Here is a 72,089-nt window from a genome sequence, read left to right as displayed (position 1 = left end):
AAACAGAAGAACAGTAAACTTCCTTCGGGACTAGAGAGAGGAGCTTTCTCTGGTTCTTGCCTGCTTCCAACTTTGGGTCCCCACCACCTCTCGTAATAACCATCAGGAGCACTCCAGAAACCCCTCAAAACAAACAGACAAACAAACTAAAATAGATAGACAGAGAACAACAAGGAAAGCTTAGAACCAGACAGGAAACGGTCAGCGGGGATGCACTTATACCTCACTGGGTGGGACACAAAGATTAGTTACTCCTCACTGGGGTATTGAAGATTTCTCTGCACACCCCTCCTAAACATGCTCACCTAAACTGTTGACATATATCCTGTTAGAATTATAGAGTTAGACCACCTGAAAAACAGCCAGGTTCAGCGAAAACGTGCTTCAATGCTATAAACTGCTAAAGACTAAAATTAAAATAGGCATGAGACAGCTGAATAGCAATCTAAGCCATTTTAAGGTGTATAGAATATGGTTGAATGTAAACCAAAATTTAAATGTCTATGAAGAAGTCACAGGTTGTGGTTGAGAACCCGCATTTTCCTATTAACATATTGGTTAATCAATACCATGTCAATTAATGCCATAATGCTGTAATTGGTTGTAAATATTATGTTGGGCCTTTTAATTGATTGAGATGATACTCTGCCGGCTCTACCTTCAGACCAGAGATGGTCTCACCAAGAAACTATTGAACTTACCAGAACAATAAGATGCTGGACTTTATGCTTGGTAAATACCTCCAATGAAAGAATCTCAACTGAATTTGAGCTATGGAAATGCAACAAGGTGGAGCAATCCACCATGGGGGGAGGGTTTGGGGAGGGGTGGGGGGAATCCCAGTGCATAAAAAAATGTATCACATAATGCAATGTAATTAATTTTTTAAAAAAGGAAATGCAATAAAAACATATGTTTAAAAAAATTTATGTTGCTTAATGGTTCATAAATAAATCCCTTCTTCACTCCTAAATTTAAAAAAATAACCTTTTGAGACTAAATCTTCCATGATTTATCTTAGCTCCTATGTGATAGTATTGAGCAATGTTGGCAGTTATTTTTGAACTAAGTGTAGAGATGAAAGTAAACAATGTCTACATATTGAAAGCTTGCTAGGTGTTGAATATTTTCCCTCTAAACATTTTCCCAAGATGTCTAAAAACAATGTGAAAGTTCAACTAAAAAATTCCCTATATAAATATGCTTAGTGCAGGGATTTGGGGTTTTTACATGAAAGCCTTTCTCTATTACAAAGCATTTCTTAGAGTGTTTTTTCTTCTGTACTTTTCTTAGGCCAGCTAAATGTCAGTGCACATTGAAAAGGAGCATTCAGGATAAAATTCAAGCGTCACAATTAAGCTACTGCTGGAGTTATCTGTCTTATCACCTACATGCCTTTTCAAATTTACTTTTTTATGTCTAACAAATGATAACATACTCAGATTCTATTACTTTGGGAAATTTATCTACATATTTCATACTTAAATCTAACAGCACCCATTTATCACACACAGGTTCTAAGGCCCCTTCAATGACCACATTCAAAGTGGTCATTCAAGTTTGCTTTAGATTTCATTTAAATTTGCTTTAAATTTCATTGTCAAAGTGTGTCTACGTATTGTCATTTAAAATTCTATTGAGATGGGGTTGCAGGTGATAATACTTCAGAAATTAAGCATGTTAGCCATCTCTATTTGAAAATGGCATGGAAGTGATTAGAGAATTTGGGTGATGTCTCCGTGAGTAAGCAAAGGTTATTAAGCAAAGGTAAATCAGCCATAAGGGACATTCCCAGAGATATAAATAGATTCCGAGGCACTTCCAGTTCTTTGTGCATGTACACAAAGTAGGAACCTGCAGCCTGAGAAATGTGTTCCAACAAAGAGACCCAGTGCTTGTTGCTGGAAGTGAAAGCAGCTGAAAGCTGATGTATGTGAATATACAGGTTTCCAGTAGAAAAGGGTGGAGTACTACTGGCAGAGTTTGTCACATATCTGTCACACCCTCTGCTCTCCAAAACACACGTGCAGGCTGTGTGTGCATACACATGACCCACACCACTCAGGCTGGTTTGGGCTTCCCTCCTCAGTACTTCTACAATGTGCTAGGTACATACCATTGTTGCAGCTATTGACAGTACATCAGTGTCCCCCATGTTACTTTGAATGCTATAGGGATAGCAATCACTTTAATCTTTAAAGTACAGTGTCAGGCACACAATAAGTGCTCAATAAATGTGCCTAAATTTAATGTATGAGAGGAAACCATGGCAGCAGCACAAACAGAAGGAATTGGGTCTGAGGAAGGGGCATAAGTTGAGTAGAATCACAGAAGAGTGGATGAAAAACTGAGGCATGAGAATGTGAATGAATAGGTCTTCAGTTTTCAGGTTTGGTGTGATCGGCAAGGATAGCACCAAGACAACAGAAGTAAGGGAAAATTAGAAAATGGTTTTTCAGGTCCTTAAAGATTAGCTTCCTGATATTATTTTCTCTTTTAAAAAGCACTATAAATTATCAGGGATACTTAGAAATCATGGGTAAAATGCTGGCGTTATGCAAGAACCCATGCTTGTCCTCCAGGCCAGAGGTTGAGGAGGCTTGAATGCATTGTTCATAGGAATTTCCTTGAAATCTGATTAGCACCTAAGTACACTTCAAATTATGGCTCTGCTGCTTGCAACATGTAATTATGGATATTACAAGCATGTCTAATTTGACAAGTAATGTAGAGGGTGAATATTAGAAAGGAGTGATAATATTTGGCAATATACACTGCAGAGTTCAGTGTTGTACTGCCACCACAATCATCTTTGCGTGCCAAATTGTATGGAAATGATGGATATTAGGAAAGCAACATGAGAGAAGCATTCTGTCCTTCTTTCTGAATCAATGCTTCTAGGCAACTGGTTAAAGTATGTAAACCACAAGGAAAAGTGAATTATAATGATCATTATTTAAAAAAAATCATTCTCGGCTCTTCAATATTAGACAGCTTTTTAAAACCAGTTCTTTCCTCTTGGATTCAAGGCATTTGAGTCACCTGGGGCTACTTGGTGAAGATTTGAGGAGCATGCAATCTGAGGAGTGCTTGTTGTAGGCAACTTCCTAGGTCACCTTATACACCTAGGCCAATGTTACACTGCTGGAAGGAAAGCATGCATAGCTGTTGGGCATTTGGGGCCTGATTAATACCAATTGTATGTTAACTATACCAGTGTGCCAGCAAAGTTGCTTATCCTTTTTTATTTTTTTTAAAGATATGTGGGAAAGGCAAGGGATGCCAGGCCAGGAAGCACCACTCCAGTACCCAGATTGGGGATGGGGTGTCTGCAGTTTGCTTAAGGAAGGGGATCTGGGACATACTGAACTAGGAGCAGGTAAGGGCATGTTTGATGGGGGAGGAGTGATTTCTGGGCTCTTCTGTCGACTGGCCATTGCCCTTGCAGGTAGGTGAGAGAGCTGAGACAGTGTCTTAGAGGCATACCAGAGGGCATGTCTGGATCAGGCCAAGGCACCTGCCCACAAGGGAGACCTGATCTAGGCTAAATAGTATCACCCACCGCCTGCTTGTACTTGCAAATGCCTCACCTGGAGGCATGCCTGGCTGTGGGCTAGGTCGCAGCACCCACTTGTAAGTGTTGGAGCAGGGGAGAACCATGTCAGGCTGGACTGGTGCACCCACCAGAATGTGAAAGAACCAGATCTGGGAGCAGATTCTGTAGGGGACTTTTGGGCTCACCCCTGTGGGACTGTGGACCTTGTAGGGTAACATGGAGAATGCCCCTGCTAGGCCTCAGCTCACCTTGGGGAGCAAAAGCTGGGTTTGAATGAGTGGGCCAGGCCAGATAGGGTTGCAGCACTCCTCAGCACTTGTGTGACAGGCAGGGCTGGGTCAGGTTGCAGAACCCGAGAGCCAGGACATATGAGAGACAGAAGAGTATATGTGCTGTGCCCGGTCTGCAACACCTGCTGGTGAGAGCTAAGATCATGGGTTTGCCAAACTAATCTGTGCTGAAACATCTGCCAGCACACACAACATCCAGGGGTGAGAAGAGGCCTGGAAGGGGAACTCTGGGTAATATCCTGCTAGGCTGCTCTCACTGGTGAGTGTGAGGGTTGGAGATGGGGGTGGACCAGAACGGGTAAAGTTGCAGTACCCATTGGCATGTGTGTGGGCTGTTTCAGGGGCGGGCCAGACTGGACTAGGTCCCAGCACACTCTGGCACTCACAACTAGACCACTGGACTTAGACCTCGGCCACAGGAAAAATTTCAATATATGTGGTCCAACCTTGGAGTGCATGCATTGGGACTGGGCCTTTTTAGTTGCTGATGCCGGTGCATCGGACAGCATGTCTAGATGCACATGGGGGACATGACAGCCAGTTCATCTAAGACAGTTGAGTACATCGAGTGCCTCATCAGAGAATAGAAAGCAGAAAATGTTGGACCACTCTCCTGGCCAAGCTTTGCAACAAGCTCCTAGGCCTAGAGGTATGCTAAGGTCAACTTTTTCAGTCAATAGACCTTGAAAAAATTTTCTCAACCCTAGAGCAACAAAATCAGCAACTCTTCAGAACTATCAAAACCACTCAAGTAACACTCACAGAACAGTCTTCTCCACATCAGGGATTTCTTAGCATCATCAAAGGACCGTCCTCTATACCCGGGAGTTGATGTAGTTTGACAGCAAGGAGCGATCCCCTCCCTTCCCCCACTGAGGAGATAGGAAAAAAAATTTTGAAACATTTGTTCCACTCATCTTCTTCCATATCTAATCCTCCCCACCCAAATTGGAGGTCCACATGGGTGTGTATCTCTCTCAATTATGCAAACAAAATTAAAAATTAAATTAAAAAAGAAATCCGAGGAGAAGAAAAGGAAGTTATGATAATTATGTGGGAAGAAATTTAAGTATTTCAAATAAGAGCAGACTTTAAAAAGCATCGAAGAGGGCCTGCCCGGCATGGTAGCCTGGCGGCTAATGTCCATGCCTTGAACATGCCAGGATCCCATTCGGGCACTAGTTCTAATCCCGGTGGCTCCGCTTCCCATCCAGCTCCCTGCTTGTGGCCTGGGAGAGCAGTCAAGGATGGCCCAAAGCCTTGGGACTCTGCACCCACGTGGGAGACCTGGAAGAGGCTCCTGGTTCCTGGCTTCGGATCAGCTTGGCTCCAGCCATTGTGGTCCCTTTGGGGGAGTGAATCATTGGACAGAGGATCTTCCTCCCTGTTTCTCCTCCTCTGTGTATATCTGACTTTGGAATAAAAATAAATAAATATTTTTTAAAAAAATATCGAAGTGAAATCTGAGACAAGGACTAAGATATAGTGTCAGTAAAGAATTTGTTAACCATTTGCACTGATAAAAACGCATCTTCCTGTTCCCCTGTGTGCCTCCAGAACTCAATGGAGCATCTGAGGTTATCTATCTCTTTTAGCCTTCCTATCTACTTTACAGAGCTTCTTCTTCTTATACTTTCAAAATGCCATGTACCCCAAACCAGCCTAGGAATAGACAGAGCAGGATGACAGGATTTGGGTCATTCAGGAGGTATCATTTTTATGGGTCAAGAAAGAATGCACAAATTCAACTCATTGAAAGAAGGTGATAAATCAGTTGACTTAAAGAAATACGTTGACAGATATTAAACCAGGGTTTGAATGGGGGTTGGAGGAGGTAGAGGAAAGAAGCAAAGAAAGGATAAGAGACAGGATTCTGGCAGCAAAACATCTTTTTTTTTTTTTTTTTTTTTTTTTTTTTGGTGTTGTGATGGGGTCTGGTTAACAGGGTCTGGGTAGGTAGGCTTGCAGAGATACAACACATTTCAGTTAGAATGAGATCTCCGCAGATGAGATTTATTCAGGAAATCAACTGAACAGCACCGTGACCACCTTTAATCACAACGTATTGTATCCTTGAAAATTGCTAAAAATGAAGTTTCAGTGTTCTCAGCACAGATAGGAGGAATATGAGACAATGCATGTTAATTAGTCCCATTTACCACTGGACAGTGTATAACTACTTCAAAACCTGCTGTATACCGTAAGTACATACAATTTTTGTCAATTCAAAATAAAAGAGCTGACTGCTTCATTCTTCTCTGCTCCCAGGCACCTGGCCATGTGTCACCCTCCTCCCCTCTCTAGCAGTTTTCTGCCCTTATGTTCCCTCTGGCATTCATATCTTGGCACTCTTTTCTGGCTTTAGCTTTGTTTCCTCCTGGCCTCAGAAGTGCTCCCTGCTGCCTGCTCCAGCCCCCATGCTTGCATCTCAAAGGAAAGGGAAGGAGAAGATGTTCTTGTGTAATTCCCACTGCAAATCTGGGAGCTAATTCTGCCAAAAGAACCATGTGGCATTTTAAGGAGAGACTGAAAGCATGTAGGGGAAGGGTGTAGTGCACGGTGGTTGGTCCTGTTGAAATACCGAACTTCATAATTAGAGCTACTCTGTTCTAGCACCTGTCTTTTGACCACAGTAGAGGGTATATTAACATTTATAAACATTCATTTCACTGGGTTGTTTTCAATATCCACTAAAATCTTCACATTTTCTGGGTTAATATTTGTAGCCCTGTTGAGATTTTTATTTCTCATCCCATTTCCTACTAAGAATAGAACCTGACGTAAATGAGCCCCTCAAGAGAGAAGATCTAGAGCAGCACTTCTCAAATTGGAAGCACAGTCCCATCACCTATGGGGCCCGTTCAAATGAGATTCTGGTTCAGTAGATCTGGGCCAGGGCCTGAGATTCTGTGCTGCCAACAAGCTCCCCCTGATTACTGATGCTGCTGGTCCAGAAACCATATTTAAAACAGCTAGGATCTCAGTGAGTCTAGATGATAGACTTTTCAGCTATGATAAATGAATATTAGGTAATGGAGGATTGATTTCAGACCTAGGCTTGCCCACCAGCATATATACCATAGATACTTCATTTTGGAAGCAATCTGGGAAAGCTTTAGACTCTAAGGCAGATAATGACCGACTAGCCAGTTTTCTTGTGCAACTTCTCAGGGTTTATAAAGCAGAAAGGAAGATCAGAGGCTTGATCCAGAATCAGTCCTGTGTGTAGGAATATTGCCTGCAGAGTTAATGTTCAACTAGTGGCACCCTCAGGGGAAGTATTCAGGTGTTTCAGTTCTGAAAACCTGAGACACACAGAAATAATCAGTACCAATCAAAGCTTCCTAAATTCAGCATTCTTTCAGATTGAAAGAGCATGCATGTATAATGAACATTGGTGGCAAAGAACTCGGTGACTATTTCTCATCTCTGATTTTTGATAACTCTTCTCCCTTGAGATGTTTCTTTTGATTTCAGTCATTGATACATTTATCACAGATATTTTCAAAGTCATTGCAGAGATCCTTGTAAACCCTTTCCCCCTCTACTTTGTTTTAGTAATGAAATTAGACTTAAGCATGGCAATCACCTTGGAAACCTTCAACCTTTTGACTATCCAGGTGAAAGCAATAGAAATACCAGGTAACAATAGGCTAGAACCCAGAGCTGGCCACATAACCCAGCTGTCACGACATTGTATTGTAATTAGTTGTTTACATTCCATCTCCAGTCTGCACTCTGCTTCTTTCCCATCCCATTGCCCTGTCAGACACATTTCTCTTTTATGCTCTTGAGCCCCAGCAGGTAGTACAATGATTGGAGACTAATTCAATGAGAGTCTAACTGGTTCCTGGCTTGTGGCAATTGTATTGTCATGTCAGTACAACAAAGAGAATGCACCAGGACAACATCAAGTAGTTCCGTTTTGATGAGTCTTGGGTTTCCTTGCTCAGTCTGTAGGCTCCCCACACTGTTGCTTTTACAAGAATTCCACCTTTCTGCAGCATTACAGCTGATTTTTCTAAATCCCTCTGATCCACACATTTCACTTTAAATTGATTTCATCCAGACTAATTAACTTTGATAAGTTTCCTTCCTTTAATATATTAAACCCCTCTGCAGGTCGGCACTCAGTAGCATGCATTCAGATTCCATCTTGGACTTTCAGGCCACATGCCATTCACTCCATGCAGGTGACCCTGGCCCAGCCTTCTGTTGTGGTACACATTGCTGCATATCTCTGTGACGCAGAAATCACCCCATGGTTCTGACTGCTGAGTCTTTCTTGAAAGGCTTGATTCTTCCTAATCTGGCCCTGAGAGTATTTTGTCACTGTGGATTCTTTGTTCTTCCAAATTGAAAATAGCCTTCTCATTGATTTTTGATTATAAAAACAATCTCGGGACCCGGCGGCGTGGCCTAGCGGCTGAAGTCCTCACCTTGAACGCCCCGGGATCCCATGTGGGCACCGGTTCATATCCCGGAAGCTCCACTTCCCATCCAGCTCCCTGCTTGTGGCCTGGGAAAGCAGTCGAGGATGGCCCAAAGCCTTGGGACCCTGCACCCATGAGAGAGACCTGGAAGAGGTTCCAGGTTCCTGGCTTCGGATCGGTGCAGTACCGGCCGTTGCGCTCACTTGGGGAGTCAATCATCGGACGGAAGAGCTTCTTCTCTGTCACTCCTCCTCTCTGTATATCTGACTTTGTAATAAAGGTGGATAAATCTTAAAAAAAAAAACAATCTCAGCTTTGTGTAAAACTTTCAAACAATGTAGATTAGTACACTGAAGTAAGGAAAACATTATCCTAAATTCCAATACATGGGGAGTGATAGCATTCACAGTCTTCCAGACCTTTTTTGCACAGATGCAATTTTCTACAACTGAAATGTAGTCTTTTGGCTGAATATATTGCTACCATTTCTGCAAGTACAGATATTAAAATAGGTATTTATTTCCACTGATTGAACTGCAACATAAACAGAAGCATGATTCTTTATATTTCCTATAACTTCACTTTTTTTCCCCTCCATCCAATCCCTTTCTCTTCAAGCCCCCTCTCTCTTATGAAGGCCCTCAGCAGCCCCTGAAGGGCAGTTCTGGGGGCTGCAGTTGCCAGAGAGAGCAACAGAAGGAAGGAGGTGCAGGTGGTTGGGCAGCAGGAGGCATGCTCCATGCTGTCACTTCCAGGAGAATTGGCCCTTTCTGCTTCTGCCAGGTGGGAGTTGAAGTGACGTCAGTCTCCCATTTCATCCCAGCTCCTTGGCTTTTCTACTTCCTCCAACTCTTCTCTTTCCTGGGCAGCAAAAGGGAGGTATCTGCATGGTCATCAAGCTTCTTTGGTGATTCTAAGTTAGTGGGTACATGGCTACTCTCTGAGGCATGTTACTCCATGCCTTGCAGAACAGGTACAGCTCATGGCTGAATAGGAATCACCTGGGGAGCTAGTTAATCATACAAATTCCTCCACCTCTTTCCTGGAGATGGATTCTGTAGTGCTGGGACATGGCCCAAGTTTTTTTTTTTAAAGAAGATTCCTAAATAATCCTGATGGGCAGCTTGGTTGGCCCAGGCTTTCCTTTGGCTACCCAAAGTGTGATTCAGAGACCAGCATTGTCATCACTTGGGAGCTTTTTAGACCTGCAGGATTTCATCGTCATCCTAGCCCTGCTAATTCAGTGTCTATATTTTAACAAGAACGATCCCCAGGTGATTTAGGATTGCACATTGATGTTTGAAAAACTGCTCTCCTCCAGCGCTGTAGAATGGGGGGCGGTTGTGGATTCTTCCTTGTGGGATTTAAATGAAACAATGTGGCTTACCTGATGCCCACCTAGTTCACTGGTTATGAAATTTAATAAGATGTAACTTAAGGCAACACTTTTTAAGACAAGGTGATATAGAGTCCATATAATATGAAGTTAAAGGAAGCACTACATGAGTTTTGAATCTTGGCCTACCTTTCATTTTATGCCAGAAATCTTCAAGAAAGAAACAAAGATTTACATAAGCATTTTAAAGGTTAAAATTTTACTATGGTTTTCTCCATAGAGTGATCAGATATCTCAGCTCTTAAATAACAGCTCTTGAAAAATTCCAGAGATTCTAGGTAATGTTTATACTGACTTAAGCACTGCTGATGTACAACCAATAAAATGCATTTCAGGAGGAGAAAAATCAAAACTGAATGTTCATTTTAATCAGGGCACTCATACCCTCCCACCAGTTCTAGTGGAGTCATTATGCAGGGACAATTGTGGACTTTTGTGTTGTTCATAAAAGCTTCTTAACCAGAATTGTGATTCATCTAGATTTGTCCCTGAAAAAACATAAGCCTCAACATGTTGATGGTTTCACTTATTATTTAGAAAAAAAAAGATTCTGTAAAGCAATACTGCCTTTTCTCCCACTTAAAGTTTCAATGCAGAATAAAATCAAAGGAAAGTTGTTCACGATAAGCTGGTCTACAAGGCCCCAAAACTTCCCCTTCCATAGGTTTCTGTTTTGAAGATGTGTTTCTGGCATCTCACATTCTATACCTTCTCTAGGACTTCTCACTCATCGTAAAACTCACTCCATGATGGTTGCCCAAACCTTGGTAATACCGCTTCCATGGTATTACTTCTGGCTCCCCATAACAGACACCTATCTCTAGAGGGTTTTACAACCCAACATGATATGTTCCCCCCAAATATGTGAGGGGTTTGCCCAACTATAGCAGCATAGCAGTGACTGTTGGTGTAAACAAACATTTAGGCTCCTACCTTCCATTGTACCAATGATAGGGTGTAGCACATGTTCTTGGCTGTTTTGCCTCCACAGTGTCCCTTCCATGAAGAAAGGATGGAAAGGGGAAAGATATGTTATTGTTTTTAAAAATCTGCCTCTTTTCAGGAGGACAGGAGGAGGCTTGTATCCCAACCCTGAAGACTCCCAGATCCTCACCAAGGACTATCAGTACGAGCACCGAAGACTACATCCCAACTGCCAAGGAGACCACGGGGAAATGGAGTGCCTTTGGAGGCCAAGAACTCTGAGGTCACCCACCCCCATTTGGATCTACCACATGGGATGGAAGAAGCCCAAATCCTGCCTTGCAGGATCCAAGCTCATCGGAACGACAACCAGGATCCCTGAGCGGTCCACAGAAACAGAAGAACAGTAAACTTCCTTCGGGACTAGGGAGAGGAGCTTTCTCTGGTCCTTGCCTGCTTCCAACTTTGGGTCCCCACTACCTCTCGTAATAACCATCAGGAGCGCTCCAGAAACCCCTCAAAACAAACAAACAAACAAACAAACAAACTAAAATAGATAGAGAACAACAAGGAAAGCTTAGAACCAGACAGGAAACGGTCAGCGGGGATGCACTTACACCTCACTGGGTGGGACACAAAGATTAGTTACTCCTCACTGGGGTATTGAAGATTTCTCTGCACACCCCTCCTACACATGCTCACCTAAACTGTTGACATAAGTCTTGTTCTAGAGTTAGACTACCCAAAAAACAGCCAGGTTCAGCGAAAACGTGCTTCAATGCTATAAACTGCTAAAGACTAAAATTAAAATAGAAAAGAGACAGTTGAATGGCAATTTATAGCCATTTTAAGGTGTATGGAACACGGTTGAATATAAACCAAAATTTAAATGTCTATGAAGAAGTCACAGGTTGTGGTTGAGAACCCGCATTTTCCTATTAACATATTGGTTAATCAATACCATGTCAATTAATGCCATAATGCTGTAATTGGTTGTAAATATTATGTTGGGGCTTTTAATTGATTGGGATGATACTCTGCCGGCTCTACCTTCAGACCAGAGATGGTCTCACCAAGAAACTATTGAACTTACCAGAACAATAAGATGCTGGACTTTATGCTTGGTAAATACCTCCAATGAAAGAATCTCAACTGAATTTGAGCTATGGAAATGCAACAAGGTGGAGTAATCCACCGTGGGGGGAGGGTTTGGGGAGGGGTGGGGAGAATCTCAGTGCATAAAAAAATGTATCACATATTGCAATGTAATTAATAAAAAAAATTATAAAAAAAGGAAAAAAATCTGCCTCTTTTAACAAACTTTTTGGGCAGGCCACAGATGCTGTCCACTAACAGAACACTGAATAGAAAAATCTCAGACATTGGTTTCTGTGTAGTTAGTCTTTGTAAATGTTTAGGGATGAGAAATTACTATTACCTCTCAGTTCTCTGTATGCAGAATACTTGCCTGCTAAGACTGGGTATAAATCGGACCCACTTAGATAAGAAAGCACAATTTCCACAGTGTGAGGATAGGTCCCCTTAGCTATACTCTGCTTTGCTTTGGGCCATGATGTTCTTTAACAGAGTTGCTAAAACAAATAATTAAAAATACTACCCAGCCCCTGCTTTTATTTGGGAACATATTAGAATAGTTATTCAGAGTTGTATCATATATATTCAGTTTCTGTTTGACATATTCTAATGTAATTCATAATGCTTCATTTTAAAGTTGTGATACGTATTTCAGGCAGGGACTTAATAAGATCAAATTCTCAAACAGCCTTAGTTTTTACTGAGGGTGCTCTTGTTTTTTCAGTCTGTATAGGCTCTTGGATGCCCAGTCTCAGCATTCACTAGCAGGTGCTATAGCCTGGGTTAGCCTGCCCTGTCCCAGTCCCAGCTCTTGTCAGTGCATGCAGCAGTCTGTCCCACCCTGGCCCACACTCAGCCCTCATGTGAACTGGTGAGCATTGTAACATAACCTAGCCTGGCCTACATCCCTGCCTGTCTCACTTGTGGCATTGTGTGCTGTGGATTGACCCTGGCTACACTGTCCCCAGATTTGGCTCACAGTTAATGCGAACAGGTACTGCAGCCCAGCCCCTGCTCTTACACTCACCAACAGGCCTGCTCCCAGCAACAGATCTCATAGGTGCTGGTGGGTGCTGCTACCCAGACTGACATATTAGGCTCCCAGTCCTGGCACTTACTGGCAGGTACCACAGCCTAGCCCAGACAGGCATGCCTCTCAACCCCAGCTTTTGTGTGCACCAGTGGGTGGTGGATGATGCTATTTAGCCCAGGCCTGGTTTCCCTTGTGAGTAGGTGCCTTGGCCTGACCCAGACGTGCCCTTTGGTATTCCTCTTCTAAACCACTTTGTCTCAGCTCCCTCACCTACCTGCGAGTGCAGTGGCCTGGTGTGTACAAGACCCCAGAAATAATTCTTTCCCTGTCAAACATGGCCTCAGCAGCTCCCATTCTAATATGGATGGCCCCAGATCCTCTTCCCCAGGCATCCTTAGCCTGGGGTTCAGAGTGGTGTCCCAGCCCAGCATTCCCCACCTTCTCCATATGTCTTGAAAAGAAAAACCAGAATAGGCAACTATGCTGGCACACTGGTATAGTTAACACTAATTTGGCATTAACCAAGCCCAGAATGCCTGCCAGATACTGGCTGCTTTCCTCCCAGTAGTGTAACACTTGCCTAGGTACAAGGAAACCTAGACAGTTGCCTATAACTGGATGGAGACATTTCATCCTTTTTCCAAGCATAAGTACAAGGCATCTTCAGAAATTCATAGAAATTTTATAATATGAAGATACTGTGGGGATTTCAAATAGTTTTATAAAAAAATTCAGTAAATCTGCTAATTCCTTTTGCTGCAAACTTTTTGAAGTCCCCTTTCAAAAATAATTGAAGAATTTTTTTTGTCTAGAATTTAGCCTTGGGACATGTCTTTGCACAGGTTGCGAATCCCACCGTGCAGGTCTGCAGGTTTTGCAAGCCTTTATTTTTCTGTTTTACATCTATTAAGTTTCCTGCAATTAAAACATGGGAGGGTGATTCTTTGTGATTTTCTTGGGAAAAAGATGAACACTGTCCTTAGACGAAGACCTCATTTGGAGATGTTTTTCTCTGAACAAATCATTGTGGTTCCTGGGTACTATACCATTATAATGAGCTTGGTGTGACAGTTTTAATTAATCAATGAGAAGGATGAGTCTTCTGAGGAGGCTCTCAGGAGAGTCTGACATGACAGACAGCAGTTCCTGCTGAAATAGTACACGCATCTTGCTCTGACAACAGTAGTGATCACAGGTACCTAGGCATTGGAAATTACTGGGATGCAGAGTTACAATGGATAAAGGAGAATTGACACACTCCAACAAGTGACCTCACTGATGAAAATAAAATCGGATTTAAGAACTGAAATATAGATTTCTGTCTGTGCTGCAATCACCTCCCTTTCAGCTTTTAGGTTCAGCTTTCTATGATGTGCATCAAATCTTTCTGGTGAAATAAATTTAGATTTGTGATAAATGAAAGTTTAGTAATAGAATATGGAAATGTTTTGATCATGAGCTTTTAGAATGGCTCTTTTTATTCTTGCTTTCCATTATACAGTTTTGCAGGCATAAGGCTTCCCAGAGTTCTTTCCCTTTCCTCCGTTGCCCTCCTGCCCTCCCCCTTGTCCCCTATATTTTACAATAATATAGTCCTTCAGCTGTAGTCTCAACTCCAGCTTTCTGTTCTTGACGTGTTTCAAGACATGTAGGTATAAGCAATGTTAGAGAGTCTAGTATTTTGTTGTCAAGGTATATTTCATAGTTTTGCTGGGGTTCTTCTTTTATTCGGCAAATAGATACGCATACTGCAGTTCTTCGTTGTTTCCCAGTACTCTGGTCTCCATTACACTGTTCATTTATGAGATTAAAAGTGTATACTTGTTCACCTATGTATCTTTTTGTTCTGTATTTTGGATGAAAGTTGTCTTAGAGAGAATATATGTTATTTGCCCTTTCAGGACTGGCTTATTTCACTGAGCATAATGGTCTCCAGTTGGGACCGTACACAGAAGCAAAAAACAAACCCCCTTCTTTCACCATATACAAAGATCAAATATAAATGAATCACAGACCTAAACCTGTTCCCAGAAACTATCAAACTATTAGAAGAAAACATAGGAAGCACTCTATCACATTTAGGCATAGACAAAGACTTCCTAGAAAATCCACCAAAAACGTCAGTTGAGGTCAAAACTAAAAAATAGGATCACATCGAATGAAGAAATTTCTGTACAACAAAGGGAAATGGTCAACAAAGTGAAGAGGAAACCAACAGAATGGGAGAAAATCTTTGCATACTACACAACAGATAGGAGACTAATATCCAGGACATACAAAGAGCTCCAGAAACACAGAGCAAAACAAACAAAGAAAACAACCGGTTAAGAAATGGGCAAAGGGGTCCTGGCATGATGGGCCAGTGGCTAAATCCTTCCTTGCACATGCTGGGATCCCATACGGGCAGCATTTCATGTCCCAGCTGTTCCACTTCCCATCCATCTCTCTGTTTATGACCTGGGAAAACAACAGAGAATGGTCCAAAGCCTGGGACCCTGCACCCATGTGGGAGACCCAGAAGAAGCTCCTGACTCCTGGTTTTAGATCTCTCAACTCTGGTCATTGCAGCCACTTGGGGAGCGCACCATTGGACAGAAGATCTTTCTGCATCTCTTTCTCCTTGTAAATCTGTCTTTCAATTAAAAAAAAATCCTTAAAAATAAAAGAAATGGGCAAAGGAAATGAGCAGACATTTTTCAAAGGAACAAATTCATGTGGCTAACAAATATATAGAATAACTTTTTGAATATTGTATTGTAGCCAAATGTAGCTGATGCCCTTTGCCTCACCAAGCCCCTTGGCCTTTCTGTGATGTTAGCTATAGCTGACACTTCCTGTCAAGCCTCTCATGTTCTTGCTACAATCTTGCCCAGCTACTTGAGAGTGTGTCAAGGAGTGAGGTGTGGGAATTAAGACCTTTGGGTGCCACTTCCTAGACCAAAGGAGATAGGAGTAGGCCCATAAATGCTTCCTCTTTTTTTTTAAAAAGATTTATTATTATTGGAAATCCAGACATACAGAGAGGAGGAGAGACAGAGAGGAAGATCTTCCATCCGATGATTCACTCCCCAAGTGAGCCCAACAGCTGGTGTGCGCGGATCCGATGCCGGGAACCAGGAACCTCTTCCGGGTCTCCCACGCAGGTGCAGGATCCCAAGGCTTTGGGCCATCCTCGACTGCTTTCCCAGGCCACAAGCAGGGATCTGGATGGGAAGTGGAGCTTCCGGGATTAGAACTGGCGCCCATATGGGATCCCGGGCGTTCAAGGCGAGGACTTTAGCCTCTAGGCCACACCGCCGGGCCCAATGCTTCGTCTTTCTTGTGCGAAGCCACATTGCACATTGTCTGTGAGCAGATTCCTTCTTCATTTCAGCTGAACTCTGTCTCAGAATCCATATTCTCTACCCAGTCCATCAGACAGAATCTCGATGAATTCATCTTACTTTGAGGGATCCTTTGCTTACATAGACCCTTGGTTCCCAAGACATTCACCAATTAGCTACTAAAGGCAGTTAGATGCTAAAGTTGGAATGAGAGTCCTTCTTTTGGGCATAGCTGGATTTCAGGTCTAACTCAGGCCAATGCATTTGGTGTTTTGAATTGTGAGTCCGTTAAAACAGATCCAAAATATACCTTGATTTCTATTGTTTTTTGCATGAAAATAAACTTATCTTTTAATTATACTTTTTCATGTATGTTAGGAAGCATCTGAATTATAATTACTGTTAAAACTAAACCAATGTTGTGGCAGAAGTACAGGTAAAGCCATTGCCTGTGGTGGCTGGCATATCATATAGGTGCCAGTCGGCATCCTGCCTGCTCCACTTCTACTCTAGCTTCCTGCTAATGTCCTGAGAAAAGCAGTAGGAGATGGCTCAAGTGCATGGGAGGGGATAGCAGTAAACCCCATAGTCTTTTTGCAGAAAGCTAACACCAAAGGAAAGCATAGGGAACTGGAAAATAGATTCTAATTATTTGGCAACTGGAACATATAAGAATAATGGGATTTGAAATCAGTGGTTAAAGAAGAAACAATTTAAAAAGAATCCTAAGAAACCTGGTTAACAATATATCAAAAACCCCAAATCAAAGCACATTTAGAGCTATGTAAAAATCCAGACAAAAAGTTAAATATTTAAAGTAAAAAAAAAAACAGAAAAACAAAAAACCCAAAGTAAGTTTTTAACCCAGAAATTAAGATGAGGTTTGGGTTGCTGGTATCCTACATTTGTATATTTGGATTTGTTTCCTGGCCATGGCTTCTGATTCTAGCAAACCCTTGGAGATCAAGGTGATGGCCTCCAGGTCTCTCCTATGTGGGAGACCTGGATTTAATTCTCAGTGCCGGGCTTTTTCCACAACCCAGACTCAGCAACTGCAGGCATTTGGGAGTGAACCAGTGGATGGGAGCTCTGTCTCTATGCCTCTAAACGTGACTTTTAAAAAATTGTAAAACTACACGTTTGTGTTCTGGTTTTTGAAAGGCTTTTAAAGCATTATAGTAATGGTAGAAATCAGAAAGGAAAAAAACTGAAATTTTGACAACAATGGTAAGTAGAGATTTTATATGGCAAAAACATCATACCACTGAAACTGGAAAATACACATGTAGCATTTGTGACAGAGAAAAGATTTTCCTAAACATTCAAAGAACCATTATAAGAAGAAAAAGTAACAAAAAATGATTAAGGTTGTGACTAGAATACTTACTAATGAAGAGACACATAAAACATTAAAAGCTCTGAAAGAAGTAATTGCACATTAAAATAATAAGATATCTTTTCTTAGAATATCAAGGATTAATGTGATTGAAGACACAGAGGCTTAGCTGACACATGGGAAAACAGATCATACACTGATGAGTTATTCTGCTGAGAAGCTTGGCAAAAATATCATATTCATGTATATATCATTTAGTTAAAAATTCCACATATAATTATCTATCTAAAGGCAATGACTCTCTCTCTATATATATATACATGTCTCTCTCTCTATATATACATGTTTCATATATATGTATATAAAGATGGGAAATTAGGACTTTTTAATGCCATTTGTGCAAAATAAACAGGGCATAATCTAAATGAGGATAAGGGATGACTTAAATAAATCAAGATTGTATAAAATGAATACTAGAAGCAATTAAGATTAATAATAAATTGGCATGTTTATTAATAGTTTTCCTTAATTTTGACTGGAAGACACAATGCACAAACCTCTAGGTACTCTGTGATACCATTGCTCATGTACTTACCACAGTATAGAAAAAGTGATAATAACAGTATTATGTCTGAGTGATAGTATGTGAATTTTTAAAAGGTATTTTTATTTATCTGCATTACCTATTTAATTTACAATGAAATTGTTTAATTTTAAGAACTATATTTTAGAGTTAAAATTCAGATTGTCCATTTAGATTGCTAAGTTTTCATATACTAACTGAAAAATTTCTGGTATTTCTCAAGATTGGCTGATATGTTTATTTAATTTTATTATTTGACAGGCAGGATTTTATTGTTTGACAGGCAGGGAGACATACACACACACACACACAGATACACAGAGGATGTGGTAGTGGGTAGAGAGCACACCCATATGCTGATTTATGCCCCAAAATGTCTGTGATAGCTGAGTGGGTTGGGCAGAAGTCATGAGTCAGGAAGTCAGTGCAGGTCTCTCACGTAGGTGCTGCTTCTCAAAGTCTACATTAGAAGGAGGTTGGAATTAGCAGCTGAAGCTTGGACTTGAATTCAGATGCTCCAGTGGGGTATATGGGCTAAGTACTGTCTTAAGTCCCAGCTTCAACCTGTATTTAAGTTTTTAAAATAACCTGTGTCAAGCAAGTCTTGTATGAAAATTATCATTTCCCTAGGGAGTCAATTTCATGATTACGATCTGTATGTATTTTTCTCTTTGGTATTTGCATTTTAATAATACTGAAAGTAGTACAAGCAGCAACTGGCCTAGAAGTTGTGATCCAAGTTTACATAGGCTGATTGAAGTAGACAGCGTCACCTGTAGGAATACGTGCCTTTTTTGTTTTGTTTTCAACAATAGCTTTATTTGAATATAATTCACACGATATCATCCAGTTGCAAATGATACAAGTTAGCTATTTTATAGCTGAGTAATATATCATGCAGTTCACCTACTTAAAGTGTATAATTCCCCAGTTTTTTCATATACACATAAAGTTGTAAAACCATTGGCATAATTCTCACTACTCTGAATAAAGCCCTTGTAATCCTTTTCTTCTCCAATTCTTCCAGGTCCAGGCAACCACTCTATAAACTTGACTATTCTGGACATTTCACATAAATGGAACCATATACTATGTGGGCATTTGTGATTATCTTCTTGCATTTAGTACAGTGCTCTCAAGGATAATCCATGCTATAGCACATCTTAATATTATGTTTCTTTTCATTCCTAAATTACATTGCACTGTTTAGATATGCATTTTATTAGTTCACAGATTCTAGTGTTATTTAAACTTGTTGGTGAGTACGAATAATGCTGCCAAGAAATGTAGTGTGCAAGTTTTTGTGGGGGATGATTACTATTTCCATCTTTTTATATGTTATATAATGCTCCAGAGTTTCTATTTCTTTTAGGGTCATTTTTGCTAGTTTGTACCTTTAATTTTTTCTATTTTATTCAAATTATCTAATTTATTGGAAGCCACATAATTTTGAAAAATATTTGGAGTGTAAAGGGAAGAACAGGAGAAAAGTGGAAGAGTGTATAGCAACTTTATCTCTGCTATAATGCCTGAAATATTTAGTAAAAGACTGGATTTTTTGGTGAATAGAACTGACAACCAAAAAAAAAAAAAAGAGTTTGAATTAGTTAATAAGACTTCCTTTGCCATATAGTGTATATTCAAGTAGCTTGTTCTGTTTGTTCAGCTGTTTGCTAAAAATTGAATTCAACAGTGGCCTACGTGATATGAAATTGGGAAGCCAGAAATACCTTAGTATCATGTGAAAACGGAATGTAAAAGCTTAGGAAGACAATAATGTTGGAGTATATTTATCATGTGCAATTGTCTTATTCAAACACAGGTGTGTTCCCTGAGAGGACTACAAGATATATATATATATATATATCTATATATATCTATATCTATATATATATATATATATATAGTTTTTTTTCATCATGGCAATGAAGTATCAATTGGTGAAGGTGAAAGTAGCACAGTGCTGATGATTCTGTGCAGCAGGAGACAAAGACAGGGAAATGAAACCATTGAAATGGAATGGCTGAGGCAGAGACTGAGTAGTAGCACTTAATCATGAAAAGGGTATTGGGTAGAACGGTTAGTATAACTAGCTGCACTATATCTGTTAACAAATGATGGAATTCACTTGTATGTTTTCCATTCTTTGTTCTAATTTTTCCTTTTCATCCTACTTTAAGGAGAAAATGGATTTTCCATTCCCATTTCTATGAAGGATGTTTTCTACCACTTTTGGCTCTTTAACAACGGTCAAGAATTTGATTTAAAAATATAGTTGATGCAGCTATTTGACTTTTGTACAAATACTAGATTTGATCCACAGACTCTATTTCTCTAGTCTTCTATTTGTTTTTTTAGTTTATGGTTTTGTTTGTGCTTCATAATTGGGCCCAGACTAGATAACAGTGCCAAAGTCAAAGCCTGAAGGTCATTTGAATTTTTCCATTAAAATATATTTACAAAAATAATACATTGCAGACACTGCTTACATAAGATTCCGTCAGTCTTAAGTTGTTCAAGACCCTGGCATTCTTAGCTGAAGAATCTTAGGAACTAATGCATATTTTTATATCCTATATCACGTCAGAAATAGATTCAAAACAGAACATACACAGAATTGGAGATAATTACTAAATTTAGGGCAAGAAAAAAAAAATAGGATTTCAAAAGGTGAAGTAAATATTTTCCCCTGTAGCTACATGCTAGCTCTTACAATAAAATGTGAAGAAAATGGAAACTTTTAATAGGGTTTTATGTATTTATCTTGGAATTCCAAAAGTGCCATTTAAGCGTTTGAAGCACCAGGCATGGACAATAATGGAAATCAATTTATTCGTGCTCTTTTAGAGTAGATCATATTTGAAGATGACATTTCAAGACATAACTGAGAAATATAGGCCTTTCCATTGAATTCTTAAGTATTTTAAGCTTATTTCATATGGATAAATTGATAACACTTAATTAGCTTTCTGAAAATCAACATGCTGAATATTCTGATTGTCACCTCTGGATTCAATATTGTTTTGGTGTTTTATGCTAACATTTGCAATTCTGTTGTATGAATCTTTATCAAGTTTTTTTGCATTTAATTCTTTTTATTGCAAGTATTAATTGAATGAGGTATTATAGAAATCAAAATAATATTCAGTAAATAAACCGTAGCATAAGAAGTGTCTCCAATAAATTTGATTCAATCATATTCGTTGGATAGTTACTGGATGATTCATGAACTCAAGTGCATTTACATTCCAAGCAGACAAATTAGTGAAGTAGGGCAAGTGTACAGAAAACCAATTGGCAAAAAAAAAAGTAATCAAGCTTTCTTTGTTTTTACGGAAATGTGATTTAGACAGTAACATAATAAACACAATTATACCCTATACATGAGAAAATGAAAATTGGAAATAGACATAGCTATCTGTTAATTATTTTCTTTCATTTTTCTTTTGATTTGGAATTGGAAGACAAATACCCTAGCATCTGAAAAAACATGAAGTGTCAGGTCTTATATTTCACACTGAGAGGTACATGGTAAAATTGAACCTTGAATCAACTAATTGATTTTGATATTTAATTTAATTTTGCTTTCATAACAGAAAGAAGCTCTTCATAAACTGACAGCTCATTTTGAACATGGATAGGTTTATCGCTTAGTGCTTTTATAAAAACATGCTGTTATTTCCCCTTTGGTACTATATTGCATTGCAGTTCAGTAACTTCTATTTGGAGCTCCCAATTCACACTATTAACAGTAGTTGAAGAAGGTGAACTGAAAAACACTTGCTTATTTTCACAAAGTGTCAGATCAAGAAAATATATTTGGAATTCAGGATTGAATTTCACACTGGGGAATGGATAGTGGGTTGTGGCTTTCACTTATTTTAATATTAAAAGAATATATTGATGAGGGTCATAATGTAAAGTCTTTCACCCAAGTTTTGCTGTTAAGTTGAGATGGACATATTTCCTTGGATAACATTAAACAGAGGATATCATCGGTAAAAAAAAAAAAAATTCAGCATCCATTGATAATTTTTAAAAAAACATCAAACTCTCAGCAAGTTTGGGAATTGCATTGAATGAATATGGATCTTTGGCCTCTGAAATTCCATAATATCATTTACATAATGGTGGTGACATCATTACATATTAGCACTGTTTCATGCATCCTGCTGCTATGATTCTTGCAGATGTTGTAACTGTGCTTTTTGGATGATGATTGCAGATGCTAACCTTATTCACAGCATGCAGAAACATGTGAATAAGTCATTTTCTGATTGTGTTAAATTTACCACCCAGAATTTGATAGTGTGCAAGAATGGAACAGCAGTAGCAAACCATGTCTTTCCTTGAACTCTTTAGGAGATCATCATTGTATTCCTAGAATGCAGCCTCTGTCACTGTTGAATAGGGCCCTGCTGTGAACACTCTGGGCTGTACAAGAAGTTGTATCTCACTTATCCAAGGTTTTGCCACCCCTAGCCATGGCTTGAGACTGATCTGCTACAGCATTGTAGCCACATCAATCAGAAGCAAGAGAGGACACAGATGTAATACTGACTTTATAGAACAATAATTCCCAAAGACCATAAGACACAAGCAAGACCTCTTTAAGTACAACTGACAAGTGGGCCTTTGGATGCTGAACTAAGAGGTCCCTTGTGCATCACCTTGGATACCAGCAGGGGGACACACAGGGTGACAAATGCCTGCCATCAACCTGCCATTCTGAAGTGCCACAGATTGGCAGTGGCATGGCCACAGCTACCTGTTCTGTGTCTAATATGAGAGCCACCCCGAATCAGTGAATCATCACCAACCTTGTGCAATTCCATGAAATAACATCTTACCCTTATGCAATCTATAGTTGCCAGATGGCCTTCCTGAAACCAGGGCTTCAAGAACAGAGAGCAGATGCAATTCCTAGAGCATCCTGTTGACCTCACGAAAAAGTCAAGGTGGTAGGTCAAAGAGCATATGGGATGGGAAAATGGCAACAGATTCTTAGGTACCACACAGGTTCTGGTTCTGGGCAAAGTCAGTATGCACCACCTGATTAGCTGTTCAGGCTACCATCAACACATGACAGGAAGTTAGAGCATTTCCAGAAGGGCAGCTTTGAGACCAAGGCCCCTTCTATCAACAACTGTTTATTTCATAAAACCATTAAATGTATATAGTATACAGTATATAGTACATAAAGTGTATATATATACAGTATATAGTATAGTGCCAGGCAATTAAACTAATATGGAGCTGCATTTTATAACATCATTGCTGATTTTCTTCACATTAAAAATAAATATTATTGAAATTGTACTCTTTTCTTTCACTTTACCAAATGTCTTCTCATAGTGTCTGTTAGTTCTGATAACAGGTTCTGAAACAGTGAGGCTTGGATATGAATCCCAGTTCTTCTGTTCACTGGCTGCATGACACTGGGCAAGTTGTTTAACCTGTCTGTGTTCCAGTTTCCTCACACATACAATAAGAAAAATACTAGAACCAACCTCTTAGGGTTGTACTGAGGATTAAATGTGTGAAAAAGTGTTATTACTTCGAACCTTGCCAGCTGTATGCTGAACAGTCTCTAGGTATGTGTTGCTATTATTGCATGTCAGAGGTTCTCAGCAGGGCTACCTTTGCCACCCAGGTACATGTGGTAACACTGTTAGACAGTTTTGATTGTTAGCATTTGCCCTAAGGGAGAGGGAAGAGCGTATAACTGGCATCTGGTGGGGAGGGGCCAGGATGCTGCTAAACAACCCACAGTGCTCCAAATGTTAATAGTATCAAAGTCGAGGAAGCCTCTTGGATGCTTTTCAGAGTTCTTACTGTGATTTGTTTCATTACAGTGTCTTCACTGTTTCTTCTCACATAAGTGAACTTTTTCTTTTGCCAAAAAAACCTGTTAAAATTAATAAGTTAAAGTCTTTGTTGGCACAGGGAAATAGACTCTTTCCTATGTATCTTGATGTAGACTATCCTCCTAAACTATTGTACAGATAATAGATACAAGAAATATTTCTCCAAAGATATGTTGCCGTATACATCTCTACTGCCGAATAAAAGGAGGACTTCCAATAAAACAATTAAATATATCTTGACAATAGGATGCTGGACATTCTATCATTGTCTATACTTACAATGTCACGAATCACTTAAATAGCAGAATGATGGACTTGTGCCTGTAACTAAAGGACTATACTATTGTAATAATATGAAGGAAAATGGGGAGGGAGGAAGGGGAACTGGAGGGGGTGATCCCTATACCTCAAAACTGTATCATGGAAAATAACAGCAATTAAAATATACAAAAAAAGAAAACCTTTTCTCCAGTTACCCTTCCTCTGTTACAAGAGCAACAGTAACAGTTGAGAGCCAACACCTGGCTCAGTGACAGAGTGATGGAGTAACACTGTGATGTAGAACTACTCTTAGTTCCTTGAAACCCTCAAATCTGAAAAGAAACTACTTTCTTTCCATCTTGTCTCTTTTATGCACCACAGGGAAGCACATCAGTTTGAATGGGGAGAACGGAGGAAGAAAAGATTGAACTAATGGACAAGCTCTCGATGAATTAATAGTTCAAGTCTGTTAATTCTGTGTCATACAATTGGAAAACACTGAACAACAACTAAAACACAGATCTCGAGTCAAAGTTTGGACAGATTTTCAGTGGAAAGTTTGGTCTGAATGAAGCTTCCTAGCAGGATTGCAGGTTCTCTATATCCTCATGACTCAAAGTGTGGTCTACAGACCAGCTGCAGCACCCTTAGTTTGTTAGAAAGGTGGAATCTCAGGCTACCCAGGACCTGCTGAATCAGAATATGCATTTTCACAAACTCTCCTGAATGCACATTAGCATTCAAGGAGCACTGGAGTGATCTCTATTTCTGGCAAGCATCATATGCAGGTCAGCTTTTAACTTAAAATGGGGCTATTAATAGGCTAAAGGTGACAGGGGAAAGCATTTTTAATCAATGAGAAAGTGAGACCATTAAATAATTTACACACTATTGAGTTTATTTATAACTTCTTCAATGATCTAATTTTATAAGATGATCTTTTCATTAAACTGATGTATGTGTAATTATTTGTGTTATATTTGGAGTTTCAAAGGGAAACATTGATGCTTTAAAGGGTAGCAAAGTGGATTCTGCTATCTTTATAATTTGCAAACAGAGGAGAACTACACTTGCTATTCAGCAATGGTAATTTATGTATCTAATATTTATAGTGTATATTTATTTGCATAAAACTAAATATGATAATTCTAATCTCCCGCACACTTAGCTGGCTGCCACAGTCTGAGACTGAAAAGGGAATTATAGTGAATTGAACAGTGATAGAAGGACACATTACTCTAATTAAGTGCATTTATTACTAAATAAATTGGATTGGGAGACTAGGAGATTGGAAATCATATTTGCAGCAGGAATCCCCATTGGAAAAGCTAAAGCAGGGGTACAGGTTCTATACCATCTCAGTTACCTTGGGCCATTCTGGGCATTTGTCCCTGGCTTTGCCTTCATGTTTTATGTGCTTCTAATCCCAGGGAAGGAGGACAGTGTGACCATCTCTTCTAGCCAATGGGTGGAGTGTGCAAATGATGCAAAGCCAAACAGACAGGCACTACTGCTTTCTTCCCTAAAGTTCCTGTTACTCCTCCCTAACTTTCTGATTTCTGCCTACTGAAATTCCAGTCAATTTTAGAGAGTTAATACAACTGGAAAACTTGAGGCAGAAACAAAACTTTGGCTTTCAATCCAGAAAAGAAAAACATTCCCATGCTCTTTCATATTGGGTGATTTCCAAAGTACTGTAATCTGTGTGTCTTGGAAATGGTTGGGTGTTTTGGGCTGTAAGCCATCAGTAGGAATAAATTTCAACTTTATCTGCTGCTGGTGAAGGATAATGAGCGCTTTCTTATGAAATTTGGGGCCTTTCTCTTCCAGGCAGCTTTGGCACTTCTATTGTGCCAGCTTTGATACACTGTCATTATCATTATTAGACACAACATCTAAAACGCCATCAAAATAAATCTCCTCTCCAATTGCCTTCCTGAAGTGAACTGAGGAGAGGCTGGCATCTGTAAATGCAGAAATACATGCTGCAACAGGTATTGTTCTATCAGACCAAAAACTGAAATGAGGAAACTATCAAGCTTGAAGATTCATCAGGAGTTTCTAGATAATTCTGCCACCATTTCAACTTAAGTATTCTCTTATGAAATACTGAATCTCATTAGGTTTTCTGCTCTAGAGCCCCAGGATGCATTTTATTTAATTAACTCTTCTTGGCATAAAACTTCTCAGAAGCTCCAAGTACTTACTGGTAGCCAAATAAAATACTCTCAATGGTAATCTCAGAAATCCCTTTACATATATGTTTCCTGAAGTATTTCATATATGTAAACAGATTTACATATTTGTGTCTAAAGATATATGTGTAAATATAATTATATATGCAAATTTAGACCTTTGCAGGAGGTATGCGTGCTGATAGAGACAACTATAGATATCTAAGACTAGTGTGAAATTTGGCTCACAGGGAAATTTGCCTTATTACTGTTGAGTGGTTCTGAGCAGCATGCATGCTTACTTCTGGCTTGGGCCAATGCCATGAGTAAAGCTTATTGAAACATTTCTGAGAAAATAGAAATCTGGGCTGAATAAAAGCAAGTTGTAGCATGTCAGTTCTTGAAAGAAGTTTAATCGCCTCTTTGCTATGTTTTTTTTTTTTTCTTGATTAGTCCATTTGATGGTGTTACAGACTGGAATATTATTTGAATATGGAGTTTTTAAATAAGAGGCGTTGGTGAATAATAATAAAAAACAACAATAATATGCAATAGTGCTCACTTCTGTCTGTTCTTAAAACCATTTCCCAGGATGGAAGAGCTGACAAAATGCCCTTTTCAATCAGGCTCTCAAAAATAGAAACCCCAGAGAAGAATTTAACATTCTTTCCAAACAAATACTCTTGTCCAAACATGTTAATCAACAGGACGGTCAAGGGAAGAGAGGGGGAAAATGCGGTGAGTGATGGTGACTCTTGGTGAGGGAAATAACTGAAAAGACCAAGGGAGCTACTGAAAAGTTACTAAGATTTCTTTTTTCCAACTGGGTGCTGGCAATGTTGGTGTGTATGATCTGTGAAAATTTATGCCATGTGCTTATCATCTGTGCACATTTCTCTATGTTTTAACACAAACAACAACCCAAACATGTAGTTTATGAAGGTGGCGTAGGCAGAAGCATGAATCTAGAAGGCCGACTCTGGGTGAACGCTGGGGTGGGATAATGTCATTTGAAGTGGAGAGATAAGTACCAAAGTATCTGGAGGAAAGTCTGAAAAGGATGGAGAGGAGATGTGTATGCAGTTAATGAATGGAAGAGGGACAGTTATCAGAGTGATAGAGCTCAATTGGTGTTCAAACAGGAAGCTAATGCAGGAGACAAGTGCATGTGCACCATAGAGTACTGCAGAAAGGAGTTAGGATTAGCATAGATCTGGGCAGGAGAGGAATTTGGTGTGGGGCTCTCCTCCTTAATTCATTAAGTGGCAGAGATCCCAGACAGGCTCTTGGATGGGACCCAGTACTCATTTAGAAGATATAATTACTGACTGCACAGAAAACCTTGGTTCCCTAGATAATATGTCCTTTGAGGCGTGGTCTTGCTTATGGTGAAATTTCCTTGAGCACTTCCAAATGATGAAGAGCGCCTTCTGAGTGCTGTTTGATTTACCATTCCAGTCCAGGATTGGATTTTGTAGTAACCCCTAGCAAGGCCATGACTGTATAGAGCCATCAATTGCTCATTTAGCACTTGTTGAGTACTTACTATGTGTCAGCAGCTTTTCAATATGTTAGGGAGACAATGAGCAGGCAAAGAAAATTCATGTCCTTGAAGTTTATACCATATTATTTTTAAGATAACATATATTTGTCAATTTTGCAATACTTCACTGAAAGACCTTAGACATTCTGTTTACAAAGTAAAGTGATACTTGTTTGGCTCACAGTTTTGGAAGTTTGTGGCCAAAACCTGGATGTTCCCATTGGTTTGGTCTCTGATGACCCAAGGTGATACAGAGCACCATCTGACAAAAGACAGGGAGACCTGTCTGTCTGCATCTATGTAGTCTCTCTCCTTATCATGTCACCAGGATTCAGTCATGAGGACTCCACCCTAATGATCCAATCCAATGAACTCATTTCCCAAAGGTCCCACCTCAAAACATAATAATAGGATTGAGTTTGTATGTATTTAGTATTAATAACATAATTTATGGGGGACTAAACTCTTGCATGAATTTGTGTGTGGAGGGCACAAATATTAAAAGCATAGCACTAGAGCTGAATGACATACTTAATTTTAGGACTTTTATGATTTTATGAGAATCATAAAAAGCTACAATGGTTGAAATATGCACACATGTGTCCAGTAGTTATGCTAGGCACATAGACATATAAAAAGATATCATATGTAGACATATTCTTTGTTAATTCTCAGACTAAGTGGGCATATTTCATACGGTTGAAAAGAGCTGGTTTTAAGGTAAGGATGGCTAATAAATTAATCTTATATCCTAAGGCAAATATATTATGAACAAACTGTAACACTTTGTGCATTTTTGAATACTCCAACTCTTACAGTTTACTGAGTCTCTCCTTTCGTTAGGCATTTCAACTTTTACAATGCATCATATCCATATTGTGAGATACCCAGGGTCTATCACAACCTTTACAAGAATTGGTGAAATAGGGAGATTTGGAGCTTCCTGTGCATATTACTTTCTGAATTTTATTGCATTTAAATTCTTGATTCCACTCATGAAGTGATGATCTAGTCATTTAAAACTTGGCCTGAAAGTTGGCTAACAGGCATTTCCATTTGCCTTTTCTAACCTCCATATAGCATTAACATGAGGTTGTTGAGTATAGAAGGCTTTGAGACTGTTAGAGATAACCAAGATCCCATGGTGTTGCCCAGAACAATGGCACTCTTTTAATGGAGAATTCTCTTCTATGTATAGCTCTCTTGGTATCCAAACTATCAAGAATTCCTGATTTCTGTTGACTGTACCTTCAAAGTAGACAAAGCAGGAAAAAAAAAATATATATATATATATATGTATATATATAAATGCCTGCTCTAAAGTAGGTGCTAATAATTGTGTAAAATATGCTTACAACAATGGCTGACATGTAGACATATCAACACTTAAGATTTTATTGATATGATTGTTTATGCTGTATAAGCTAACCTTTGAAGTAGTTATTGTTAGGATAAATTTTCTCCATACAAATTTGGCTGTCATCAACTTCACATTTCAAGTTAATTAGTAGCTGAATGTACCGTTTCCCCCAATTGATCTTCCTGAGTTCTTAGTAAAGTCAGTGTCTCAGATTTGTAAACCTGTGCAAGAGAGAGCAAGGCCTTAATAACCCCCTAAGGAGTTCGTACCTTGTGAAGATCAGCTTGAAACAAGATGAAAAGTCTCTTAACTGCACTCGTCATACTTCTATCTTTAAATAGCATCAGGCTGATCAAGGAAAAGAAACCATCTGAACTGTCAGGTGTTTGCAATTAAAAATAAAATGGCAACAGCCAAGAAATCATTACCATAAGTCCTGCACATGTCAGACATGTTGGGTTTGACCAGGTACATCACAAGAGGTATCAAGAATATGAGAAAGGCACATGTTGCACTTTGAGTTCAGTGAGACAGTTTTTCTAATTGTTACTTCAACAAAAGGACAGTTTTTACACACATGTTAACATATCTCTGTGCTGCTCACAATCTTGTTAATGATGCTCCATAAAACATATGAAACACATTCTCTTAGTCTAACATTCCAGGAATCCCATATCCATTACTGGGTGATACAGAGCCCAAGAGATGCCAGCTGTGTTTTCCTCCCTTCCGCACCTATGGCGAGTGGTAGTAGCTCTCTTTCCTGTTCAGTCTGCATTTGGTCTCAACATTCTTTCCCATACAACATTCCCAGCAGTTTGTCACTAAGTAAGCCTGTGCCTTCTGACAGTCTAGTCTGAATAGGGCAGGCAGAATGGACTGTCCTGCTTTGTTCAATGTTCCCATCCCAATGCATTGGTACAAGTTATCTGGAGTTCCCACTTTCTGATATTATCTGGATATGCTCTCTCTGGTTCACTGTGTCAGATATCTTGGTCTTCATGTTCCTTGAATACACTAGGGTCTATCAGTGTCAGGGCCTTTCACCGGCTATTAACTCTTTCTTGAACATGCTTGGAAAACATATCTTCATAGGTAACTCCCCTATTTTTTCAAGTTTATTTATTTTTATTTTTTGGAAGGGAGAAAGATCTATCTACCCAGCTATCTAGCTATTTAGCTTTCACATATGGTTCCTTTTTTGAGTGCTTGAAACAGTCAAGGCTGGGGCAGGTCAAAGCAAAAGGTCAGGAACTTCATATGGGACCTCATGTGCCTACCACAGACCCTTGTGCCTAAAGTTGTATCTGCTGTATCCTAGGCTGTGTACCAGCAGAAAGATGGGTCAGAAGTGGACATACGCGGGGGCTTGATCCCAGGTACTCATACAAGGTATTCAAGTATCTGAAGTGCTAGCTTAATTTGCTGTACCACAATGCCTGCCACTTCAATGCCCTTAGGTTTTTGTTCATATATTGTATTTTTAAATGAGCCTTACCATAGTCATTAATTTAAGATTGTAACTCTGCTGTGGTAGATAAAGCAATCGTCCCCTAAAGATGTTCACATCTCAATACTGAGGACCTGTAAGTATATTCCTTTATAAACCAAAAGACACTTTGCAAGTAGGATTCCAGTAAAGATCTCAAGCTGGGGACATTCTACAAGATCATCTGTGAGTATCCCAGGCAAAGGAGATGTGACATAGACACAACAGTCAGAGAGGAGAGAAATTTTAAGATGCTACCTAGATAGTTTCGAAGATGGAAGAAGAGGCTATGAGCCAACAAATGCGGTGTACTATAGAGGCAGGAAAATGTAAGGAAATTTATCTCCTGTGGAGCCTCTAGAAAAAACATGGCCCTACCAGCATTCTGCTTTCAAGACTTCTGCTCTCCAGACTGTGATGCTAAATCCATGTTTTTGTAAGCCACTGTTAGTAGAGATGGTTATAGCAATCAGAGGACCAACGCACCTCGTACTGCTTTTTCCTTTTATCATTTCTCTTCCCAATCTGAATTGAGCCAGTTAATTTTTTATCATGTCTCTCTCCTGCCTTACCCTTGGGCTGTAATTAGAATGTCAGGTCTATAAGGGCAGACATATTCTTGTCTTGTATTCACTGCTATAAATCTGCACTTAGAATCTGATACATAGTAGGTGTTCAGGAACATTTGTTACATTATCTAACTAGTTGGTTAATTTTTAATCTGTTTTTACCTCCAAATTACATGCAACCACTTTTCAAAGATCTATTTATTTGAAAGGCAGAATGGTGGTGATTGGTGAGGGAAGAGAGACAGGGAGAGAGAGAGAGACAGACAGACTAAGCAAGCCATTGGTTCATTTCTTAAATGCTACCAACAGCCAGGGCTGGGCCTGATCAAATCCAGGAGCCTGAAACTCCATCTAGGTATTCCACAAGGGTGACAGAAACACAAGCACTTGGGCCATCGCCTACTGCCTTCCAGGTGTGTTAGCAGAAATGCTGCACTGGAAGTGCAAAATACCCAGGACTGAACTCAGGCATGTGGAGATGGGATGTGGGCATCCCAGATGTAAGGTTAGCATATTTTGTCACAATGCCTGCCACAGGTATCACTTTTAATGAATTCTCTCTCTCTCTCTCTCTCTCTCTCTCTCTCTCTCACTCTTTTTCTCTCTCCCTCTCTCTCTCTCTCTCCCTCCCTCCCTCCTTCCCTCCCTCCTTCCCTCCCTCCCTCTCTCCATCCATCCCTCTCTCTCTTGACTCAACAACTCTACATTTTCTGAACTCCCTCAGCATCTCTTATCATTATCCCACAGTCTTGTGCTTATATTCTCTTGCTTTTTTTATCTTCCAGGTTTTATCCAGGAGGGAGAAATAATGTAACAATTAGGAAGAGAGAGTTTTATATAGGTTGAGTAATCTTGATCTGTAATGCTTAGGACAAGAAATGCTTTGGATTTGGGAATTTTAAAAATTTTTGAATATTTGCAACCTTAGAAATATAGACAAAATTCATTAATGCTTCATATACACCTTATACACATAGTCTGGGATCACTTCACACAATATGTTTAATATGTCTTGTGTTTTGACTGTAATCTGTCATATGAGGTCAGGTGTGGATTTTTCCTGCATGATGCCATGTCTGTGTTCAAAAAAGTTTTCATTTCTGAAGAATTTTTGATTTGGTATATTCAGTTGGCATAAATAATATCTAAGTGATAAGAAAAACTTAATAACCAAGGGGTGAAGGATTCATTTTAAGAATGCAGGGATAGCAGATGCAAGAAACAGCTACTACCTTGCAGGATGAGGGAAGGTACCTAAGGGAGGAACACATATGGAAGAGCTTCCTGCAGCTCCCACCAAGGCTGGGATACAGATCTCAGTGCAGAGAGTGTAGCTGTGACCCAGCAGATGGAGACGTTCACTGAGGGACTGGAGACAGAGGCTGGCAAGCAAAAGCCTGCTGGCTGTAGTGTCAACTAGATTCACTAGGAACTACCTGCTGGGGTGCTAATGAGACTCACCAGGAAAAGTTGTCCATAAGTGCCATTAAAATGGTCTGGAAAGTCACCCTCTGGAATGCAAGTGGAACTTGATAGAAAATCACATTGTGAGAGATGTTGCTGAATTTCTCAGAAGAGTGAGCACCTTTGAGTGATCTGCATGCCACTCTACCATTGAAGCAAGGGGAGGGGAGCATGTTAGGAAGTGAAGCCCCTTTGCTCTGTCATACACCCTCACTGCCTTCAATTGACAAATCCTAAAAGTGAACCAGCTGACTAAAGTGAAATTTTCATAGGATCCAGCTTCAGTATCATAAAGCAAGGTGAAGGGTGGATTTGTTGCTGAGAGGCAATGTGTATTACTAAGTGGTACACTTAGTAATTTATTTTGACAGTTAGCCATACCATAAGCCTCTTGAGGGCAAGGATAACATCACTCTTCTGTATCTCCTCCCTCCCTTCACTCCTGCCATGGTTTCTATGGCCTTTTAATGTAGTGCTGACCACATGTAATAGGTGTTTGGTCAACTGTAAATAAGATTTCCCTGAGCTCCTATTTGCTCAATAGCATAGGAAGCCAATGGCACCATCCCCTTCCTTTGCATTATCCTAATCTGCAATCTAACAACAGAGCCGTTCAACCATGAGTGAACAACAGCTGCCACCAACCTTGCAATTTCCAACTGCAAACCAGGCTGTGATTTTCTCTTCTGTGATTATGCCATCTTGGATGTCATTCTCAAAAATGCTAGAGTCAAGCAGGGGCCAGTTGTGATTTTGTTTATGAAGCTCTCACTTGCTGGCAAATGAACCTGCCAGCTTCTGGTTTTTCCAAAGCCAAATCACACCCAGGCTTCCAAGGTCAGGCCATCAGAGGAGTGTATTGCAATGTATCCCACCTTATTCTTTTCTCATAAGGAATTAGATGCATCATAGACCAGACCTTTCAGATTTAGAATGAGTCAAGCTGCGCAAACATGCTTTGTGGCCAAAAGGAAAAGAGTGTAGTTAAACAGTTAATTTGAGTGCATTTCTTGGTTTCCAAAGGCCTCCAAACATCTTATTTTGTATGAATTAAAGAATCTCTCGCTCTGGGGAGTCTCACTATTAAATCACCGATTATAAAACCAAGGTTTTCTACCCTTAAATTCAACACTAACCCTAATTCTTGTATGCCCATGATTAACATGTGATGGTATCCCCTATTTTCCTCCACACAAAGACTTTGGTCCAGATACTAGTTCAGTACCAGTAATTATGGTTCATACAGCTTCATAGGAGTCTGTGTCATTAGATACATTTTTATGAACTCAGAGTCTGTTATTTATTATTTGTAAGATCTTGACTATATTACTAACTCTCCTTAAATTTCAGATTCCTCCTTGGTAAATTCAGGATGCCTGATGGAAATGTGGCAAATTATTCTGTTTAAATATAACATCCCTGCTTAGTAAATAGGAGCTAATGATCACACTCCAAAGTGTGATATGAGGACAATGCTCTCTAGTCCTATAATTTACCTTATTTTATTCATACTACATTGTAGTTTACATGATCTTCTATGTCTATTTTTTGTATTTTCTTATTAAAATACAAACTTCATAAAGGCAAAGGTTTAGTTTTGATCACCATGTTCCAGTGCTTTGCATATGGTAGGTGCAAAATAAATGTTGAAACAATTGTCATATTTTATATGTTGTTATAACAGTATTATTTTTATCATTCCTCATGAGTTTGAAACTTCCAAAACTTCGAGTCCATCTGTGAGGCTCTTGTTGGAGTGCTAATGTCTCCAGCAAGTGTCCAATTCAGTCCCTTCTTGGTGATTGATGTAAATATTAGCTGTGCATCCCAGAAATAAGATTCATGGCTTGATTCCAAGTCTTTAGGGGAAGCACAGAATGAAAAAAAGTCTAAGGAAGAGAAGAGTAACCAAAAGAGATATGGGACTGTCTTCAAGAAAAATTCTCACCCAATTTATTATTTTGTCCTGAGCCATGCCTGGATACTTGCTCAAATCAGAATTTTATGAGAGCAAAACTCTCTCTACTTCCCTTTCTGGAGTCTACTTATATTCTGCCTATACAACATAAATGTAATGTCAATTGCTGAAGATAAGCCAATTTTAACGTTTTTCAAGCTGTCCAAAAACAAAATGGAAGAATTTCATTTGCAATGTTGCTTTAGTAATGGAAACCACGCCCTATTTTATCATGAAACAAAACAAACTGAAATAGTAAGTCATAGTGGAAATGTATACCAGGATTCTGCAAGTGCACTCTCAGCAGTCCTATGGCTGTGAATCAAAGTACTTTGGCTTTTAGATCATGTTCCCTGCTAACGATTTTAGAAGTTCTACTTTAAAGTTGAATAGTGATTGTTTGTACTAAATGAGTTCTTCCATATTTGGGGGGGGCATGATTGACAATGATTAAATGAAAATTACTGGGAATGAAATAAAGTTTATGATACAAAGATCTATAATTATTCAAGTTTGGTTAATGACTAACATTTGTTTTTCCAGTCTTATCACCCAAAGTTGGGACAAATTTCCCATTATCTTGATAGTTGGAGTAGGTACAAAACATGAAGGAAAGAGTGAGGACTGGTGAAAATTGTTCATCTACCCTGTCTGGGGCAATCTCAAGGTATAGAGTGGATGCTTGAATTTCCAATATTCTCCTGGCCCCACTTCTCCTTATCCTGCCATCAGAATTTGTGCCAACTGCCAGGGAAATGCTTGGAAAGGCAGAGCCACTCCTATGAGCTATTCAATCTATAATGAAATTAGGAGACGGCAAAAAAGGCTTGAATTGGGATTGACTCAGATCACACATCTAAAACCTTGGAACTCCTGGCCAATGGGCACATAGGCTAACTCAAAGCTTTCATTAACACAGGAACGTTATGGTTCTTCATTTTACACAATGGATATAATTACCTTATTCTTTGTTACTGATTTAATACCTGTTTGCCTATGCAAACTCTTTCACCATAGAGACCATGGCTTTCCTATCCTCAACACATGCCTATGATGTGGTGGGTGTTCAATCTATATTTGTTGAATGAAGAAATGAAAGAACATGAATGAATGAACCGTAGGGATTATACTGGGTATAAAGGTGAGCCAATTGGGTGTTCCCTGTACTAAATATACACACCTATTGGCTTGTAAAATAATCCAATACACGAAGATTCTGAGGCTGAATCCACCAGTGGGGCCAAAATGTAAGGTATACACCTGATGCAGGGCTTGAATTCTCAAGTTTGACCCAGCCTGTGTTGCACATCATCTACCTGCCTTGGGTTTGGGGACATCTATATTTTTGACTACTGCTCTGGTAAGATGAGATCTCAGAAATCCTGAATGAAATTACAGCAGGAAAATTAATCTGTTGTCCCCAAGCAGCGCCTAAGGGTAGTGGAAAAAAGTGGTAGTAGACTGGAACAAAGTCTTAGCTTGATATTTGGTGATGACCCACATGGTTTGTGACCAAGAACTAAATGGAATAAGTACCTGCAAGAATCCAGGGAGAACCAAACCATGAGTTCCTAGCATTGATATGATAGACAAGTCATCAAACTTCTATGTAATTTAGGAGAATATGATGTAATATCAAATTATCCAAGACTATAGTTTTGGTGGAAGGTATGGGGCTTAATAAAGTAAATTGCATTATCAAAGAGTCAAAATTCCATTTCTTTTACGTCTGATTTTCTGGTTTAATATTTGCAAATATGCTACATTTTTATAGTCTTCAATACTGAGCAACAAGAATTATGTACCAAAACATATCCTCATCACAACTGACCATGATTCAATTAGTAATTGAAAATAGAGTAGAGGCCAGCATTGTGGCATAGTGGATAAAGCCCCCACCTAATGCAACATATGTCACCAGTTTGTGTCCCCATGATTCACAGCCAGCTCCTTGCCAATGGCCTAGGAGAAACAACAGAAGATGGCCTAGGTATTTGGGCACATGCCCCTCCAAAAGAGACCTGGCTCCTGGCATTGGCCTGGCTCAGCCCTGGCCATTGCAGTCATCTGGGTAGTAAACCAACGGAGGGAAAGCCTCCCTCTCATTCTCTAACTCTAGTTTTCAAGTAGAAATACATCTATTAAAATATAAAATAAAGAGTATTCTCATTGACAAAAATGACATAGTTGATATTTATGCTTCCATTAATATTGAATTTCTAGGAATCTTCCTGTTATATATCACCTTTCCTTCATCCTAATGAAATCAGTTCTGTTTATGTAATTCCTTGGAAAAATTTTCTGTGAGGTAGACAAATCATTTACTCCCTCTGGATTTCAATGGCTTTGTGTATAAAACAAAGAGTCAACTAGACCCAAATTTCTGAAGCTATAATATATGTCACCCTGGGGATACTGTTAAAAATGAATATTAGGGCTCGGTGCGATAGCGTAGTGGTTAAAGCCCTCGCCTTGAATGTGCCGGGATCCCATATGGGCACCGGTTCTAATCCCGACAGGCCCCACCTTCCCATCCAGCTCCCTGCTTGTGGCCTGGGAAAGCAGTAGAGGACGACCCAAAGCTTTGGTTGCCTGCACTCGCGTGGGAGACCCAGAAGAAGCTCCTGGCTCCTGGCTTCAGATTGGCTTATCTCTAGCTGTTGCGGCTGCTTGGGGAGTGAACCATCAGATGGAAGATCTTCCTCTCTATCTCTCTTCCTCTATGTATATCTGCATTTCCAATAAAAATAAATAAATCTTTAAAAAAATGACTATTACTGTTTCTAGGGTGAGCCTGAGACTGAATATATAATAAGTTCCTAGGAAATATTAGTGGTGCATCTTTAGGGGCTCACACAAACGCCTGAGGCTGAGCTGGGGCCAAAGCTAGATGCTAGGAACTCAATGCAGATCCCCCACATGTGTGACAGGTGGCAGGCACCCAATTACTTGAGCCTTCTTCAATACTTCTCTAATGCATTAGCTGGAAGCTAAAGTCAGTAGTTAAAGCTGAGTGCTGAAATCAGATACTTAAACTGATATGAGTCTCTTAACTAATGTCATAACTGCTCTGGTAAAAATTTGTTCCTGAACTCTATTATATCATGTCATTTATTTAAATATTTTATGAGGATTACTTATAATAATATAAGGTCATTTACAATACATTGGAGTCTTAACATTTTCATGTTATTCACTGTCCTATGCAAAAAAAAAAAAACTTGTTTCTAGTGGTGACATTACTTGGGTAGGAAAGTTAGTGGCTACACCTCAGGCATGAAGTGAAAAAAGTGAGGTTTGTATCAAGAACGATGCAGGTATTATTGCTGTGTCTGAGTTTCACGCTGCAGGAAAAGTAAAGCTGATCTGCATCACAGTAGCTATTGGAAAGTGGAGTCATGGCATTGGAAGTCATTTTGAGGAGGGACCTATTTCTAATGGTTACTGCGTAGACCATTAAGAAAGCTTTTACTAAATTATGCAATGATATCTGTCTGCATATGTAACATATGCTTTGATTCCCATATATAAGATTAATGTCACCTTTACAGTTGTCACATTTTTTTTCTGGGTTTCATCTAATGCCACACAGATTTATCCTAAACAATTCTGGGAGCATTTAGAAAGCATTAGATTTGTAGTGAGAAGTAAACTTTTACACATATCTTTTATTTCCCTTCCCTCCTATTTGGTGTAACAGAAACCCATTCTTTTTTTTTTAAGGTTTATAAAACATGGGAATGTTTGTATTTTTAAATTATTGATGATAAAATTTTCCCAGACTTCAATTTTCTCACCTCTAAACTAAGATTAGGATTGGATTATCTCTCAGAAATTCTTCCTGCCTCTGAATATATTTCACCTAAGCAGTGATCATAACTATGTGGTACTTTTCTAAAGACACTTGGAAGTTCACAACGTTAAAAACAGAGTACAGTCATTGTTTAATCAGAATGTGTGTCCACTGCCGGGAAATTCAAAGAATTCTGTCACCCTTGAAAAGTAAATCACAATCATCAGAAGATTGTGTAATTAAGTTTATTGCAGAGAGTACAATGTAATTCACATCTGCAAACCCTGAACTAACTAAAGTAATGGGATGTCAATGTTTATAAAGTACTCGACAAACACACTTTTGATGGAACAGCAGTAAAACAAATAAGGGCTTGTCAGATGTATGTCTCATAGCAAAAGAGTGATAGCTACTGGCGGTGCAGAGCTAGAAAATCGAGAACAGAAAGTTGGCCAACCTAGCAGTTCTTCATTCAAGAAACTGTTCAAGGAGCTCCTTTTTGAAAGAGGCCAACAAACTTTTAGGTTGTAGACTATTTATTCATATTCTACCCCTGTGCCTGCCAGTCCCTAGCACACAGCCATCGTGAATTATAACTACATATGCTGTCAGATTTTTGGATTGTACTTTAAAGAATGATAATAATAAAGATACTGGAAAATATATTCATTGTAGCAACTAAGAACTAACTAACGCATTTTTATATTTCATTTGTCCCTGCTAATTTTGTATATGTGTTAGGAAAGCTTTTAATTTCAAGTAGCAGACAGTTAAATAGCTCTAACATGATAAAGACCAAGGTTACTTACTCAGTCTGAAGCCCAGATCTAGGTGTCAGTTATGAAGCTGTGTGATGTTGTCAAGAACTCAGGCCTTCCTTTAATCTGCTCTGCCATCAACAATGTGTTCATGATGTCCACGCTCAGTGATCCAAGGTAGCTGGCTCATTCTATATGCCACCACACTACGCAAGAAACACAAAAGATGGTACAAAAAGAGCTATTATTCTCATTATCTTTCAGAGAAAGCAAAATTTTCCTGGTATCCTGCATCAGTTTTCCTTATGATTTATTGACAAGAACCAATATATATATTAACCCTTAACACATTTACTGATAAAGGGATACAGAGTGTTTGAAATATTTTAGATCAATCACAGTTCATTCCCTTGGGCAGGCAATTATCAAACTACATTTCAAATGTCCAAACAGGAATCTCATGCAAACATAGAGTAAGCACATATCAAAGGCAACTTGTTAATGAGGGAGTCATCATAATAGTACTGTTGGGGCAAGTGTTGGGGTATACCAGGTAAAACTACTGCCTGCAATGCTATAATCCCATATAGTCACTGGTTCAAGTCTTGACTGTCACACCTCTGATCATCTGTGGAGCCTCTAGAAAAAAACATGATCCTACCAACATTCTGATCTCAAGACTTCTGCTCTCCAGACTGTAAAGATAGTAAATCTATGTTTTTTGAAAAAAAAAAAAGCAGTGGAATATGGCCCAAATTCTTGGATCCTTGATACCCATGTGGGGCGCCTGGAGGAGGCTCCTGGTTTTGGCTTGGTCCAGCCCTGACCATTGTGTCTAACCGGGGAGTGAACAAGTAGGTTCAAAGTGTCTCTCTCTCTATATATATATATATCTTTCCCTCCATCCCCCTTCCTTTGTAAGCTCAACTTCCTAACAAATAAATCTTTAAAAACAAATGTAGTAAAGCTTGTTCATAGCTGATCAGGAAAGACTGACAGATATGGTCCACTAAGGACAGAATACTAATTACTGCAACTTAAGAGACTTGGAAAACAAGATCAAATGTAAAGTTGGTAGAAGGAAAGAAATAACAAAGCTCACAACACAAATAAATGACATACAGATGTCAAAAAATATCAAATCTGTGATTTGCCTTGTAGTTGGAGTTCTGAGTCCAGCGGTTCAGTTAGCAGGGAGATCTCTAAAGAAACATCATCTGAGGCAGTCTGTGGTCTGATCATCCCATATTTGCCTTCATTATCCATTTGGGTGTAGCTTGAGTCCTGGTAGTTCCACTTCTAATCTTACTCCCGCTAATGTGCCTGGGAAAGCAGCAGAAGATGGTCCCAATGTTTTGTCTCCTGCTACCCATGTGGGAGACCAGGATGGAGTTCTAGGTTCCTGGTTTTGTCCTGGGCTAGCCATGGCCATTGATGAGTGAACCAGCAGATGAACAATCTCTCTGTTTTCCCCAAACCCCTCTCTCTGTAACTGTAATTCAGATAAATAAATATATAAATTTTAAAAGATGTGTCTTTACTCATGAGGTTACTCAAATGTTTTTTGAGTGCATGCTATATCTTTCAATAAATTCTGCTTTTGTTTCACTTCAAAAAATGCATATTTATTCCAATTAAAAACTGGGAAATTTATTAAAAGAATGCACAGATATGACCAAAGCACACATTAAAAAATGCTCAACATTAGTAATCATTAGGGATGCAAATCAAAACCACAGTGAGAAATGATCACACCTCAGTAAATTTGTCTGTTATCAAAAACATAAATGACACGTGTTGGTAAAAATCCGGAAGAAAGGGAAACTGTGCAGTGTGTTGGTGGGAATGCAAACTAATACAGTCATTGAGGAAAACCATGTGAAAGTTCAACAACAACAACAAAAACCTAAAAATAGAACTGCCGTATGACCTAGCAATCCCACTACGGAGTATACATGCAAGGGAAATGAAATCCATCTGTCACAGAGACATTACCACTCCCATGTTTAGTGCAGTACTATCCACACCAGCCAAGAAATGGAAACAACCTAAGTGTCCATCAACTGATGAATGGATAGACACAATAGAATATTAGCTACGAAAATGATGAAATCTTGTCATTTGAAACAATATGAATGGAACCAAAGGTCATTATGGTAAGTGAAACAAACCAAGCACAGAAATACAAATATCACATTATCTTACCTTAATATCTAAAGTCCTAAAAGATAGGTGACTTCACAAAATTTAAGACAGCAGTAAGAAATTTTAGGGTTCTATTGCATTGTAGGATGAGGATGAAGATAGATAATGTTAATTTACTGTATATCTACAGAACCTTAGGAGACAAATTTTTTTGATTTTTTGCTAGAAAGAAATGTTAAATTTTTAAATCATATGTGCATCCTGGTTGGACATTGCACAGTGCACGCATGCATGCAGTGAAACATAACATGGTACTCCACAGATATGTACAATTTAAAAAATTAAAAAAACACTGAAATGCAGTTGCTAAATTAGATATAAAACTGATTCATATCCTACAAGACTAAAATACATCCTTGGGAACAAAAATTTTATAGCAGACAAAAATTCATTGAAACTTATTAATGCTACACAAGATAATATCTTTCCTTGCAGAGGCAAGAATAAATTATAGGTCAAAGGTAGATAGAAATCATCACAGGTAGATCAAGTGCTTAAACATTTTTATCCTTTCAGTCTGAACAAGGACAGCAAATTTAAGGGGTTTGAATTGTTAACACTATCTTCTGTTTTTAGTATTATTGAGCAATATTTTGAGAAATACTTCAGTGTCACCAGGAGCAACCCCTTACTGACATTTTTTTTTAAGATTTACTTATTTTTATTTGAAAGTCAGAGCATACAGAGAGAGGAGAGATAGACAAGGTTTTCCATCAGCTGGTTCACTCCCCAAGTGGTCACAAAGGCCGGAGCTGAGCCAATCTGAAGCTATGAGTCAGGAGCTTCTTCTGGGCCTCCCACGTGAGTGCAGGATCCCAAGGACTTGGGCCACCCTCTACTGCTTTCCCAGGCCACAAGCAAGGGGCTGGTAGGGAAACAGAGCAGATGGGATAGGAACTGGTGCCCATATGGGATGCTTGTGTCACAAAATGGAGGACTAGGTGCCACAGGGAAGAGGATTAGCATGCTGGGCCACCCCAGAGAGCAGAGCCACCTATTGACATTTCAACCTAGGTTCTTATTTTGAATCGTTATGCAGATTTCTTTACCCAGTTTCATTGAAATGTAAAGTATTGTTACTGATAAATAATTGTGTCAAAAGGGGAATGTTTTTTTTCAGGTGTTTTCTGCTCTTGATTTTTCAAGATTGGTCCTTGAAATTTATCTCTAAGAAGAGATTGCTTCTTCCTTCCCACAAGCCCATCTAAATTCCAATGATGTTGAAATTTCTCAGAAGCCTGAGCTGTGTAGGTTTGTTTTTCCATAGTTATTAATATCCTATTGATTCAATAAAGCCAAATACAGAGCTCTATGTCAAGACTACCTGTGAATACCACTGTGAACATCTTGACCTTCAGAAAAGGGAAAGTTGGCTTTCACTCCAAATGGCCTGTGTAGAATTGTGATACCAGCAATAAGAGAGTAATAATAGTGCAGGGGCTGGCATGGAGGCTCCACAGGCTAATCCTCCATCTGCAAATGTCAGTATCCCATATGGGTGCCAATTAATGCCCTACCTGTTTCAGATCCAGTTCCCTGCTTATATCCTGGGAAAGCAGTGGAGGATTACTCCAGTCCTTGGATCCCTGTATCCACATGAGAGACCCCAAAGAAGTTCCTGGCACCTAGCTTAGGAACAGCTCAGCTTCAGCTTCTGTGGCCATTGAGGGAGTGAGTCAGTGGATGAAAAATCTCTCTCTGCTTATCTCTGTAAATACACCTTTCAAATACAAATAAATAATTTTTAAAAGAGAAAGTAATAGTACAATGTAAGTACATTCCATGTGGGATAAGATCTACTGTTAAGGAACTTGTCACATGATGAAGCTTAGAAATAGCAGTTATAATTAAACAGGTGATTCCCTCTCTATTAATTTAACTTCCAAGTGAGTCATATCGCTAGAGCTCTATGACAGCACAAGAAGCAAGTTTGTGCTCACTGTCCCTTCTGTGACACCGCATAGGTCTTTCATGCTTCCTTTTGTAGTTTGTATAGAAGGGTCTGAGGAGTAGGAGCTTTTATATTGTTTCAATTTCCCAAAATACAGCTAAATAGCATTTGGGGTAGGGGGGAAGTAGTGACAGTAACTTAATCCTAAAATCATGTAGTTTATGTCCAAGTGTTTTTGTACCCAGTGATAAAAAGAAACACAAAACTTACTGTGTTTAATTAAAACTTTTCTAGTATGCTCATTTATTGTTGAGAATTCCTGACTAGCTCAGGGGACTGTAGCATCAAGACAAAATGTAAAGAAGAAAATAGAAAGGATATGGTTTTTTCCTGAGTAGGGCCATGATATTAAAGATGGAAAAATGTGTGTCAACTGTCAAAATGAAGAGAAATTAATAACTTTCTGGAATCTGATCTCTTTTTCTTAGTTCTAACCATGTTAAAACAAATGTGAATTGAGAAGCTCTTATTTACTTCAAATGTTATATTGTGTTTTACCTTAAGTAATGTATTATTTGAACGAAAGCTTTAGTTTTCTATAATTATAAGTGAAAATAATAAATTTGAATACTTTCTTTAAAAATGTATCTACTCATTTGACAGGGAGGGAGGGAGTAAAAGAGGGAGAGAAAAAAGGTGAGCTCTCATCTGCTAGTCCATTTCCTAAATGCTTGCAATGTTTGAGACTAGACAGAGTAAAGGCCAGGAGACAGGAAGTTAATTTAGCTTTCTGTTGTGGGTGGCAGGAACTCAATCACTTGAGCCTTCATGGCATCTCCCAGGATCTGTTTCAATACCTTCTTTTATTAACAGCATCATGAGATAACAATACATTTCCTAACTTCTTACTCTCCCAACTATTTTTTAAACATTTATTTATTTTTATTGGAAAGGCAGATATACAGAGAGGAGGGGAGACAGAAAGATCTTCTGTCTGCTGATTCACTCCCTAAGTGGCCACAACAGTTGGAGTTGAGCCGATCCAAAACTAGGAGATAGGAGCTCTTCTGGATCTCCCATGCGTGTACAGGTTTTCAAGGCTTTGGGCTGTCCTCAATTGCTTTCCCAGGCCACAAGCAGGGAGCTGGAAGGGAAGTGAGGCTGCTGGGACATGAACCAGTGTTCATATGGGGTCCCTGTGTGTACAAGGTGAGGACTTGAGCCGCTAGGTGACCATGTCGGGCCCCTTACTCTCCCGTTTATTAAACACTAGTTTTATTTCTTTGCAGCCCCTTTCAGTACTGTATGTATGTACAGATGATTTGTTTTAGAATGCATGTCGAAGAAGATACAGCTTATAGTCTGCTTTCTCCATTTGCAATGTGTCTCAATTATAATCATAATCTGTTAAGTTGTGAAACACACGTGCTTAACTTGATTTGTCAGACATTATGATCTTAACTCTTCATGATGCTGCAAAACAAACTACACAAATTTTTTTTTAAAATTGGTGATAGGAAGTATGTTAGGATGGGCTAACTTATGTTCCATTAAAAGACTGACTCCAAATTACCAGCAGCTTAACTTGTTAATGACTTGTGTCTCATCCATGCTAAGTGTTCGACATTAGTTAATGAGGAGAGAAGGGTTCACAGTACTATAGGAATATGTGTCTAGGCCAATTATGGCAAAGAAGAGAGTACAAAATCATACTCAGGCCATCCACTGCTTATATCTGGGGATGACATATGTCCCTCTGCTCACAGCCATTAAGTAGAAATTGTCTGGAAAAGGGCAGGGAAATATAGTGGAATAAGTGGAGTATTAGGAGTATGCCACAATTTTTTTCACATCAGAGTTACTGAAGAAGCAGGAAAGATCTACGTAGAACAATTCCTGATTGGAGGAATTTCTTGGTCATAGGAGTTGTATTATTCATAGAGTATTTTATAGAAGCAAATGCCTTCTTCATGCCAACTGGTGGTATAGAGTATGACAAAGAGCATGAGCATCAGTCAGAGGCATATTTGTGTTTATGTCCTGGCATTTTGTCCTTGGGCAAGTTATTTTGCTAATTTGCAGTTGTGGGTGTAATTGTATCTACTGTACTTATGTAGGATTAGATGAAAGATTATGTATGAAGTATTGGCACAGTGTGTCTGGCCTGTGATTAATACTCAGTGAATGGTAAATGTCATTGTTTACCACTTTCCAGCATGGTTTTCACTATGGACACATCCTTTCTAATTTCATGTGTGTCATGTATTAAAATTTTAAACATAAATTATTTGATAGGTTCAACAGTCAATAGTTTTAGCAGTGTGAAGATTCCTCAATCAAAGATAGAATTACCAATATTATCCAGCAACCCCACTTCTGAGATTGCAAATATTGCAAAGATACAAAGGAAGTGAAATTGAGGGCCAGTATTGTGGCACATCAGGTTTGGCTGCCTCCTGAAATGCTGGTACCCCACATGAATGGTTTTGTTTTCCAGCTGTTCCACTTCTGATCCAGATTCCTTCTATTAGCCTGGAAATGAAGCAGAAGGAAGCTGGAGTTCTTAGGCCCCTGCCTCCCACGTTGAAGACCCAGATGGAGTCCCAGATTCTTGGTTTCAGCCTGGCCAAAGCCCTGGTCAATGAGGCCATTTGGGGATGGAAGAACTATATCTCTTCAAATAAATAACAAGCAAACCTTTATTTTAAAAAGTAAATGAATTAATATCTTGAAGAGATATCTGAACCACCATATATGTTGTAGCATTATTTATAATAGCCAAGATATGAAAACAATTTGAGTTTTTCCATTGGTGGATGAACATATAAAAACTGTGATATATATAAATATATACACTATATATATATACATACACACAAACATATGGATAATGGATAATTAAATATTATTCATCTTTTTAAAAATAAAGAGGTTGTTCCATTTGCGACAACATGGATGAACCTGGAGGGCGTTATGCTGAATGCAGTAAGGTTGACACAGAAAGACAAGCACTGCCTGGTCTCACTTGTATGTGAAATCTGAAAAGGTTGAACTCATACAAGCAGAGCAGAATGGTGGATTCCAGGGTGAGCGGAGAGTGTGTAATTGGGAGCTTCCAGTCAAATGGTGTCAAGTTTCAGTTACAAAATAAGTACCTTCTTGGGATCTAATAGGTAACATGGTGATTATAGCTAATAATATTGTGTTGTGTATTTGAAATTTACTCAGAACAGATCTTATTTGTTCTCACCAAGTGCATGCGCTCATGTGTATACACACTCACAGATGGTAATTATCGAAGTGATGGATTCATTAATCAACTTGATTGCAGTAATCATTTCACAATTACATGTATATCAAATCATCACATTGTATATCTTACATATATACATATTATAGTCAATTACACCTCAATAAAGCTGGAAAAACTGGTAATGGATGTAATTATATATACTTCCCTTTCAAATAAATGAGGTGAGGGATGATACTTGTTCTCTAGTTACAGTCCTAGGGAATCTAAGAGGCTTTCTTGGGTTTCTTACCATTTCTATCACCTTTTTTGTTTTTTGTTTTTTAAAGATTTTTAAAATTTACATTGGAAAGGCAGATCAGATTTACAGAGAGAAGGAGATAAAGAGATCTTCCATCTGCTGGTTCACTCCCCAAGTGGCCACAACAGCCAGAGCTATGCCGATCCGAAGCCAGGAGCTAGGAGCTTCTTTCAGTCTTCCATGCAGGAACAGGGTCCTAAGGTTTTGGGCCATCCTCTAATGCCTTCCCAGGCCACAAGCAGGGAGCTGGCTGGGAAGAGGAGCAGCTGGGTCATGAGTCTGTGCCCATACAGGATGCTGGCATCATTAGTGGAGGCATAGCTTATTATGCCACCATGCCAGTCCTTCTGTCACCTTTGTTTAATCCTACTGGGAGGTGCAGTAATGGTGGGGCATAGAAAGAGAAGAAGGGCATTCTCTGTTATCAAGAGTCTAATTCTTATTTATGAGCATCAGCCATTGTATGTATATATATACCCAGGTTTTGAGTATTTGTTAGCTTGTCTCATGAGAGAGATGGAAAGAGAAGGATATAATGTTTTGTATACTGTAGAATTAAAAACATATGAACTTTTTTTCCTGCTCAAGAATAACAGCTCACTATTTAAATTTTCCTTTGTGATTTTTATCAAATAGGGTTGATTTACATGATCTACCATCTGTGTGCCTGATACTGAACACATGTTAGTATTCTTTTTATTTTTCTGGCTTTAATATACATATTTATACAGCAGTTTTTGAGAGATTTTTATGTAGCTTCACTGTACCACGTGCTATGGTAATTAAGCTAAAAGGCACAACTCAGTGTTGTGAAGATAAATATGTCTGTACTTGGACAACTATTGTTAACAATATTACAGGGTAAAGGCCAAAAGTAAAACAAAAATGTATGGCTCTGGGCATAGATGAATGGGCCAATTACACCTGTATGTTTTTTTTTATTTTTAAAGATTTATTTATTATTATTGGAAAGGAAGATATACAGACAGGAGGAGAGACAGAGGAAGATCTTCCATTTGATGGCTCACTCCCCAAGCGGCCGCAATGGCTAGAGATAAGCCAATCTAAAGCTAGGAACCAGGAGCCTCTTCTGAGTTTCCTATGCAGATGCAGGTCCCAAGACTTTGGGCCATCCTCAACTGCTTTCCCAGGCCACAAGCAGGGAGCTGGATGGGACATGGGCCACCAGGAAATGAACTGGCACCCATATGGGATCCCGGGGAGTGTAAGGTGAGGACTTTAGCCTCTTAGGCTACAATGCCAGGCCCTATACATATATGTTTTTAAAAAAAATCTTTGTGGTTGGACCTGGTGGGATGGCCCAGTGGCTGAATCCTTGTCTTGCACGAGTGAGGATCCCATATGTGCACCATTTTGTGTCCTGGCTGCTCCATTCCCATCTAGGGAGTGGGAACAGTATATGTGGAATCTGTGAGCAAAAGGATGAAAGTAGGCAAGTGACAGGGATCATGGCAAGTAGCTGAAACTTACATATAGAAAGATGTGTATTAGGAGAGGGAGGGTATGCTGCGAGGGGCCTTGAGATATTAAAAAGGGTCACATTAGGAATGGATTTGAACCCAAATGAAGAATTTGTATTTCATCTTGAGAATGATTGGAAGTCATTAGAGAATTTCAATTGGGAGAATACCATGGCTAGATTTGAATTTTAGAAAAGCTAACTTAACTGATAACAGAAAGTGGGTTGGAGTAGAGCAAGACTGGAGGCAGGGAGACTTTTGTAGTCTGTTGAAATATAGAGGAAAGTGGGGATATATTCATCACAGTATATGGAATATAGAAACAGCAATGAAATTGGCATGGGAGTAACTGAGTTGCTGGGTAGTAAAGGACAGAAATAAATGGCAACGGGTTAGACAAAAGTAAAGGATGGGGCTCGGCAGCGTGGCCTGGTGGCTAAGGTCCTCGCCTTGATCCCATATGGCCGCTGGTTCTAATCCCAGCAGCTCCACTTCCTCTCTATCTCTCCTCCTCTCAGTATATCTGACTTTGTAATAAAAATAAAAATAAATCTTTAAAAAAAAAGTAAAAGATGTAGGTAGTACTTGGAAGAATAATTGTGAGAGTGACTGAATATGGGGATATAAATTATAAGGTATTCTGATCAGAATTTAAATTTGGTTGAGGGAAGGGGAGAGGGGCGAGAAACTTCTAGGGTAGCTAATTGATCATTTGGTTAGCACACTGAAGGTATGCTAGAGAAGATGTGGGAACTATGGAAGCGGGGCAGGTCTAGAAGTCAGAGGGTAAAGATCAGGGGAAGGGATGGAACACTGTGTTGCTGTTTCAGGCAAAGGAACACTCAGAACACTAGGGGGAGAAAATGTTGAATTTAGATGACTCACAAAGGCTTCGGATCTTCCTTTTGCTCTTGGAAAGACAGCAGTGTGAGGCAGACTTGGCTGTTCCCTGGGGGCAGGTGTGAGGTGAGAACATTTTACTTGTCCCTAAGAACTAGCAGGCTTGGATAGATTTTTTTTTTCTTTCAGGGAGACCTGCAGATTGAGCAGCTTTCAAGCTTGTACATTGTACATTGATCAATTCATTGATTCGTTCAGTGGCACTCATCATTTAGAGAACATGGGCTTTGTGTGAAACTGGGTCAGTCACTACCATTTTGTTAGCAATAAATGGGTAACCTGCCTTAAGGAAAGCAAGTGCTAACATGTGAGAAATAAACATTGCATCACCACAGAAATCTTGATTTGGGAAACGGATTCAAAGTCAGGTTTCTTTAACATTTCAAATTGAACTACATGCTTAATGTGATTCGATTTACGAAAAAAACCCCACATATTTTGCATTTTTTCTTGAATATATCTGCTGTGCAGTGATACGAACATGAAATAGCCTCCAACATTGCTCCTCTTTTCCCCACAGTCCTGTAATGGGTCTGTATTCAACCAACACTGCGTGGTAACTGAAAGCAAGCAATGGAGCCAGTATGCGTGTGGACCTGGCCTCACAACTTGCCAACTATTGGCCTTTGGGAGATTTTTTGCCTCTGTGTGCCTCAGTTTCCTGATCTACAAAATGAGGATAGCAACATTGCCTGCTGTACAGAAATATTCTGAGAATTATATCAGTTAATATTTGTAAAATGCTTAGAGCAGTAAGTGCTAAACATATTAAACAAAATTAGAGCATTTAGGAATTTGCACACATGGACAGAAATCATAGGCTTCCCATCCCAGGCCACTGTTACTTAAATTAAGAGAGAAGGTTTTAACATTTATTTATGCACCAACTATTTAGCAGACCCCTGTGATAGGTGGTAAATAATTGAAAATATGCTAGGCATAGTACCCAATCACAGTTAGGGAAGGGGAACGGAAAGGGCTTTTCTTCTGATAATAGTGAGGCTCCCTTCACCCCATGCTTCCAGTGCTGTTTGAGAACAAGCGTAGACATCATGCTCAGTGGAGGCTGAACAGCAAGATTCTGCTTTCTGGAGGTGATGTGAGGATAGCAGACAGATCTGAGCGTGTTCAGCGGGCACATTCCCTGGGGCTTGCTGTGTCTCCATTTACCGACACTGATGTACAGTGACTGCCCTCTCTTTTCCTTCCTAACCAGTGGTAACTGTCTTAGGCTGAGTGTTTTGGGCCCATAAAAGCCTTGATGCTAACACATTTCCAGAATGCATCCAAGTATTACAAGAGAAAAAGGAAGAAAAAGCACAACAATGAAAAGACAAATGACCCAATTTAGAGGTGGTTAAAGAATGTGAACAGACATTTTTCCAAGGAGATATACAAATGACCAATGAGCGTGAAATAAGGTGCTCAACATCATCAGTCATTACAGAAATGTAAATCAAAACCACAAGAACACTTCATACCCACTAGACTGGCTCTAAGCAAAGAGACAGACAATGGAAAATATTAGTGAGGATGTGGGGTACCTGGAGTTCTCATATGGTTCCACTAATGCAAAATGGTGCACCCGCTTTGCCAAACAGTTTTTTCCTCAAAGTGTTAATCATGGAGTTACCGCATGATTCAGCAATTCCATTTTCAGGTTCACGTCCAAGAGAAACACAGCATGGCTATACAAAACTTAAATACAAATGTTCATAGCAGAATTACTTAGAACAGCCAAAAGGTAGAAACAATTCACAAGTGCATCAGTGAATGATTAGGTAAACCCATCATGTCACATACATATAATGGAATACCATTTAGAACAAAAAAGAAATAAAATATTAATCCATGCTTCAACACAGATGCTCTTTGAATTGATAGTCCAAGTGAAAGAAAGTTGTCAACCAGATAGCATTAAATTTAAAGGATTAAATTTATTAAATTTGTATTAAACGGCCAGGGGAAAGCTGGAGAGTAATGGGGAATAACCAGTAACAGGTATGGGATTTGTTTTTGAAGTGATGAAATTATAATAAAATTGTGGTAATGTGTGCACAACTCTGTGAACATACTAAAATCCACTGCATTATGTATTTCAAAAGGGTGAATTTCATGGTATAGAAATTGTATCATAATAGCAAAGAATAGAAACCTGATAAAAACAAAACAGAAACATGACATCTGATTGGAGTCATATCAAGCCATGTCAAGCAATTGATAAGTTTAGAGATGAAAGTTCTCAATATTTTCCTTCCTTGTTCTTATCTGGAAAATGTTTCAGATAGAAAGAAATCTAAGCAAGTCCCTTCTACTCAAATTTCAGACACTGAGGCAAACATCAGGCATGTGGACTGTGAAATACAATCCTCCAAATTTTAATATCCACATGTAGTTAGATTATGAAATTTCTGTAAAGCGGTGGGCTAAAGGAATAGGGTGTGGGTGCACTTAAGGCAGGGATTTCCTCAGGAGATCCTTCATAGGTTGTTGCTGCTGGGAAATTTCACTGCAGAAAAGTTACCCTGTTGCTAGGCAACACTGCAGCCTGAATTGAATTCACAATGATCAGAATGCTTCACACAGACTCACGATTTCACATTCTTATCCACAGTAAGAACAGTGCAGAAAAAAAATTTGGTAAATTAAAAAGATATAATTACAGTACTGAAGAAAATAAAAAAAAACAGGGCTCACTCATATACCTCTAAACAGTTATTAAAATTTCTATATATTTTAATAGGATCCAATTACTCACAAGCATGTATTTTGCAAGATCATAATTGCAATGCATATACCACTTAACATTATTCTTTCTCCTTTAATGTATTGTAGGATGTGTATCTATTCCTAAAGTCTTCCTAAAAGGATTATTTTAAATAACCAGATATCATTTTCTTTGGTTGATGTCTAACAATTTGCTAAATCTTTGCTTTAATCAATGGACATTTGTACATTTCACTCTCCCCCCTTTTTTTGTAGAAAATTTCAGCATGTGGCTCCTGTGCGAACCATGCATAATACAAGAGCTTGACGAGTTAAGTACTGCTCTTCAATGACTATATTTAATTAGCCTCTTTTTTTTATAGCTGTTTAGAAATCACTTCGGAAGCACATTTAATCCATCCAATCAGTCATTTCTCCAAAGTGAGAACACAGTCTCAATGCTTGGTTGAGTCTTAAAGCTGCCTGCGTGCTTGACAAAGGTATCTGATGGAAGCTTTTGTATCTTTGAGATAGCCAATTGCATGGAATATGGCTGGGGGAATTAGCAAAATTATGTGGAAAGCATTCCATAGGAAAGAAAGATCATTTTCTCCATGGAAAGGAATGGGGCTCCCTCAACACATGAAATTAATGTGTGGAAAACGTGACCACATGCAGATCCTGTGTATTTTGAAGAGATAAAGAGGGATTAAGAAAATGAAAGGAATTTCATTGTCTTCAGTTTCAAAATTGTTATAGTTGCTAATCAGAGGACTCAAGGGTTTAAGATTGGAGCTTTCCTTATAAGTACTGTAAGATCTGCCTCATTTCCTTGCTGCTCTGATAAATGATATAGATTAGAGACCTAGTGAAAATGCAACTATTTCATGTGAATATCTGTGATGATTGTGGATTTCCCATCTGCAAGTTCAATTATTGCCAGTAGCAAAACTTTCAAAAATAAATATTTGAAAATAATGTAGGAAAAATGAAACAGTTTTCTAAAGTTGGAACAAACAAGGAAATCCTCCATCTGAATGTGTGGGTTATTTTAAAAAAAATCTACATTAGATCAGAAAGGTAATTTAGTTCTTATTTCAAAAAACCAAGCTTGTATCCCTTTGGCCCTTACCTTTCACAACTGAAATGTTGCAAATTGATTTTGAGATGGGAAGCTCTGCTAATGTCAGTTGAATGCTTACCTTGGACATTTTTTGCCATTTCAAAAAGAAAAGCTTCTCTAAGCTTTCTTCTCATTCAGCAGTAGCCTGCTTAGCATTAAGAAAGGGCAAGGCTGGGCTCTTGGATATTCTCTTTGGGAGATAACAAGGTAAGGTCTTCCCGTATTAAGAGAAGCCAGGAGGTGCTTGCTGGGCTGACTGCACCCTGCATCTTGCATTTGGAAAGCGACTCAACTTAGAACACTGTTGAGGCATCAAGTAAATGTACAGCCCTGGCCAAATGGAGTTTGCTTTAAAAAAGAAGCTACCTGGAAATATGGCTCTCCACAAAGATCTGCAGTGACCTTTGAGCAGGAGGCCTGATTAATCATTCAGGATCATAATGATGCTGCCTAACTGGGAAAACATTTGTTCCTAAGGAGCTAAAGGATCTTCTTGTATGTTGGGATGATTCTCAAAGGAATCAAATCAGTATTTTCTAATTAGTTAGAATTAAGTGCCTGTCACTCTCTCTTGCTTTTTAAAAAATTCTAGTTTACTCATCCTTTTATGTATATCATTCTCTGTATGCTGAGAAACACACATAATCGTAACTACCAACATTATCAAGACATAGAATATTTCCATCACCCCCATAAGTTTGAGCTCAGCTCTGGCCCCTTATTTCCTGTCCCTGGTAATCCCTTGTCTGTTTTCTGTCTTGTTCAGTTTTCCTTTTTCCAGAATGTCACATAAATGGAATCATACAAGATATAGCCTTTAGAGTCTGGCTTCATTCACTTAGAATGCATTTGAGACTCATCTTTGCCATAGCACCTCCAACAAACTGTTCTTTTAAGTGCTAAACAGTATATCACTGTATGCTTGTCCCACAGTTTATTTATCTATCCACCAGCTGATGGACATTGGGATTTTGCTCTCATTTTACTTTCAGCATTATTTTCCTTTAACACAATGGTGCGCAATTTACAAAGCTCTTTACGTTCATTGGTGTCCTATTATGAGAATATTGGTATGCTAATATTTCTCATTATAATGAATCAGAATAAAAGGGAACTTACATGGCTTTCAAGATTTAGCACCTCTAGTCACAGCTTTGAATTTCACTCTCCTTGACTCACCTTCTTTCCACTATATAATGTCACTACTCTGGTATGAAATGAGTATTGCTGATTGAAGACTCTTATCCACTGGAACATAACAATGTGGTATACAGCAGTCTTGGGAATATAGGTGCTCTAATTTTTTAAAAGAAATAAGGTCCCTAATTAAATCAATGCAGTGTGGTAGGAAGAAAATCAATTTTAGACTCAGACAATATTGGGCACATACCATAACTGGGCTATCAGTTCTGTGACCTGGAGAAAGTTTCCTGATTTCTCTGAGGCCCAGTTTCTTACAGCTGGACAAGGCATACCACTACATCGACCTCTGGGCCCATTTGCGTGCACACTCATCTAATCACCTACTTGTGCACTACTATAAAAAACAAAGTGCTGGCAGATTGGTGGAGTGAGGGGAAAGTATTGGAGAGGAACCAAGCCGATGGCTAGAAAGAAGAAGGAATGAGCTTGTCTAAGCGCTTCAGTACTGGTTGACATGAAAGCCTTTTCCACCAGAGACTGCTTAGGTCCTACTTAAGGACTAAACCCACCTACAAGAAAGCCTTTATGGCCGGCATCTTTGTCTCCTTCCCATCTTCTTTTACCCACAGTCTTCATTTTCTGAAGAATGAGGCTTGGAGCTGATCTTGGATGAAACTGCAGGAAAGGCTCAGTTTACTGTGGCTCTGTTTCCATGATAACCGTTCCCCTTCCAGATTTGGGGAAGCACTGAGGATTTCTGACTCATTGGAGTACTTCTCTTTCCTGGTTTTTACCCCATGACAGGTGCCTGGTTCTATCAGCAGATCAGCAGACACACTTTCTTTAATATCAAAACTGCGTACTTCTATCATTAAAAAAAAAAAACTTTGGTAATGCGATTTTCTAAGAGCTCTTGACTTCTTATATGTAACTTCCTGTAATAACTATTATTTAATGAAGTGGCATCTTTCTCAGAAATCTTTGAACCTTACCAGTAGCAACTTAAAAAGAATGGTAATTCTAATCTGAGATTTCCAGGCAGCATGTCATAGCAGGATAAACGCTGAAATAGACTCCAGGTCATCTGGGCTCTTGTCTTGGTATTTTGATCAACTCACTCTAGGACCCAAGACATTTATTACTTCCTATATAAAATGGTTCATATAATATCTTTTTCTGCTTATTTTTCCTGCTGCTTTCTGGAGCATTTCATGCCTTAACCTATGTCAGCCACTCTTCAACCCATTAATAAGTCCAACTCTTCATCCAAGTAACCCAAATAAATACTCAAGGGCTATCCATTTTTATTTATCATCATCTCTTTCTAGTGACTGATTTCTGTTTTTTTGTTGTATGTGGTAGGCTAGCCTTAAGGACCACATTCACATTTTTTGGCCTGTCTTCTGTGCAGCAGTCCTTGTGATGACTCTATGATACCATTGGCCACTAAAACGGACCACTAAGTTTTCTGTTGTTACTCATCAGCTGTGATTCAGTGTCCTAAGTCATAGCTCAATGAGATCTGGGACATTTCCACCCTGTTACCTGCCAAAGGAGCAAAAGTATGAGTTTTGTACCATGAAGAATAGTGACTCATAGAAAAAAGAAAAATGAAAACTCAAAGTTGACAAAGCAGGAGAACTTTCATTTTTCTTTTTAATGGAGAATTCAAGAAACACATTTTCTTTAAATCTCTGATAATCACTTTTATTTATTTATTTAGTTAGTTAGTTAATTGTGATACAGTTCCATAGGCTCTGGGATTTCTCTTCCCCCCTCCCTAAATCCCACTCCACACTGATTTACCCTATAATATAGATTTTCCCAATAGTAATAATAGTAGTATTATGTCTGTGTGATAGTATTATCATCAAAAGAAGACTAACTCAAAAACCTCATTGCTAAAATGACAGGACATGTTGCCTATAGGAGACACATCTCACCAACAAAGACATGAGGAAACTGAAAGTGAAAGAATGGAAAAAGATATTTCAGGCTAATGGAAAAGAAAAACGAACTGGCGTAGCCATTCTTATATCAGATGATATAGACTACGATGTGAAAAATATGAAAAGAGATGAAGAAGGATACCGCATAATGATCAAAGCATCCATTCAGCAAGAGATCATTTTACTAGTTTCTTAGAATGTTTTTTTTAACTCTAATTTTACTTGGTTTTTCTATCATGCTTTTCTTTACCAGCCTGGCTAAAGTTTGTTCTGCTCATCTTCTTTAAAAAATGGCTCTTGTTGCTATTCGTATGTTTTTAAAAACTTTTATTTTTGAATAATAAATTCATTTTTTTGATGATGTTTACATAGTTGAGAGGGATGCATGCCCATGTGGACTACCAATTAGGGTTGGGAGGCTTGAGGAATGGGGGAAAGTGGTTAAGACAACTGCCTAATATCTCTGTTATTCTTCTGGTATCGGGGGAAAGTGGAAAGAAAAGGGGAGAGAGCATCTCCCACCAACCCAACCGCACTAGTAACGTAGTCAGCTCTGACACCAGACACATCTCATTCACAAACCAATGGATGATGCGGCCCAGCCCAACTCTATCCACCACACATTCTGCCCACACACACATCAGTAGGAACTGCAGCCTAGTCACAGAAACCTCCAATAACCCTCATTAAGCCTGCCCCAAGCCCTGGTTCCTGCACATGCACCATGGCAGCAGACTGATACAGTCTGTTCCACATCCCTCTCATACACATCAACGGGTCATGGAGCTTAGCTCAACCCAAATGACCCCACTATCCAGCCCACACAAATGCCAGCCAGTGCTGCCACCTATCTAGTCAGGCCAGCTCCCAGACCTGGTTCTCATGCTCACCAGTGGAAGTTTCAGCCCATGAGAGAGGTGCCCACAGTTTCCCCACTGAGCTCACTCCCAGCCCCAGATCTTGCACTTCGCAAATGGCTCTACAGTCTAGTCGGATAGAGATCTTGTCCCCATTCCCAGCACTTGCCAGCTGATGCTGTGGCAATGTCTGATAGGCCACTTACTCTGGCTCATGCGTGCGTCAGTGGATACGGTCACTTAGCCATCCTGGCTCTCCCCCTAACCTAGTTCACATGCAGGCCAACAAGTGTTGTAGCCCTACCCAGCCTGGTCTGCTTCCAGTCCCAGTGCTGACACTCAGCAGCAGCAGCAGTGGCCCAGCAGGGGACTCCTTGGAGTTCCCCTGCTAGGCTTGCCCCCACCCCATCTTGTGTATGCTGGTGGAAACTATGGCCCAGACTGTCATGGATCACTTCACCAAGGCATCTACCAGCAGGTGCTGTAGCCTAGCCCAGCCCAGCCCAGTCCAGTCCCGACCCTAATGTTAGCTGGCTGATATTGTGGCCCAACCTGGCCTGTCCTGTACCTTGTCTTGGTTCTCACATCTGCCAGTTGGTGCTATGAATTGGCCCAGCCAAACTATTCTTCTTCTCTCTCAAGAGAACATGTTTAAGTATCCTTTGTAGGGCAGGTTTGAAAGAGGCAAATTCTTTTAATTTTTCTTTACTGTGGAAGAATTTTATTTCATTTTCAAAGACAAAAGAAAGCTTTGCTGGATATGTCATCCTGGGCTGACAATTTTTTGCTTTTAGAATCTGGAATATGCCACTCCATTCTCTTCTGGCCTGTAGAGTTTCCTGTGAGAGGTCCTCTTTGAGTTTAATTGACATTCCTTTATATGTCATTTGATTTTTTTTTCACGTGCACATTTAAGAATCTTTTCCTTATGCTCAGTTGAAGAGAGCTTGATTATTATGCATTGTGGTGAAGATCGCTTTTGATCAGGCCTGTTGGGAGTTCTGTGCCCCTCCTGGATGTTGTTTCCCAATTCTTTCTCTAGATTAGGGAAATTTTCCCTTATTATTTCATTGCATACATTTGTAAACCCAGTTTCTGTTTCTGCACCTTCTGGGACTCCCATAACTCTTATATTTGGCCTTTTAATAGTGTCTTTTTCAATTCTTGAATACTTTTTTTTAGCTTGACCCAGCTCTGCTTCCAGCTTTTTGTTTGTTTCCACCTGGTGACAGGAAATATCTTCTAATTTTGAGATTCTTTCTTCTGCCTCCTCCATTCTATTTTGGAGACTCCACTGTATTTTTAGTTTGCTCCATTGTATTCTTCATTTCTGATATATTCCCACACCCAATTTTTGGGTGTGCCTACCCCAGTTTTTGGGGTACCACAGTCTGATCCAACCTGACCTGTTTCCAACTCCAGCCCCCATGAGTGTTGTTGAGTTCCATGGTCATTCCTAGCTTAGCCCATTACCACCTCAGCCCTTGAGCAAACCAGTTGGAATGCCAGTCTCACAGGGTGACCCCATGATCCCCCACAGACACTGCTCCCAAACTTTGGAGCCCTGCCTGCCTACCCAGAGCCCGCATTGTGGGCCCACAGACCCTGTCTGCTGTCATGTGGTGTCTACCCCCTACATATTAAAAAAAAATTGAATAGCTCCACTTCCCATCCAGCTGCCTGCTTGTAGCCTGGGAAAGCAGCCAAGGATGGCCCAAAGCCTTGGGATCCTGCCCCCGTGTGGGAGACCCAGAAAAGGATCTAGGCTCCTGGCTTTAGATCGACGCAACACTTTGGTTGCAGTCACTTGGGGAGTGAATCATCAGACGGAAGATCTTCCCCTCTGTCTTCCTCCTCTTTGTATATCTGCTTTTCCAATAAAATAAATAAATCTTTTAGGAGACAATTCCAGGACTGGACGCCTGTCACTATAGTAAGGTAGCTAGCTAGTCCCCAGAAAAATTACATCTTGATGTCGGAGAATGTGAGTGACTTCTAAAAACTTGGAGTATTGGTAAACACCTAAGCTAGAATTGGGGATTAGGTCTTTTGGAGTTTGACATTCACCCTCCCCTGTCCCAGGATAAGTTGAAGATCACAATCTTGGTTCCTCTTTTGCCATGCAAAGACGCTAGAGCCTGGACTAGTGGGGTACACAGTATCCTAGAGCTTTGCAATGATAGTGTTTAGATGAAAACCTGCATGTTTTGGCTTACACTCTTTGGCTGGTGATATCCTGATGTATTACTCAGCTACTCAGCTTTTCATTAACATAACAAAATACTAGAAACAGCCGAAATTCATAAAGAAGGCTTATTTTGGCTCCTGGTTCTAGAGGTACAAGGTCTACAGGCCTCACTGGTGCTGATGCACTTACTGTCTGTGTTCAACAGAATAACACAAGCAAGCAGAATATATGTGTGGTGTGGTGTGTGTGTGCGTACGCATGCATGTGACTGTATCTGTTTCCATCTGTGCCTCTTGCCTTTTAAAAAGTCACCAGAATCCATTGATGGGGGCTCCCCTTATTAATGACCTAAGCAAATCTGATCACTTTTCAAAGGCATACAGCTAAACGACTATGATTAGAGTGAATTTTCACTTGTAATGCCAATGACATTAAGACTTTCAAGGCTCAACTCTGCAGTCTGGGGAGTGGGTGGGCAAATCTTCAAACCATAGCATATGGAGTGACAGATCACATGACATGGAACGGGCAGTGAGGATCTGAGTAAAAGAATAGAATTTGGACTATGAATTCTTGTTTTCCTTTCCATTCCAATTTGTGTAGTTGGCATTCTCATCTGTCTGGAGTGCAAATAACACTGTGAGGATGTTTGTCAAACATGCAGGATTGGTCTCTGATACATAAGTTGTGATCTATCATCTTATTCAGAGTTTGGTTCCTGCTTTTGGACAGTGTTCCCTAAACGTGAAACCCATGACATTTGGAAGACACAGTATCTCTGGTGTACAATATGTCTCTCTCTCTCTCTCTCTCTCTCTATATATATATATATATATACACATATTCAGTTAAGCACTTAAAAGCACATTATAAACATGAACTCAAAAATAAATGAAAAAGAAGAGAGCTATTGATATAGTAAAAAATCAATCCTTTCAAAATACTAAATGAACCAATAATAAGATTTATGAGACAAAAATGTCATAGAATTAGATAAAGTACACACTAGGATATTGATTCTTTCAAATATATTGAGACTTCCTTTTAGCCTAGAACATAACTAGCTTTTGTTGCATGAGTGTTAAAAAAAGAATCATTTATTTCCTGCCTACTTGTTATAAAGTTAAATATATATTCATCAAAGTTCACATTGTGTCATAATCCTCCACTCAGTTTCAACATTGGCCTTCAGATTTTGGGAAACCTGAATAGTACAATGCCTACCTAAACATACTTTCTATCAGGCATGAATTTTAAGACAAATGACTTCTGATCACCTGTTATGATCACACCTAATCAGTAAAACAACATATTCAGTATAATGCTGGCATATGATTTGAATTTATTTTTAATTTAATCCCTTTAAAATATAGGTCAGATACTAGCATGAATTGGAGAAAAAATTCTCAATGCATATTTTACATTTTGAAATTCTAATAGTTGGCATATAACTTTACACATATTCTGGAAAAAATAAATGATGTAATAAAAGTAGTTTGTTGTGATTGCTACTAATTTTAGGTGTAAAGTGATTTTTAAAGCTTTGTGTGTTAAGCTTCTTAAAAAATTTTAAATAGAATATAAGGAAGGATAATACGATTGGAAGCAAAATAATTCTGTGATTTTCTGTTTTTACTATATAGATTTATCTGATAAAAAATTACTTTTTAAATTATTCTTTATTTCTATCAACACTAATTATACATATTCCTGTAGTACAGTGTGATATTTCAATACATGTATACAATGTGTATAGATCAAATCAAGAAAGGAAGGCTAGAAATGCACCGAGATGAGGAAGACTTGCCTGAAAGGATATGGGGCTTTTAGGGACCTATCAGGGGCTCTGTAAATACTCCATTAGAAAAACCAACCAACCTGTACATGTTTGGTCATACTACCGGAGTTTGGCCCATATTTATACTTAAGTTACTGGATCACAGGATGTCCATTTCATCAATCATAACACATAAACATAATTTTCCTTCATCTAATTGTTTTTTTTAAAATGGGCTCCCTACTAAAAGGGAATAATCTTTTAAAAAATTTCACCCGACACACAGAAATTGTAATGTATTTTTTGAGGTGTTACATATTTCTATACATGTGTTTACTGTGAAATGTCCAATCAGGATAAACATATCTGTCTTGCCAGACACTTATCAGTACTTTATGGTGAAAATATTCAAAAACCTTTCCCCTAGTAGTTTTTGTTTAAAAAGTACATTATTATATATTCACTGTACTGTACAACAGGATCCCAGAATTCCTCTAAGTATAATTCAGTACCCATTAACCAAAATTTCCCCATCTCTTCTTCCCCATTACCCTCTTCAGCCTGTCAACTTGCATGCAATCCATTAAAAACACATTTTCTTCATTTCATCCATGTTATTCCCCTATTACTTAGGCAATTTTGAAATTCCAAGTGGATTATAAGAATACTGAATTTTATTGTCATATTTGTTGAGAAGGACTATAAACAACAACCAAATCATATCACCTTCCCAAGAACATTTTGATGTCCCCTTGTATTTACGTGTAGAGTAATTCTGTGTTTAATTTAATTGCTATTAGGAAGGAACGTGTACTTTGGATAACATTGGTGCACACATAGTACAAGTTGATCTAGCCAGCACTCATTTGTTTCTGCACAAAAAAATTACTATGACTAAGTGTACTAGGTTGAGTAGTGTCTCTTTAAAAATTATGTCCAACCAGAACCTCGGAAGCTGACTTCACGTGAAAGGAGGGTCTTTACAGATGTAATTAACTAAATACGGTCCTGCTAGGTTGGAGTAGCCTGATGACTAATGTGTTTTTAAGAATGTGGTTTGAGGATATACAATATCCACATGGAAATGGAAGCAGATATCAGGGTGATGCAACTATAAGCCAAAAAATATCGAGAATCGCTGGCAACTACCAGAAGCTGGGAGGCCAGGAGGAATTTTTTTCCCAAAGCATTCAGAGAGAGAATGCTCTTACTGACACCTTAATTTCAGACTTCTGGCTGCCAGAACTGTGACACAATAAATTCCTCTCAGTTGAAGCTGCCCAGCCTGTGGTACTCTGTTACAGCTGCCCTAAGAAAGTAAGATGTTGAGTAGTCATTTTGTCTTGTGCATAATAGTGACCACAGGAGCAATTCAGTAGCTGACAAAGTTAAGAAATTATTATTCCAGACATCTAAAATTAGAGTATGACTCTTTATGATGAAATTGAAATATTAATCACATTTTAATTGTTTAAGATACGATATTAACATTTCTGTACCCAGTAATGCCACCACTATGGCCTTCTGAAAATCTCTCATTAGGACAAATTCCCCAGTGCCACTCTGGAAAATTTTAAATCATCCTAGACATTCATCTGGAAGGATAATAGAAACTGGGGTGGTGGATAGAGATGAGAGGGAATGGAAGTAGTTAATAGGTGAAATGGGAACACTCTGGCATGTTTTGTTGTTTGCCTACTGGTTTTACAAGATTATTATAAATATTTTCTCTTCCTCTGTTTTATGGCTGGCTTTGCTCTTGACTATTTAAAATGATTCGCTGTGACAGGGGGAATGAATGACAGACCTAAGATTAGGGTTGAGGAGGAGTGATGTCATCACAATGTTTGCAGAATGGGCACAGTGCAGAGGGGCCTCAATGGTTGGCCAACTGCACCTGTGATGGTGGCTGCTGACAATAACACTCAGTTAACAGATTGTACTTAATTACAATTCAGAAGCATGGGGGTGCAGGTGTATGTTTTTTGGGTGGATGAAATATGTTGTCTTTTTCTCCACTTTTACGTGGAATTTGCAAGAAAAACCTAAAGCTGCAAACTAGTGGTTGGACAAATGTTGAAAAGATTTCATGATTGATATTTCTTTTCTTTTTTAACTCTTAAGTAATGTAACTCCAACACAAGTTCCTTTTCTTTCAAAAATGTGTGCCAACTAAAGTTGTACCATTTTCTGACAAGTGATTAAGCTATCATCTTCTACTGTTCTTATTCGAGTTTTTGGATTCAGTCCACTGAAACTAAGTCCTTAATGCTAACCAAACAGTTCATGTGCTCTCTTTGTTTACATCTTCCCCTGCAGTTAAGTTGGGGTCACACAATTGTTTCTGAGAAGTGGCCTATGAGTGACGTGATAGATACAATTTCCTTTCTGAAGCATTTAAAAGTCAGACTGTCACCATTAGGCTCACTTTCCCCTCATTTTAGTATCCACAGGGGGTATGTGTTGAAATGTAAGGGTCACAATATCAAAGAAGCCTGGAGTGTTTGAGTCACTACATGGAGGAAATTTGAAAAGTCTTTTGAGATGTGTCAGACTTTGGTGGTGAAAAATGAACCTTTGCTCTTTCAAATGACTAAAATTTGGGGGGTTATTTTATGCTGTGCACAGCTTAACTTATTCTGACTAAAACAAGTACTTTGCTAAATTCTGGGGACAGATTAATAAAGCATAATCCCTGTTTGTAAAAAATGCAGTTTGTCATAAAAGATAAGTATACAAATTTACAATTACAAGACAATGAAATAAGGGCTATGATAGAAATAAACAGAGTGGGTGAGGTCAGTGGATTCATTCAGGTATAATACTTTAGACTGGAATTGGATTGGGAACTGGAAAACCATCCAAGTAGGGATCCAAAGAAGTAGACGTTTCAAGAGGAAAGGTGCTTCTAAAACAAGAAAGTGCTTCTGTAATTTGAAATATGTCCCAGGTAGATAAGTGTACATTGCATTTGGAATTAAAGTAGTTTAATGGTGTAAAACAAATCACAGGGAACTAGAAAGAGGAGGTTGCAGTTAAATTCAATATTTTGAGGAGTGAACAAGAGGAGACAAAGCGAAGTAAGTAACATAGATTGTTCTACTGAAAGTCCTGAGTGAAGAGAAGAAAAAAGCCCTCAGGTCATCAATTGAGAGGGATACAGAGTAAAAGGAATTTATTTGTATATTTTAATGCCCTTCAATCACTCACTCACAAGGGGATGGTTCACTCTGTCTCAACACACACACAAACACACACCATGCATACACACAAAGAAAAAAAAAGCTCTTGTCATAACACTGCAACAGCATAAACTCTTTAAAATCAACATTAGATGGGCCCAGTGCAATAGCTCAGTGTTTAAATCCTTCTCTTGCAAGCACTGGGATCACATATGTGCACTGGTTTGTGCTCCAGCCACTGCACTTCTCATCCAGCTCCCTGCTTATAGCCAGGAAAAGCAGCAGAGGCTGGTTCAAAGACTTGGGACCCTGCACCTGTGTGGGAGACCTGGAAGAAGCTCCTGGCTTTTGGCTTCAGATCAGCTCAGCTCCAGCCGATGTCACGATCTAGAGAGTAAGCCAGTAGATGGAAGAATTTTCTCTGTCTCTCCTATCTCTGCAAATCTGATCTGCATTTCCAACAGAAGTAAGTAAATATTTTATTTAGAAAAATCAACATTACACAATCCTGCTGTTGAAAGCTCTTGTCTCAGCCATCATCAGTGAGTTTGAACATGGATGGGCCAGGGAAGGAACAGTTGAATGGTTACTGCAGTCCAAACAGCTGGAACCTATAAGTTTTTACCAATACAAGCCTATGATTCTTATGACATTCTTTATCTACGTCCAGGTCCCTAAACACAGGAATGTCTAAGAGAAGAACTACAGCCCTCAAGGTTTGTGGCTTATCTTAAGTGACAAAGCTAAAGGATAAGAACTCTGCTGAGCGATCTGGGGTTATGACAAGAGCTTTAGTAGAGTGTGTGTGGGTGTAGCAGAGCGAACAATTTTCTTGTGGAGACGGGTTGAAGGACATTAAACCATAAAACTAAAATAAACTCTACTAACACATGAGTACCCTTCTCTTAGTGTTCTCCTAATGCTAAAGTTTATGTTTTCCCACACTGCCACGTTTTCTCATGTACCCCTGCAGACTCAATTTCCTGATCTGAGAAAAACAAGCACATTGAAAAGCCTGTAAGGCCCCTTTTAGCTCTCACATTCATTGGCTCTCTAGGCCAGGAAATTTTCTGTCTACTTTTGTTGAAAGAGCTGAGCATTTGCTCCAATGGAGAGAAAGCTTGAACCTTTATCCTGAGGCCTCATGTTTTTAGTTATGCTCTTCTGTTTGTGTTTTCATCTTCAATTAATGGTATTTATCATCATCAGAACTTTGTTCCTTTAAAATGTGCCTGCATCTTTATTGTATTAGGCCATGAATTAACAAAATATTGTTAACATTTGGTTATTTGAAATCCCAAGGAAGCGCCAGATACAGAATTTATTTCCATAATTCCTTGGAACAGAAACTGTTCTGCTGTTCTTGTTTCAAAAAGTTTGGCTCCCTAAAAAGAGGAGGAATGCAACTATGGAAGTTGAAAGAATTTGAATTTGTGAGCTCTAGTGTTCTTCTGTCCTAAGCGTGACTCTTGGGAAAAACAGAATGGAGGACAATGAACAAAGTCATTGAGCATACCATTACTTGAATACTGTTGCAGAGGTGACGCAAACGCACTGAGGTGGGTTTTCATTTATTTACCTATTTTTTTTTTTTTTTTTTGTATTAGTGTTGTGATCCTTGAGACTTTTGGGAATTTCACCACTTTTGTTATTTACATTTCTTTCTAGTGTGTAGGCACCACTCAGATCGCCTTCCTAAAGCTTTCTGATGTAAGTGGATGTGAGGAAAGACTCAGTGGGCGTAAAACAGGCAAGTGCTTTCATTTTTCAGTGTGCCTCAGCTGAGTCAAAAGGGCTACTGCTTCTGGGGTAAAGCAATTACCAGAAAGAGCATTGAGAGTGAGGTCACACAGCAACACCCACACTTTTTTGCCTTGCCTCAGAAATGATGATGTGCTCAAAGGTTTCCCAACTTTTCAGTTCATGCTGCCTTTAAGATTCTCAGTATTTTTTTTTTCACAGAACAAAACAAATATGTAGCAGCTTCATTTATTAAGTAGTTTGCTTGAAATACTTATACAAGTGGTTATAGCAATTTGAGACCTGCTGAGTACTGTACAGCTTCCAAAGTGAGCAATCTGATTGGATGCTGCTCCCTCGTTTCTTATTCACATTGATTTTTACAATACTTACTTTTTATCATAGCAAACACTGAAAACTCAGCTGCTCAAACTATGCCATCATCAAAAGGAATTTCACAAGCTAATGATGGAAGTAAACTGTGTCAATCTATTAGTTCACATGATGTCTGATAGATGTAATAATGTTTTCCAATAAAATGTAAAATGTCACATAAACAGCTCAGTAAATTTCTGTGGTACCTTCGGATGACCAAATGAAATATTTATGACTCCAATACGCCCAAGGTCATGATCAGTCCTAATCTGATCCAATCTGTCCTCTGCCTTAGATATTTCCCCTTTAATTAGTTAAGACAAAATGTTGGATGATCCCAACAGAGTTTGTCATGGAATAACACATTTTCTCAATGCCTGGCTGATGGTCAGCTTTCAAAAAATGTTACCAGTCATTATAATAACTCTTTGACAATACAAACACAGAAGAACCGAAAGTTTCAATATCCTGATTGTACACATCATCATCATATACAGAGACTGCTTGTTTCCTCTCCAATGGGTAAGGAAAATAGTTCACCGAAAACTGAGTGAAATAGAGATTATCATTGGATGGAAGGTGTGAAGGCGGGAACACAACCAGCTTAATCTGTTTTTGGTGATGCACATTTGACCAGGCATCACTGGCTTCTTTACCCCACCTGTCTTTTCTGGCCTTCTAGTTCTGCCACCAACAATTGCACAGACAGGGAGTCACATACAGACCTACAGACAATAGTAGGAGGCAAAAAAGGTGAGATCTGGGCGAGATCACAAAGGAAATGAGCAATCAAAAGAAATGAAATTGTGATATGAAGATATTGGGGGGCTTGGGAATAATGAACTTGCGAATTGAGAAAAATAAGAGGATGCTTGGATATAACATTAAACAAGCCAACTTCAAAACATTCATGGAAATTAGAAAACAACCTTAGGGACCAGTGTTGTAACACAGTGATTAAGCTCTGCCTGTTATGCCTGCATTCAGTTTGAGCCTTGGTTTGAGTCCCAGATACTCTGCTTCCAATCCAGCTCCCTAATGTTACTGTGAAGGCAACACATGGCCCAAGTATCTGGGCACCTGTGACGAATGTGGCAGACTAGGATGTTTCTAGACTCCTTGCTCTGACCTAGCCCAGCCGTGGCTATTGTAACCATTGGTGAGTGAAATCAATAGAAATTAATGCAGCATATTTCATAATATGCATTTTCCATGAACATTTTGAATATGATCACATATAAAATGCACATGAACATACAATTATTATGATCTATTATTATGTGACTATGTGGTATAATTATGTAATACCTATCTATATGAAGATTTATATTTACCTATTTAATTATATATACTTTTTGCCCAGAACCACTGTGTTTTACCTATTGAGTTGAGATTTGTGATAATTTCTTTCTTTTGTAAACTCTATTGATAAATATTTGTGGTTCTGAGCAAAATGCTTTTTAAGAATACAGTTTACCTTTCCATAAAGCAACAAAAATTGATACAGAATCCCTATAATTTTAATTAGATCCTATGGATAATATTATTTACATTAAGTAATCTTGTTACTCATTCATTTATTCACTTCTTACAAATGCTGATGAAATTGTATCTATGTGCTCAGATTTGTCGCTGATTGCAGGGATAAGCTGCTGAATAAAATAATGAGAAAGAGTAGAAGTTTTTTACTTTGGAGATGATTAGATGAAAGCATTCTTATCTTTTTCTTTCAAAAAGCCTTCCTGATGTTTGAAGAAGAGATTGAGTGTGATTGATAAGTAATATTAGTAACATCTGGCAAGGTGGTGAATGACTCAGAAAATGACACCTAGTCTACATTTGTGGTGGCTGAATTACTTTTGAGTGTGAGGATATCAACTCTGAAGGAGTTCCAATACTCATTAGACCTGCATGTCTTTAGATAACAGGATTTGGTAATGCAATTCAGATAGTTGAGATGGTAAAATTCACTTGAACGATGGTAGTAAGCAAGGAAGTTCTAGCTGCTCTGCAAAATTCCTGTTCTCTTTTCTTCCCCCCAGGCACACAGTCAGACTCTAATTCCCAAGGTCTTTTGAAGGTAGGAGTAGTCATGTGACTTCCAGACAATGGCAAGTGAACAGAATAGACTATGAACAATTCTTACACCCATTGCTCCACATTTTATCCTTAAGGCTTAATTAAGGCAATCTTAGAATATTTGTAAGCCATACACTGGAAACAGCAGAGGCACAGGATCCAAGGGGCTTTGGTATCTGAGTCATGCCTTGTAAGATGTACTGTATTAGTCAGCATTTTCCAGAGAAGCAGAACCAACGGGGTGTGTGTGTGTGAGTGGGTGTGTATGAGTGAGGGAGAGAGAAAGAGGTGGAGGCTGGTAAGATGAACATCTTTAGAATAATAGGCAGAGTGAAGCTTAAAGAGCTGAAGTTCCAGCTGTGGTCTGAAGGCATTTCAAACATAATTCCCTCTTCTACAGGGGTCTTCAGTCATTTTCAGTTAAGGCTTTCAATCAACTAGCTGAGGTACACCCACATCATGGAAAGTAATCTCCTTTACTCCAAGTCCGCGATTTAAATTTAACCTCATCTAAGAGATACCTTCACAACAAGTTTGTGTTCAACATCTGAGTGCCATTGCCTAGCCAAACTGATACATAAAATCAACCATCACAGAAGCCAACTACCTGCTGATGAGGGAAAACACTCTCACAACACAGAATTTTGAAAAATGACTTTCATGTATTTGAGCCATTACACTTAGTTATGTTATCAGCAAGTAGCATCACTTTAACAGAGTAAAAAAAAAATCCAAGAATTACTTAATATAATTCCAATTTACTTATCTACCAACACTTTCAATTTTGCACTCATTCCACCATCTGGAAGATTAGGAAAGGGACAATTGTACAGATATAATAAACGATGATAATTATTTGTTGAAATCTATCTTAGGAATGTGCTAAATACCTCCGGGGTGGCATTTTCTACAGTTGGTCGCCAATAAGCACAAAGAGGCAATCCATTACTAATTGGTAGTCTAGTGATTCAAGGAAGCTAATGCAACTTATAAAGTGATTTGCTCCTATACAGTAATTGATTTATTGGCATTTCATGTCTGAACATTTGGGAAGCACTTGGTGTTAATTAGAATAAATGTGCTGAACTAATCTTTACTAAACTGTCAGCAACATTTTACATGTCGACCTTTTAGATGCAAGGCCTCTAAATTCAGTGATTCACAGTGTGTTTTACAGTAGATAAATGCATTTACTTTTCTGATGTAAGTTGCAAAAGATTATGTGTTCCATAGCAGGATGATAAGATACACAATGACAGCACCAAAAAATTGTAACCAAACAGCTTATTATTTAAAGAGAAATGTGATCACACAAGAGAAGGGCTAAGATGTCTATCATATTTGTAATATCATAATGTGTTCTTTTTTGTGCAGGGATTTTTTTGTGCAAGGCTGAGATGATAACACTGAGGTTTTACATCATTTAAATTAAGTTGTCATCCCAACTCCTTGGAGAGAAGCTTCCTGGGAAGCATTCAGGATGCCGTAAAGATTGCCCAGAGATTTCCATAGGGAGACGGTAGCCACTACTTGCCAGCCATTGAATTTGCACGAACACACATTAAGTCTAAGATAATTTCCTTCTTGCCTTTTTCTCTATCTCTCTCCTGGGCCTGGCTATTACAAGGGATTTAAAAGCAGCATACAGAGTAGCTGTACTCTTTTCTGGGTACTGAAGCAGTTGGGAGGCTGGGTGTGGCTTTTCCCCTTATCTCCCTCCTTCCCCCAGATACAGGAAGAAGATGAAGGAAATTTTAAAACAATGGTCTCACCCACTTTCCCTAATCTTCAACCCTTACCACTCTAATCAATTATGTAAGCATCATCAAAAATAAATATAATTAATTAATTAAAAAACCAGAAAATGATTGTATACAGAGCCTTCTTTCTCAATATGGAAACCAGTTAATAGGTTGATTCAAAAGATCCTTTGTTGTCTGATGTCTGTGGAGGCATAAGTCGAAAAACCACAACTTCATTTTTTTGATATTCAAATAAAAAAAAATAGAGCACTGTGGTCAAAATTCTCAGGCACTTTCAGTAATTATTTTTTCCAAATTGTTAGCTAACATGCATGTATTGTAGAGCAGTGTGAGGTTTCACAGAAGGAATGGTGATGCAGCAAGTTCAGTCCTGCATGCAATGCCTACTTCCCATTTTGGAGCCATTTGAGGCCCTGTTGTTCCACTTGCAATTCAGTTCCTTGCTAATGTGCCTGGAAAAGCAGCGAAAGATGATTCAAGTACTTGGGCCATTGCCAACCATGTGGGAGATCTGAAAAAAAGCTCCTGCCTTTGTTCTGACACAGTGCCTGTCTTTCAGGTCACTTGGGGAATGACTAAAGGGATGGGGTATCTCTCCCTCTGTCTCTGTAGCTCCAACTTTCACAGCTTAAAAAAGGCTCATTTTGTTTTTCAACAATTAAGGTTCCTGGACTGGCAGCATGGCAGTCATTTAGAGCATTAATAGAAAAGGTCCATCCCAGCCTGTGCAATGGAGAACACACCAGATGCATATGAAAGACAGGAAAACCAACTCATCTAAGCAAACACAGGATGTCAAATATCTTACTAAATAATGGAAAGCAGAACAAGTTAAACAGCTCTCCTGACCTGGCTTTGTAGCAAATGTCTAGGTCTGTGGATACACCAAAGAATACCTGGTCAGCCAACAGACCTTAGAAAGATTTTCTCAACCCTGGTTCAATGAAACTGAAAATGTCTCAGAACTATCAAGACCACTCAAGCAACACCCTTGGAACATTCTTCTCCATATTCTGGTCTTTAAGGTGATAGCCAATGACTGTCTCCACCCCTGGGCACTGATATAAATTGACAGCAAGGAGCAGGCCTCCCTTCCTCTACCCCTCCCTACACTGCTGACACAGGAGAAAGATAAAGAATTGAAACATATTTTATCCTCCTTCCTCCATACTTCAAGTCTCCCCACCCTAATCAGAGGCCCTACAGGAATGCATCTCTCTCAACTATGTAAACAATACCAGAAACAAAATAAAAGAAATGGTCTATGTTGTATTTACCAAATGAGAAACTCTCAAAGTAGGGCTGAGAAATTCACACAGGTTCAAGTTTGAGAAGCAGACATTGCATATACATGAACTTGGGTTGGAAAGAAGCTCCACCACTTGATGTGTGTATGATCTCAATGAGTTATTCCCTCTGCCAATTTTCCTTTTCATCTTTTGTATGTCATTTTAATAATTAACTTCACATGGAAAAATTAAGCCATATGAAAGATCTTAAATTGAAAAATAAAAGTTTCCTCTTGCACTGCTCCAATCTTCTCCAATACCTAGCTTCTCACCCCCAAACTGAATGCTTTGAGTAAAATCCTTTGAAAAAGTGTTTTCCTTTTTTTTTTTTGGCAGCTTAAGTGTTTTTAGACAATAAGCATATAATTATAATTCCCTATTTTATTAGCTTTGTACAAGATAATTTGTCAAAGTCCCACTGAAAAATGAGGAATTTGGCTTATATACATTACCTGATAGCACCTGATTTGTTACATTATTGCTTTCACGTGGTATAGATTTATGTGCTTTTATTCTGTAACTATAATTATCTGCTTCTATAGATGGATTATAAAATATTAAAACAAAGAGCACTTACATTATTAGATTTATTTAAATGTAATTCACCACAGGAAGTTCTTCATACACAAAAGTCTATGCTATAAAACTTGAAATAGGATTTTATAGGCATCCAACTCAAGTGCTTC

Source organism: Ochotona princeps, chromosome X (assembly GCF_030435755.1).
Source record: "Ochotona princeps isolate mOchPri1 chromosome X, mOchPri1.hap1, whole genome shotgun sequence".
NCBI lineage: Eukaryota > Metazoa > Chordata > Mammalia > Lagomorpha > Ochotonidae > Ochotona > Ochotona princeps.
Note: the sequence above shows the minus strand (reverse complement) of the source record.